General features: G+C 39.2%; 5 protein-coding genes and 1 long non-coding RNA gene across 9 annotated transcripts in view; 5 read left to right on the top strand and 1 right to left on the bottom strand.

Annotated features, from left to right (window-relative positions):
* Nucleotides 1–29,644: 29,644 nt before the first annotated feature.
* Nucleotides 29,645–33,205, bottom strand: LOC115593699 (uncharacterized). Its single transcript, XR_003986348.1, has 2 exons — nucleotides 32,701–33,205; nucleotides 29,645–30,655 (listed from the first exon to the last, which is right to left on the bottom strand). It is a non-coding gene; the product is annotated as an uncharacterized LOC115593699 (long non-coding RNA).
* A 5,034-nt stretch (nucleotides 33,206–38,239) lies between these two features.
* LOC115593644 (hepatitis A virus cellular receptor 1-like) lies at nucleotides 38,240–43,617 on the top strand. Of its 2 annotated transcripts, none has more exons than XM_030437229.1 (7): nucleotides 38,240–38,370; nucleotides 39,012–39,207; nucleotides 39,710–39,846; nucleotides 40,055–40,135; nucleotides 40,220–40,305; nucleotides 42,072–42,186; nucleotides 42,388–43,617. In XM_030437229.1, the coding sequence occupies exons 1-7, from the start codon at nucleotides 38,322–38,324 to the stop codon at nucleotides 42,468–42,470; spliced, it is 747 nt and encodes a 248-aa protein (XP_030293089.1). In that variant the 5' UTR covers nucleotides 38,240–38,321; the 3' UTR covers nucleotides 42,471–43,617. The 2 variants fall into 2 exon arrangements, with proteins under 2 accessions (XP_030293089.1, XP_030293088.1); XM_030437228.1 differs by having other exon boundaries at nucleotides 40,217–40,305.
* Nucleotides 43,618–50,067: 6,450 nt separating this feature from the next.
* LOC115594564 (hepatitis A virus cellular receptor 1 homolog) lies at nucleotides 50,068–53,637 on the top strand. Its single transcript, XM_030438708.1, has 5 exons — nucleotides 50,068–50,174; nucleotides 50,692–51,045; nucleotides 51,798–51,880; nucleotides 52,913–53,027; nucleotides 53,231–53,637. Exons 1-5 carry the CDS (start codon nucleotides 50,141–50,143, stop codon nucleotides 53,311–53,313), a joined length of 669 nt encoding a protein of 222 aa, XP_030294568.1. The 5' UTR covers nucleotides 50,068–50,140; the 3' UTR covers nucleotides 53,314–53,637.
* Nucleotides 53,638–56,828: 3,191 nt separating this feature from the next.
* LOC115594378 (hepatitis A virus cellular receptor 1 homolog) lies at nucleotides 56,829–62,339 on the top strand. Of its 2 annotated transcripts, none has more exons than XM_030438435.1 (7): nucleotides 56,829–56,880; nucleotides 57,826–58,173; nucleotides 59,323–59,403; nucleotides 59,524–59,582; nucleotides 59,829–59,913; nucleotides 60,361–60,388; nucleotides 61,777–62,339. In XM_030438435.1, exons 1-7 carry the CDS (start codon nucleotides 56,847–56,849, stop codon nucleotides 61,919–61,921), a joined length of 780 nt encoding a protein of 259 aa, XP_030294295.1. In that variant the 5' UTR covers nucleotides 56,829–56,846; the 3' UTR covers nucleotides 61,922–62,339. The 2 variants fall into 2 exon arrangements, with proteins under 2 accessions (XP_030294295.1, XP_030294294.1); XM_030438434.1 differs by having other exon boundaries at nucleotides 59,826–59,913.
* A 1,117-nt stretch (nucleotides 62,340–63,456) lies between these two features.
* LOC115594380 (cornifelin homolog B-like) lies at nucleotides 63,457–67,156 on the top strand. Of its 2 annotated transcripts, none has more exons than XM_030438438.1 (3): nucleotides 63,457–64,895; nucleotides 65,726–65,880; nucleotides 66,620–67,156. In XM_030438438.1, exons 1-3 carry the CDS (start codon nucleotides 64,793–64,795, stop codon nucleotides 66,719–66,721), a joined length of 360 nt encoding a protein of 119 aa, XP_030294298.1. In that variant the 5' UTR covers nucleotides 63,457–64,792; the 3' UTR covers nucleotides 66,722–67,156. The 2 variants fall into 2 exon arrangements, with proteins under 2 accessions (XP_030294298.1, XP_030294297.1); XM_030438437.1 differs by having other exon boundaries at nucleotides 66,615–67,156.
* Nucleotides 67,157–68,257: 1,101 nt separating this feature from the next.
* The window catches only part of nhp2 (NHP2 ribonucleoprotein homolog (yeast)), a 2,966-nt gene continuing 1,642 nt past the window's right edge, over nucleotides 68,258–69,581 (top strand). Inside the window, exons 1-2 of the mRNA XM_030438436.1 lie at nucleotides 68,258–68,568; nucleotides 69,379–69,448. Coding sequence (XP_030294296.1) covers nucleotides 68,403–68,568; nucleotides 69,379–69,448 — 236 coding nt within the window. The 5' untranslated portion in view covers nucleotides 68,258–68,402. The remainder of the gene's footprint in view (nucleotides 68,569–69,378; nucleotides 69,449–69,581) is intronic.

The following is a 69,581-nucleotide window of genomic DNA, read 5'->3' as shown; positions in this document are numbered from 1 at the left end:
TGCGTGGTTCAAGGGTGTGCAACGTCGCATTTGTTTGGACTACAATGATACCGTGAATAAATTATTTCAGAAATGCTTTACAAATTCTGCTAGCATTGCTAACCGTAGCCACCACAGTCACATGTGCACCAGAGCCAATCATTGTATACCGTAGCCACGTGCGCACCAGAGACAATCACTGCAGACCCCACTGCCACCCCCCACCTTAAGAAACAAGCGGATTTACACCTGCAGTGGCGTGAGCTTGACCGGGATTTTGCCGGCGGTTCGGTCCCGTTCTGTTCTATGCATCTAAACTGACTGCTGTGGATTTATGAGACTAAACGAGTCCGGACCAAGTCTGTTCTGGTCTGAGGAGATCCGGAGACGCCAGGACAACAAAGTGGAATCGGAATTTGTGGATGTTCGTGTGTAGCTAGCTGCTAGCCCACCCACACGGCCAACCTCCCGAGTCAACGGACCGGACGCACCGGCACGTCCACACCCGGACTTAGGGTAAATAATGTCCACCACGCTATTTCGCGAACATTGCCGTCACGTTTGCTTTGTGTCTGGTGCAGGAAGTAACAGTAAAAACGGGCTTTTGTCACGAAAGTGTCCAAGCAGCAAGTTTGGTTGTTGAGGAACAGGAAGTTGTGGGAGGGACGGAGGCGGATGAATGACAGGCAACGACGGTCAGTGTAGAGACAGCGATAGAGACAGTGATATTGAGAGTTGAGAGATTTGTGACATTTAGCGTGTTTGGAGTGTATAGTTAGTGTGTTATGTAGTGTTTGGTGTAGTGTGTTTAGTGTGTAGTAGAGTCGTTTTTTTGTTTAATGAGTCAGAATAATGAGGAGACGGCTGAATGTGGAGCAGGCAGTGCAGCTCTTCATTCAGCTGGAAGGAGCACAGGCAGACCTGAGCATTGCCTGCATTTAATGTAAATAGTTACATATAACTTTGTACATTTTTTAAATGTATGCACATATTTAGCAAACAACAATTTATATTTGCATTATAAGTAGTAAAAAATGGTTTGTTAAACATATTTGTGGTTTTCACAGTAAAAAAAATCTACTTGGATTTTATTTATTTTTTTTGTGATTTTAGGTCCATTGTGTTAATACAGTATGTCAAAATAAAAAAAATAACTGTACAGTCACACATGTGAGGTTGTGCTGACAATAATGACACCAAGTAAATAGTTTTTAAGGTGAAATATAATGGCAAAATCAAAAATAGTCAAAAACGGCCAATTATACCCTGGAATATCGGATTTCACAACAAACCTAAATATCGCTGACGTCCCACCTTCAAACACAGCCTCATTTGGCCATCCATGAAAAAGCTCCTTAACCTCCCACTTTTCTATAGGAATACATATTTCCTACGGGCACTGCACTAGTAGAACAAAATTAAGAACACAGTCCACTTTTTTCAATATCAACGAAAGTGAGTAAAAAAATGTTTTGATCGTCTTTTCATCAAAAAGTTAATGGGGTCAATTTAGTGCTGAGACTCCATCCAACTTTTGTGGAAATCTGTTCACTAGTTTTTTGTCAAATCCTGCTGACAAAACCAAACATCCAAAACACAGCAGTCACGAAATAGCAAAACTGAAAAACAGCATTTAAAGTTTTGCTGTATTTTTCTGTCATGTTCTTTTCTGCAAAATGTTCTCTTATGTACCTCTTAGCCACTGTACAGTGATGAATATAACTGAGTTTTCTATTTTATTATGAACTGATGTATTAACAATAAAACAGAGCATGCACAAGGGGCACTAGGTAATAATTTAGAATTTAAACATTTATAATATTAATGAGGTATTTCTTGTATAGTTGTGTATATTATTATTATTATTGTTTATTGTTTATAGTATAGTTTGCACTGTATATATACATTGTGTATATCTTGCTTTCTATTTATATTATGTACAGAGTGTTTTTTTGCGGACCCACTGCCGCTGTGACAAAATGATTTCCCTTTCTGGGATCAATAAAGTAATTCTATTCTATTCTATCTTTCTATAAATGCACGGAATCTCTGTCTGTCTGTGTGTGTGTGTGTGTGTGTGTGTGTGTCTGTTGGTCAAATATCTCTGCGGATAAGGATCACACTGACCCGAGACTTTCAACATGGCTGCTGCGTGGTTCAGTGGTGTGCATCTAAGCATTTGTTTGGACTGCAATGATACCGTGAATAAATTGTTTCATAAATGCTTTACAAATTCCGCCGAGCATTGTCCACCAGAGCCACCACAGTCACGTGCGCACCAGAGCCAATCACTGCACACCGTGGCCACGTGCGCACCAGAGCCAATCACTGGAGAGCCCACTGCCACCCCTCACCTCCTGATTCAACGGACGCACCGGTGCTTCACGTGACCGCGGTTGTACCTGCAGCGGCGCGAGCTGGAGCGGTATATAGCTGGCGGTTCGCTCCCGTTCTGTCCATCTAAACTGACTGTTGTGGATTAATGACACCAAACGAGTCCGGACCGAGTCTGTTCCGGTCTGAGGAGATCCGGATCCATGAGGACAACAAACTGGAATCAGAATCTGTGGATGTTCGTGTGTAGCTAGCTAGCCGCTAGCTGCTAGCGGCTAGCTACATGGCCCACCTCCCGAGGCGACGGACCGGACGCATCGGCACGTCCAAAACAGGACCTTGGGTAAATAATGTCCGCCACGCTTTTTCGCGAACATTGCCGTCACGTTTGCTTTGTGTCTGGTGCAGAAAGAAATGGTAAAAACGGGCTTTTGTCACGAAAGTGTCCAAGCAGCAAGTTTGGTTGTTGAGGAACAGGAAGTTGTGGGAGGGACGGAGGCGGATGAATGACAGGCAACGACGGTCAGTGTAGAGACAGCGATAGAGACAGTGATATTGAGAGTTGAGAGATTTGTGACATTTAGCGTGTTTGGAGTGTATAGTTAGTGTGTTATGTAGTGTTTGGTGTAGTGTGTTTAGTGTGTAGTAGAGTCGTTTTTTTGTTTAATGAGTCAGAATAATGAGGAGACGGCTGAATGTGGAGCAGGCAGTGCAGCTCTTCATTCAGCTGGAAGGAGCACAGGCAGACCTGAGCATTGCCTGCATTTAAATGTAAATAGTTACATATAACTTTGTACATTTTTTAAATGTATGCACATATTTAGCAAACAACAATTTATATTTGCATTATAAGTAGTAAAAAATGGTTTGTTAAACATATTTGTGGTTTTCACAGTAAAAAAAATCTACTTGGATTTTATTTTTTTTTTTTGTGATTTTAGGTCCATTGTGTTAATACAGTATGTCAAAATAAAAAAAATAACTGTACAGTCACACATGTGAGGTTGTGCTGACAATAATGACACCAAGTAAATAGGCAGACCTGAGCATTGCCTGCATTTAAATGTAAATAGTTACATTTAACTTTGTAAATTTTTTAAATGTATGCACAAATTTAGTTAACAACAATTTATATTTGCATTATAAGTAAAAAAAAAAAATGGTTTGTTGTAAATATGTTTATTTGTGGTTTTCACAGTAAAAAAATCAAACTTTTTTTTTTTTTTGTGATTTTAGGTCCACTGTGTTAATACAGTATGTCAAAATAAAAAAAAATAACTGTACAGTCACACATGTGAGGTTGTGCTGAAAATAATGACACCAAGTAAATAGTTTTTAAGGTGAAATATAATGGCAAAATCAAAAATAGTCAAAAACAGCCAATTATACCCTGGAACAAAGGATTTCACAACAAACCTAAATATCCCTGACGTCCCACCTTCAAACACATTCTCATTTGGCCATCCATGAAAAAGCTCCTTAACCTCCCACTTTTTTTATAGGAATACACTTTGGTACGGGCACTGCGCTAGATCTATTAATACAAGAAGTAGTATTTATTTTTCATAACTGAATAAACAAGCAGCTCTCAGAGAAAAGTAAGTACCGCAGAACAATGTTTTTTTTGTTAGTCAAATATCTCTGCGGATAAGGATCACACTGACCCGAGACTTTCAACATGGCTGCTGCGTGGTTCAGTGGTGTGCATCTAAGCATTTGTTTGGACTGCAATGATACCGTGAATAAATTATTTCGCTTTTTCGCGAACATTGCCATCACGTTTGTTCTGTGTCTGGTGCAGAAGAAACGGTAAAAACGGGCTTTTGTCACGAAAGTGTCCAAGCAGCAAGTTTGGTTGTTGAGGAACAGGAAGTTGTGGGAGGGAGGGACCTAGGCAGATGATTGACATGCAAAGACGGTCGGTGTGTAGACAGCGATATTGAGAGGTGAGAGATTTGTGACATTTAGCGTGTTTGGAGTGTGTAGTTAGTGTGTTATGTAGTGTTTGGTGTAGTGTGTTTAGTGTGTAGTGGAGTCGGTTTTTTGTTTAATGAGTCAGAATGAGGAGAAGCTGAATGTGGAGCAGGCAGTCCAGCTATTTATTCAGCTGGAAGGAGCTCAGGCAGACCTGAGCATTGCCTGCATTTAAATGTAAATAGTTACATATAACTTTGTACATTTTTTAAATGTATGCACAAATTTAGCAAACAACTATTTGTATTTGCATTATAAGTAAAAAAAAAAAAAAGTTTTGTTAAACATATTTGTGGTTTTCACAGTAAAAAAATTTTACTTTATCTACTCGGATTTTATGTTTTTTTTTTGTGATTTGAGGTCCATTGTGTTAATACAGTTTGTCAAAATGAAAAAAGAACTGTACAGTCACACATGTGAGGTTGTGCTGAAAATAATGACACCAAGTAAATAGCTTTTAAGGTGAAATATAATGGCAAAATCATAAATAGTCAAAAACGGCCAATTATACCCTGGAATATAGGATTTCACAACAAACCTAAATATCCCTGACGTCCCACCTTCAAACACAGCCTCATTTGGCCATCCATGAAAAAGCTACTTAACCTCCCACTTTTTTTATAGGAATACACTTTTCTTACGGGCACTGCACTAGTATAAACAAAGTAAGACAGTATGAGATATATTGCCCTAATGAGGACACAATTGGCCTTCACATGGGAAACATAATAATCCAATAAGTTTAAGTAGCATTGGTCACGCTGTGAGGCTGGAGGAAATGTGTAAAAAGAGCAGTTCAGTTTGAGGTTTCCAGAAAGCGTGAGAGTGGACCAGCTAATGTGGGCGAAGGTTTTGTGGTCAGATGCAATCACAATAGAGCTTTCTGGACAATATCCAAAGCGCTATGTGTGGTGAAAATCTAACACTGCCCACGCCTCGACAAACACCATCCCCACAGTGAAATCTGGTGTTTTAGGGAAGCCTTTCCTCAGCAGGGACCAGGCATTTGTTAGAACTGAGGGGAGAACGGATGGAGCAAAAGCTGGGTGGGACAAGTCTGGATTTCAATCTGATCAATTCGGCGTACTGTTTGAAAAATTGCATCATCCAACTAACCTGAAATAGCTGGAGCAAAACTGCCAGGAGGAACAAGGAGAATTCACTCGAACCAGCATTCAAAGCTGGAAGATATTTATATTATGTAACTGATACCTACAAAGTGCTTCACACTGTTGTTGCAACACAAGTTAGCTCCCAAGCATTAATGTGTAGTGGTTGAATGCTTATGCAAGTCAGTTCAAATTTAAAACACTTAGTCTAGTCTAGTCTTAGTCTTTTGCTGAACAATTAATTTGGGGTTTGAAAATGTACTGTAAGAGCATATTAGTTTACAACAAAGCTACTGTAGGTATCATTTGTAATCCAAACAAATCTGATTAATTTCAAGGCGTTTAAATATAAGTTAAATTGAATGTTGGTTTTTTTGCACTCGCAGGCCATCATATTGTTTTTGTAATTTATATTTCATTATTGTATTTCTGCTGCTGCCTTAAATTAAAATGTCTAAGCAGCAAGAACCCAGACATCTCTGTCATAAATATTAACATTTTCTAATTTTCCACTAAACCTTAAATATAAGACGTACAAAGCTGTCTTTAGTCTCTGGCCTTTTCTTTAATGTTAGATTTTTAGTTCAAGCAGTTACTGAAAAGTAACCATGTGAGAGGTTTAGAGGAGAAATCTGTCTTTAACTGGTGACAAAATGACACACTGGTTTCATATGAGAGGTCATAGGAAGCACAAGTTCGGAGGCTTATTCAACAATATGCTGAATTATATAATATCGCCAATTACTATGTAACATTTGAATCTGAATATTGATATCTGACAAATAGTGCAGTAGAAATAAGTTGCACATGGAACAGAACTTGTCCTTTGACATGGCATGGTTAAATATCAATTTAAAAGGTTTTATTTATTGAGTCTCATGGTCTTTGCATAAAACTGAAGAGGCTCATATCCGCAACCTTTAAGTGAATAATTTAGTAACATTAATAGCCTTTAAGTACATGTAATTGAGAGATAAGCAGAGTTCAGTTGAAGGGAATCATTTACTTTACTTTGTAGCATTTGTCTTTTTACATTCATGGAGTTTCCAGGAAGTAAGATGTGTTTCTGATAGCTTTTGTTCATTGTCATGACCACACACACTGTCTTTTTTGTTTGTTTTTACTCAATCCTGTTGCCCCAGATACACTATAAGTTTTACACAATGTTGGTTATGATCTGTGGGATTTTTCTTTATCTGTTTCTTTAACCCCCTTCAAATGAATGTCAAATTAATACACATCCATCAGAAAAAAGTCACTTCAGGTAACGTCTTTGTTTGTTAAACTCTGTTCTTGGAAGTAGAAACATGAATCTATGTAAATGACATCCAACATCAGGACAGTTTCGGAGAAGAACGAATGAGACGCAGAAAATCTGAATCCTCATCAGACACTGAGCCACTGCTGTTTTTACGCCTGCTAGTGTGTGTGTTTGTGTGTCTGTGTATTTGTGATATATTACCAGTATGTCGTCGTTCCCAGCCAAGGTCGACTACTTTCGGGCGATATAAGTAGCGTGCTGGGAGTGTGTGTGTGTTTGTGAGATCTATTTTCAGATCAGATAGAAATGTGCACCATGCTGTTGGCAGCAGAGCAACAATAACCTCTGGTGATGTGCTGTTCTGTGGACAGAGCGTCCAATCACAGTGCGGACCTTCAAGTGGGCGGAGAAAGTCCCACTGCTGTCATCGTCACTTCATTTCTGACTGTTTAAGAGTGTCTGAAACAATAGATGTGCTATTGATAGAAGTATTAATGAATTACTATGTCCCAGTGGTCAATCACTGTCCAAAAAATCATTTTCCTCATACATCTTCATTATAAAAGAGTGGTCTGTAAAACTGTTGCCACGACTCTAAACAAGCTCAGTTTTTATTCTTTGTGTTTTGATTTTAGTCTTAAATCAGTGAGGCTAAAACTAAACTTTTCTGAATAAGCTTTCATTGTGAAATAAGTATCTGTAAAACAGTGGAAACACTATTTTGAGCATAAAAAGATCGCCAAAAAGAGCATAACAACCCCCACAAAATGATACCCTTCACAATCATAAATTGAGCCATTTGGTTGGAAGTAAAATTAGGAAAGACTAGAAGACCGACACAATTAAATAATTGTATCTCTATTCAAGCTACCTGTGCACTAAACTCGAAGTTAGCTGGCTTAGTCTGCAAATTCTCCATTTTCCAGAGCTGCTCTTCACTGTCAGATTGTCTCTGGGCTCATTAGTCTGGCAGCAGTCCAGTATGCGAATGACAGTCCGTTAACTAGCCCAGAAACACTGCAGCAGTGACAGCTGAAGTGGTTGGTGTGTTTACCAAGAAACTATGGCCTACAATCCATTCTATCAGCTCCACCGCTCTTTGTAAAAGGACGAAAATACACACAGTATATAAACAAAAACATGTAATAATTTTGTAACTAATAGCAAGAAAAACTCAGGCACAACGCATTAACACCTTGCAACTACTTAACATACAGTTAGAAATGGGGGCGGGACTTGATAAGCTTTGGCTTCTCCCGCTTTTCCCTTTCGGCCATGTGTATTGTATTATTTGAACAATGATGAAATGTGATGTTTATGAATTGACATGCCCGAAATAAACAACATAAATAAATAAATAAATAAAATAGTACGCTAGCTATGGTGTGATTAAACAGACTCCCTCCAGTTGTCCAATGGACCACCAGAGCACCCTGTAACTCTTACTTAAGGGTAAGAGGGAAAACAGGCTAAATTGTCATCTGAGTATGTTGTGACCCTCAGATACTTCCTGAGGCACCATTGAGGGTACTGCTCCCTCCCCCCTCGCCTTTGGGTCCATGCTATTACAGCTGCCATACCAGGTGATGAAGCATCCTGTCAGCAGTCTCTATATGTTGCTCTGGTAGAAGTCCCTGAGGATTTGGGGCCTCAAGCCATATATCTTTAGGTGCCTCAGTCCATACCACCACTGATGGGCCTTTTCAGTATCAGTGGTAGTGTTGCTTGTCCAAGTACTTATGAATGTTAACTGCAAGGTATGTGAAGTCGTTGACCCTCTCGACTACTGTGTCGTTGATGATGACTTAACCACAATGACCTGCTTGGTCCTGTTATATATTATCCTGGTAGTGTTGTAAGTAGTGGACAAAAGGTTGGCCTGATGACAGTGCTAGATGAAAAGTCAGATGATCATGAAAGTTATTACAATTCACCCTGAGGGGAACGTGGATGTCATCACAATCCTTCCCAACAGTGATGAGATATTTCTGGTACACAGTGATGGACAGACTGACATATAAAGACATGCTGCTAATGTGGTTAAAATAGACTCAACAATACACAATATAAACAAATTACATCATTATTACGAGGATAATAAATAACAAAAACTTTTATCAAACAAAATATTTCTATGTTTTCTCTTTTTGGCGATCACTCTTTACAGTATAGAGCTGATAACCACTGAGGCTATTTGTTTGCATTTTTCTGTACTAATATTGTCAGTGTGATCTCCATATTCAGATTTGAAGAGGGATCCTTCATCATGTAGTTTCATGTAAAATGTTTATCTACGTGTGTGTTTTTTTGGTGTTTTACTAAATTGATAGGCTTCATTGGCATGACACTTGACATTTGACTCATGTCAAAGAACAATAACAATTATGAAAGAAAAGGAAATCAGTTAAAATGTAACGTGTATAACAGAATGAGTTGCTAGGATGAAATAGATAATTAAAAAGATAAATGTGCCTCTCTGAGCAGCCAGGTCTGATTGGCACTGAGGCCAAAAGGCAAAGCCCTTGTCATTTTTAGCTGTATAAATACAGCAGACATTCAGTGAGTACCTTATGCATTCCTGTGTTGCTGGCGGATGGACCGTCCTGCGGTTTTGTCAAGCAGTTGGTTTATGCCTCAGACTGGATTCAGTGATTGCAGCTTCAAGCTTATTTTTCAGCCTCATCATAAACGAGCTCAAGGTGTTTTGGAGAGCTGCTTGCTCTGATAAAACACTGAAACACTCACAAACTGCCAGAGAAAAGAGTCAGTGTGGGTGAGTGTGTGTGTGTGTGTGTGTGTGTGTGTGTGTGTGTGTGTGTGTGTGTGTGTGTGTGTGTGTGCGTGCGTGCGTGTGTGTGTATGTGTGTGTGTGCGTGTAAGTTTGGCACTATATTGTTCAATATCATCTTCAGGGCTTGTCTGAAAACGAGCCAGAGGTCATTCAGCAAACACTGGATTAATGATCGTTTGGATGCTGCTCGTTCATCCACTGCAGGTCGATTATGCTCAAGGGACTGTGAAGCTTCAGCATTATAATCTACACCATAATATAATGTCCTATGACTTACAATATATATGAGTTCAGTGCAATAGTGGAGGAAATATTCAGAGCCTTTACTGAAGTATTAGTTGTAATATCATATTGTAATAGGTAAAAGTATGTATAATCATGAAAATATAGTATAAGTATACTAAGTAAGTGTAAGTCTCAGCCCCACTGCCCAGCCAGCCATTAACATCACAGCTTGGTCACATATTCATATGGAGTTAGCAGGCTAACTGCTAGGTGCTAATCAAAGCTACACACAGTTGCCATGCAAATAAATCCCTGGACCTTGACCATTTATTTTCAGATGTAGCTATATCGTTATCTTCAAGTCATGTCTATTAAGTACATTTACTCACAGTCGCAACACAGACACACACACACACAAACACAAACACAAAGCAACATGAAAAACAGTCACCGGCATTCAATTTGCCACCCATCCCTTTGTTGGCTTCAAATGAGGTTTAACGTTCACGCAGTTTCTCCTAACTGTTCCTCAGTACCACAACATGAGTCCAACATCTCCCAGAATGGGAGTAGTCAAATTAACCAAGGAACAGGCTAACACTTGAATCAACGAGCTAACCTAGAAAATTAAACAATAAAACTAGTGTTTGACCCCTAGCGGCAGAAATGACATACTGTGCGTTTGGAAGGAAAAGCTGCAAATCTTCATATTAGGGATGCCCCGATCCAATCTGTAGGATCGGGATCGGAGCCGATCTGGGCATTTTTCCGCTGATCAGAATCGGCAATTTTGAACATGGACCCAAGCCCGATTTTTTTATATATTTTTTTTATGTCAGAGCACAATTTGTGGCAGAACGCAGACGCGCGTGGCGTTACTCTGGCAAACCTGTGAATAAAGTGTCTGCAGTGTGGAAATAACGTCAATTAGAAAGCGAAAGCAGTCCAACGGCGACATGTAACATCTGCTATATGGCCGTTTCGCGGAGCTGCATTTTACTACTCATTTGATACAACATATACAAAACAAAAACTCAAAGAATACAACGTGTTCACTCGAGAGTACAGGCAAGGAGACCAAAGCAGCAAACAGTCGTGGATACTTTCAGTTATGAGAAATATCCTCAGCGACATGTCCACAAATAATACAGAGAGGGTCATCAAATTAATCGCTCTGGAAAACCAGCTCATCTCTGTGGTAGAGGATCAGGGTTTTCTTCGTCACCTGGAGTTTTTGAATCCCCGGTATGCCCTACCATCTCTGCATTACATGCCGGTATATGCGCAGTAGTTTCGTGGGTCTCATACAGCAGAGCATGTAAAGCAGGCAATCCAGGAGATGCTGAACGCGTTAATAGACAAGCAACGTGTCCAACGTAAAGTACATGAAATAAGCAAAGGATTATATGGAGGTACCAAGCGTGAGCTGCGTCTCACACACACTTCAGCTGGCTGTACACGAGGGTCTGCTGTCACAGTGCAGCGTCACACACTCACCTGCTAACACAAGGAAGGTGGAGGCCAATGTTGTAATAGCATATGCAGAATAAGAAAGAGCTATATTAAAGTATATACTTTGTTTCAACAAAATAATAAAAACCTATTAAGGAACAGCTTAGATGCAGGTACTTTTTTTCTTAATGCAGCTGTATTATCTAGGAAAATATTAGTTAAGGCTAAGTATCGGATCGGGACTCGGTATCGGCAGATACTAAATATTAAAGGACTCGGATCGGGATCGGGGTAAAAAAAACCTGATCGGGACATCCCTACTTCACATTAAGGGTAGCTTGATCTATAGTATGTTCTTCTATGAAAATGTCATTCAGCAATTTATTTTCTGTCAGTTGACTGATGAATGGACTAATAGTTCCGGCTAAACTTGCATAAATTAATGTAAACAAAAAATCACATTTTCAAAACTATAAACTTTTAATTTCTTTAATATGCAAATGACCCAACAATAGTGTAACTAACAAAATAGTTACAAAAATACAGTATGTTTAACCATGTATTTAAGTATGTGAGTATTTCCACTGCTGTTTACTAGAACTAGCTAAAGAAAACTTTAAAACAATGACCAGACTTGAAGGTTTGTTTTTCTCTGGACAAAGACATATAGCCAAAACAAGATGAGAGTTTTCCCGTCTTTGTACAGACTGACCCAGTTCCCTGCTAAAGGATTACTCTTTGTGGTTTCTTAAACATCTGAATCATCCCTTTAATCCAAAATACACATATATGTGATTATCTGAGTTTTGAGGTAATCTGCATCAAGCTTTTTCCCATGACCCCTGTCATCGTCACAGTAACAAACTGTCATGAAAACGTCTCACGGCTGCGAATCACACAGACAAATACAGACGTACACTTAATACATTTGTATTCGCAGTTTAACACAACAGTTAACATAAAGTACAGCTAGGGGTTACGTACTGCAATTTAGTATTTTTTTTTAGGTATTTTACTTTGAGTATTTCCATTGTCTGCTACTTAATACTTCCACCCCAGTACAATTTGAGGGCAAATATAGTCCTTTTTACTATATCTTTTTGATCACATTAGTTACTAGTTACTTTGCAGATTTCACCAGAGACAGCATAGAGCATTTTTAAGTTTTTATTTGTTAAATATTGGGAAAGGCCAAAACTCATATCTCATGTCAAGATATGTCACATTTTCTTTTACTTGTTTGTTTTGACTGTAGATTTAATGTTGGATACTTTAAAACTTTTAATCAAGTGTTAATCATATGTGAGAGGTGACTTAATAATGTTTTAACATAATATCTTTACTTTTGCCAAAAACTTTTGGAACTTTTAACAACTCTGAACACAGTCCTTAGTTGTTAAGTTCAGTTGGGATCAAACTGGTGGATCGACTTCGCAGTCCATTGAGCCATGCAGCTAACATGGCTAAACAACAGCTGATGCTAATTTGTCTTGAAAGACAGTCTCATTGTAGCCCTCATGTCCCCAAGGTCCCCACACATCCTTTTCTGCCGACAAAAGTATAATATTAGACAAGTTGCAAGTTTAACAGTCAATGTAACTCCTCTATTCTCAGAAAGGGATGCTAACTGGATCTTCTTTGTGTTGTCTTCTGAGAAACTGATCTTATTCTCCCAGCAGTCCCAGTCTGATGACAGGATCATAAAACAGGAATGTCTGCATATATGCGTATGTGTGTGTGTGTGTGTGTGTGTGTGTATGTGTGTTCCTTGTTATGTAATAATGATGGTTTCTGAAGGCTGTAATTAGATTATATCATTAGACTGCCCATGTTCGTCATAAACTCTTTATGTAATCCGCTCATCTGAACAGAAAAAACTCCTGCTAACTTTTAGCAAAACAAACGCCTGCCTCAATCTGAGGACACATCAAGACAAAAGATTTCATTCACTTATGCTTTCAACTTTTACAATAAAAGAATCAATGCACAAGTTGTAAAGTTAGAATTAGAATAGCTTGTAACTAAAGTTGGCCTGTAATTTTTTAGCCAATTGTTAACAACCATTTTTTTAAGACACAAAAATGCTCACAAATTCAATCATGGCACTTACTGATGTTTTTTATGTCACAGAATTAAACCAGAAAATGCTTGTGTTAACCATAGCACACATATCAGGCATTTAACCTCACAGATTTCAAGACAACAGAACTGAGAGTGCAAAATGTCGGCTGATTTCCAGCTAGACTTTATATATGTGCTTAGGCTAAAGGCTATATATATGTGACCATGCTAATTCTAACAGACTGAAGCTAGAGATAGGTCCTTCCCTTGTTTATGATCCAATAAAATAAACTCTTTTGTTATATATGTATCTAAATATGTAATTGTTTCTTGGAAAAAAAACAACTAGACGGTTTGGATGCTGATGCAGATGCGAGTTTCTTGCTTCAACGTTAATATTCACCAGCTTCACTTTTACAAACAAAAGGGAATTGAAGATGAGGATGAACCGACGAGTTTTGGAAATAACTCTTATCTATTGCAATATATTGTTTATCTCTGTTTGTAAACATCCCAAAATGTCCTGAAGATAATTTTCCTAAGTCCTTTTTTTTCCCATGATACCACTTGACCTTACAATCCTACAAACGATCAGACACTCTGAACGTTATCACCACCATAAAAAAACAACCAGAGTCTGTGTTCAACCAACCAAAGATCAAAACAGTCAAAATCATTTCCAGTTACTCTCGAAATGTGCTGATATAACGAGTTAAATCTGGAATTTAATTTGGAGCACATGATTCCTAAAAGCCTCTGCTGCCAGAAGTTTTTCATATAACTGTTTAATGTGGTTAGCTGTCACTGAGTCCTTGTTATCTTAATGCGTTTACTACTGCAGAGTCTTGTCTTTTTGTGTGTAGAAGACCATGTCAACAAGTGAGTGTTTGTGAGTATAGTTGTCATTTCCTATTCCTATCCTAATATTGTTTGGATACTTTGATTTCTTTTTTGTGGCTTGGAATTTTATAATTTCAATTCAGTGTGTCAGTTTGAATTCCCATTAATATTTTGATTTTGACCATCTGTAATATTCAACAACATTTTTATTTTCCTGGAAGAAATTGGCAACCATACTTGTGAATACAAACAATCAGTTAACAGTTTACATAATTAGGCTCACATTAGTGGAATTTGTATATAAATAAAAAATCTCTACTTTCTCCTCTCTGACATTTGACTTTCCTCTTCTTCGGTTTATTTTTTCTTTTCGCTGTGTGTACATTTAAAAAGAAAAACACTGTAAACAAATAACCCCATATAAGCACCGCTGCATCAAACAGTCGGCTGCTGTTTATTATTGCTGCTGCAGAGCTTTTTGGTATCATCAGCAACAGACAGCAGGGTTTAATGGTTTGCATTCTCAGATGACCCGAATCTAATCAGCACTGACTGAGTCAGTGTAAAAAGAAGTTTTTGCTTTTCGTTTTTCCCTGAGTATGTCAAGAGGCTCGTGACTCCTCTCTCCTCGTGTCTCGCACCTCATTTAGGAGGGACTATGAGAGGAGCTGAGGAAAGAAGTCAAAGATATGCAAACTGAGAAATGAGAAGTCACAGAGGACTAGTTGATCATTGAAGTGTACTACAGAAACTGGTTGGAATCCAGTTGGCAAGCAAAAGTGCTTCACATAAAAGAGAAACACACTGAGACCTTATATCTTACACTTTTTTTGACAAATGGTACCTATATTAATTTGCTGCATAGAGTGAACTCCAGTGCACTCAAATGTTTAAGTAACATTTCATAACAAGAATAACTGTTCATGCGGTTGCATGCCTCCACACACCAGTCACACTGCTGTTTCTGAGCTGTGGCGTTGAAAAATGGGCAGAATATGTTTAACAGAATATCATGATGTCACAATGCATTGAAGTTCTGACCTCTTGGATATCAAATTTCATGACTTCATCACTTTATCCTATTAGACATTGAAACGTATTGCCATATAAATGTGAGTTATGGCCAAAAATGTGTTTTGCGAAGTTACAGTGACCCTGACCTTTGACCTTTGTCCACCAAATTCTAATCAGTTCATCTTTGAGTCATATTTAATATTTGTATCAAAATAAAAGAAATTCCCTCGAGATGTTCTCAAGACATTGCGTTAGACGTACTGATGGATAGACGGACAACCCACAAACACAATTCTGTCACCGACATGGAGGCATGAAAACACTGCAGAAAGCACCATGGATGCAGGAACCACCGGTACAGCATCCCCTATAATGAGCCATTATAAAAACCAAAAAATGTTGCTTATCAATACGTACATCGCAGGGACAAATGGACACAAAGTTTTGTGGAATTTAGTATATAACATATGCCAAATTTATAAGAAAACCCAAATAATTCCGAATTTATCATAGAGAGCATTATACAAAGTTTGTAAAGTTTCTACTAACTCAACAACTCACAAAATTGTGTGGTTTTATAAAGGAGTCTGAGGAATTTCTCTCTCTTTATTGTGTTGCCGTAGAAAAGTCTGTATAGTTCCTGTGGCTGCTTTGACTGATAGTATGTTGGTTTTCAAGTTTGCAGTCTGCCGTATTGCAAAATGTTTTCAGATTGTTGTGAATGGTTGTTAAACTTATCCTGGTCATTCAGATTAATAAAAAAAAAGCATGAATGTCATGCACCATTTACAATGAAGTCATTATAAAGACTGATGCCTCAGCACCCCTAACTGTGACTGACTTTAAGCATACCTGGAAGGCAGACTAAATGCTTGTAAGTCAGTAATATACAGTTATGGTTTCATAAGATGGGTGGCTAGGGCTCAGGGGTAGAGCCAGTGTCTTGTTATCCAAAGGTCAGTGGTTCAGTTCCCCAGGTCTGCATGTCAATTGTCCTTGGGGAAGATACTGAACCCAAACTGCTCCTGATTTGCTGGTCAGCACCTGGCATTGCAGCTACTGCACTCCGTGTACAAAAGTGTCTGCTAATTGTAAATAAGAGCAATAAAATATCACCAGACTTGTCCTTTACTGACACTGATATATGAGAAAGCATAGTTAACATAGAATGCTAAAATATAAATGAATAGATGTATTTTATGTCCACACAAAGTGCATGATATGTAATCGCTGCCGCTGCCGTTAACCTTGCTACCCTTGTTACCTTGTGTTTTTCACAGCTTGAGTCAGAAGCTAAAATAAGTCGTCTCATGGTCATTTCACTGCCTGTTATTCAGCTGCCAGAATAATATCTGATGACTGATAGTTCCTGTTGGACTCTCTTCTGAATAAACACTTGAACTCTGCATATCAGGGCTGAGCAGACAGGATGCTGCCAATAAAATAAAACACATTGACACACTCACAAAGAAACGCACAAAGAAACACACCTGGGAGTCGATATAAAAGCAGCTCTGTAAAACAAATGACTCCGAATGTTCCGGAAATTACTGTGAAATCATAAATAAGAGCCATCAACCAGTCCACATTTGATTTCTGGTTAAATATTCATGCAGTTTGCCCAGTGGGACCATTTTTTCCCTATGAATCATATATCTGACCAGGCAGAGTTGCACAGCAACAAAATGTTGGACAAACACTTCCTCAGCAGAGCTTCAGTAAAATGTATGTAAGCTAATTTCTGCCAAAGTAAAAGACTACTATGAGTCCAACCTTTAGGATTAAAAGTCAAAATTCTAACAAGATAAAAATATCATGTTTCCATTACGACTGACTTCATCGGAATTATAAGATAGCATCAAAGTCAAAGAGATGTTGAGCTGTAATGAGAAGCGGTGAAGGAAAGTCACATTCATGAGATACATGTTGAAAACGTCTTCTCAGAATCATTGTCAGAATTACGTCAAACAGAGTCAGATTAAGTTTCTTGTCTCAGTTTTTTGTTGTTTCAACGTTCAGAGTTAAAATTATGAGACTTGAATCAAAACTGAGGCAAAGTATTTAAAATGTTACTATCTCATTATTTTGTCTCATCATTCTTATTTGTATTTGCCATCATGCAGTTTTCTTCCATACATTTATGATCCTGTGATGAATAGTGAGAGTTCTGTGTTTTACAGTCAGTTAGTCAGTTTTAACTATGAGACTGCTCAGTCATCACTTCGTGGAGCTCTCCGAAGTGTTTGGAGTGTCACCAGATGATTGTGTGACGGATGGTTTTTCCTCGCTGTGCTGCTTTTTCAATTCCGCAGACCTTCAGAGATTACTGCCGATAGATGTTGTATGACTTCACAGCAGAAAGGTGGAAATGAGCCGTGAGATGAGACGTTTCAACTTAATTCAACTTAAAAAGACTTCAGTCATGCAGGAAGTAGTAAACATCAAGACAACAATGAGAAGGCAAGATCAAGCTTTAAAGTATTTTCTGCAGGAGTGCAGATTGACAGAGAAGAAATTGGGCCTTGTTCTTCATAGATGAATGTCCCAGTTATCCACATTATAATTTTGATGATTTTCCTTTATTTCAAAATAAGAGGACACTGTTATTCAAGATAACTTCATCCAGAATCAACCTCGATCCTTAAGAAAATTGCTGCTAATATGTAGGAAACAACTGGCAATTTAAAAGATACATTTCCAACTTTAGAAAATCGTATATACGTAAACATTTACGTATATGTTATAAAGTCACATTAGTGATGTCATCTTGTTGAACACTCACCAAAACCCTGAACTTAAACCTTGTAGAGCTGCTCCAGCATATTAGCAGCTCACAGAACTGAACAACACCCCTTTCATGTAACTGCATATGTCAATATGAACAGATCTTTTGTGATTTTCATCTTTTTTAGTTCCTTTCTGTGCTGAGTGGGCGGTCATGTTGGTGTTGGTGACGTGTGTTGAGTGAGCGGTTTAACACAAAACTAGGCAGTACGTTACTTTATTTACGGCTGATAGCTTTATTGAGATGAAAAATTACCTTTTTAATTCACCACTGTATGTGTGATTCATGGTACAATTCAAAGGGGGTTAAAATGTTATTTCTGTCCTCATTGACTACTGTGCGAATGTTTTCTTTACTGGAAGAGGTGTAACCTCAGCTCTCTTTCGAAACACGCAAGTGCTTTGATGCTTAGCTAAACATTCGATTTGTTATCAAACTACCCCTTTCACACTGGCACCCTGTTTAGTTGATGGTGGTAGCCCTACAAACCCCACAGGGCTAATCTGCAATGGAGCAGATCCAGCAAGCCCAGGCTCAAGTCTGGGTGAGCCCACTTAGGACTGAGCCGGTGTGAACATTTTTAATCCTGGGGCTAACAGCTCTCTTAGCCCGAGGCTAAGTGGAGTGTGAAAAGCGCCCTTTTTGATTATTTGCCTGAATCCCTCAGGTGTCTGTCTCTGGATATCTCAGAGGTGATTACCAGCTGTGACCTTTGACTTCCCTGCAGAGAGCTGCAACATAAACTAGTTTCCAGCTTCCATAGAAGGAGCAGAAGTGGTGGATCCCACCGTGCTGGAGGATTTGTTTGGGTTTTTATTGAGACAGAATGATTTACCGTCACGCTGCTTTCAAACTCTCCGACTCACACTATTGAAGGAAGACCTCCACGGTTTGTGGTCGAGCGGCTCTAAAAACAGCTCTGCAGATCGAGAATATGTGGAATGAACATTAAAATGTCAGCGCTGAGTGCAGACTTCTTCCCCTCCACACTGCGACCCTGAGTTATTAACTGCCAGGCTAAAAGTGCTAAAAATGGCATTATGTCCCTTTAAGTTTTAGCTTTACATTCCTAAAATTTCAACTTTTACTGAGCAGAAGATGCTGTGAGTGAATCCATGGGACTGAACCTTAGTGGAGCTGATCATCACAGACACTGAAGCACAATTTATCACAGAGATTCCAGACATATTTGAGTTTTTTATAGTTTCAGTGTTCAAGTACACTTCCATGTATTTTCCCATTAATCTGTATATTTGGGTTCTTGGCTTCTTTGATTGCTGAAATTGTAGAAAAAAAAATATATTTTCAGGGGCGCCATGTACAGAGGCTTCTTGCAGCCGACCTGGGTTAGACTCCCGGCTCAGGTCCCTTTGCTGCGTGTCACTCCCCCTCTCTCTCATCCTGTTTCCTGTCAACTCTTCAGCTGACCTATCAAATAAAGCCTTAAAAGGCCAACAAAAATACTTTATGTATTATGTATTTTCAAAGGCGAGCATTGTTTGAGGGAACATAAGTAACTATGATAGACAGTGTTGTACAAAGTCCCTAAAAGTCATACTTGAGTAAATGTAAAGATATTGTTTTAATTTTGTACTTTGGTAAAAGTGAAAAGTCTCGCATATGAACAGTACTTGAATAAAAGTCATTTAGTATCAGATATTCATGAATAAGAAGTGTAAATCATCCACCTTGCAAAACAATCATACTCTAAACCAATAGGGGACAGCATACCACCACAGTAACCGCTAACTATTGCTAACTGTAGCTGCCATTAGCTAGTAGCTCAATTAGCCATGCAGCTAGCAGTTTTTGCCTGCACAGCATGAGAGCTTTTGACTTGGACAGGCCGAGGCTAGCTGGTTAGCTTGCTAGCTTAAGTAGATAGATCTAAACAACACTGACATTTGAACATTCAGTCATGCAGGAAATATGTCACAACATCAAAACTGTTATTTCTTTTTTTTTTCTTTTATGTTTTTAACAAAAATTCTTATAAAGAGCGCCTAAATGCTCTGAAGTATCAAAGTAAAAGTAAATTATACATATACTTACATATGTGATGTATGCAATAGGTTAACAAATTATCAGAAGATGTTTTCTTTTTATATACTAGTGCATTGCCCGTAGGAAGCATGTATTTCTATAGAAAAGTGGGAGGTTAAGTAGCTTTTTCATGGATGGCCAAATGAGGCTTTGTTTGAAGGTGGGATGTCAGGGATATAATTGGCTGTTTTTGATTATACCATTATATGTCACCTTAAAAACTATTTGCCTTGCCTTACTTGGTGTAATTATTTTTAGCACAACCTCACATGTGTGACTGTACAGTTATTTTTTCATTTTATGGACCTAAAATCACAAAATAACATAAAATCAGAGTAGAAAAAGTTAGTTTTTTTACTGTGAAAACCACAAATATGTTTAATGGACCAATTGCATTAGTTATAATGCAAATATAAATTGTTGTTTGCTAAATTGGTGCATAAGTTTTTGAAATTTACAAAGCTATGTGTAACTATTTACATTTAAATGCAGGCAATGCCTCAGGCTCAGGGCTCAGCTCATTCCTGCCTGTTCCACATTCAGCCGTCTCCTCCTTGGTTTGCCTCACAACACAACTCCACTACTCACTAAACACACCACACCAAATACTACATAACACACTAACTATACACTCCAAACACGCAATATGTCACAAATCTCTCAACTCTCAAAACTCGCTATCTCTGTCGCTGTCTCCAACACATCACTGCTGCTGTCAATCATCTGCCGATGTCCCTCCCACATCTTCCTGTTCCTCAACAACCAAACTTGCTGCTTGGACACTTTCGTGACAAAAGCACATTTTTACTGTTTCTTCTTGCATCAGACATAAAGCAAACGTAAAGGCAATGTTCGCGAAAAAGCGCGTTGGACATTATTTACCCTAAATCTGGTTTTGGACATGCCGGTGCGCCCGCTCCGTCAACTCGGTAGGTAACGTTAGGCCGTGTGGGTCGGCTAGCGGCTAGCAGCTAGCTACACACAAACATCTACAGATTCCGATCCCACTTTGTTGACCGCGCGTCTCCGGATCTCCTCAGACCCGAACAGACTCAGTCTGGACTTGTTTAATCTCATTATAATCCACAACAGTCAGTTTAGATGAACAGAACAGAACAGAATGGGACCGAACCGCTGGCAAAATCCTTGTGACAAAAGCACATTTTTAATGTTTCTTCCTGCACCAGACACAAAGCAAACGTAACGGCAATGTTCGCGAAAAGGCGCGTTGGAAATTATTTACCCTAAATCCGGTTTTGGACGTGCCAGTGCGTCCGCTCCGTCGACTCGGGCGGTGGGCCGTGTAGCTAGCGCTAGCTACACACAAACATCCACAGATTCCGATCCCACTTTGTTGTCTGCGCATCTCCGGATCTCCTCAGACCCGAACAGACTTGTACTTGTTTGATCTCATTAATCCACAACAGTCAGTTTAGATGCACAAAACGGAACCGAACCGCCGGCAAAATCCCGGTCCAGCTCGCGCCGCTGCAGGTATAAATCCGCTTGTTTTTTTAAGGTATGTTGTGGGCTTGAGCTCTGCAGTGATTGGCTCTGGTGCGCACGTGGCCACGGTGTGCAGTGGTCGGCTCTGGTGCACACGTGACTGTGGTGGCTCCGGTGGACAATGCTTGCAGAATTTGTAAAGCATTTCTGAAATAATTTATTCACGCTATCATTGCAGTCCAAGCAAATGCTTAGTTGCACACCACTGAACCACGCAGCAGCCATGTTGAAAGTCTCAGGTCAGTCTGATCCTGATCCGCAGAGATATTTGAGGAACACACACACACACACACACACACACACACACAGAGACAGAGATTCCTTGTATTATAGATAGATTGGAGGAGTTTTTTGTATCTGATGCCGATTTAAAATCGGAATGTAAAAAAAATGCTACCTTTTATGCAGCATACGGTAGTAGTAAAGTAACTCAGTAGCAAATCATGTAGTTTATTAATCAGGTAGTTTGGTTTAAAGTTAATATTTGCTTCTAAATGAACTGGAGTGGACGTTTAAGGTAACAGTAAAGATGGTCAATGAAAATATGAATATGAAGAGAGAAACAGAGAGGAGAGAAGGGCACAGTGATGAAAAATGGACACTGGTGAAGTTCTCAAATGTCTCAGTGGAGATTAAAAATAGTCTACAGCCATAAACACAGTGTGTGTGTGTGTGTGTGTGTGTGTGTGTGTGTGCGTGTGTGTGTGTGTGCGTGTGTGTGTGTGCCCATCCGACGTCTTTTTAAGGATATAAACAGACGAAGGATTCAGACTATGATTCATCGTCTGCTGTCAGATTCCAGCTGGACCCCATCACTATCTTCATCATCATCCACATCTTCTCTTTTTCTTCATCCTGACCACCACCTGCTGCTGATCATCACCCTCATCTTCGCCACTGAATCTGCTGTTTTCTGCTCTTCCTCTGAATCATCCAGTTATGTAAAGTGACAATCTGCTCGACATCCAGATAAATGAAACTGTTCCTCCTTCCATCCGTCAGCCATCCATCCAGCAGTATGTTCAGGTAATGGAGTAGTACATTATTACCTTTAACTATAATTGTAAACACAAACTTTGAATGTGTATCTCTCTGAAAGTTGATTTTCACAGAAATAAACTGAAACTGAACGTCTCCCTGGAGGATTCAGAGAATATTTGAATAAAGGGGTTCAAAAAATAATAAAACACCACCAGGCTGACACACAGTGACACTCGTTCGGTGGAAAACTCTCTCGTCTCTTCCCTCCTCTTCTTCCTTATCCATCCATCGGCAGAGAAACTCCCACCAGCTGTACGGGCGGCTGTTGCTCACCGCCATAACTCAGATCCAGCTGGAGCGGAGGAGGACAAACTGCACCCGAGAGGAAACTCAACAAATAACTTTCAAAACAGTGAGGCTTTCTCTGAGAGCTTCTGCGGGTTTGAAACAAGAGGAGCCTGGTACTGAAGTTATTTAATACATTTATGATGAATGTCAGTGGGTGCCAGAGGTTTTGACTTTTTCAGACTGTTCTCTTAAAGGTGCACTTTTATGCAAACTAAATAAAGGAACTCCTCGTTTTCATGACTGAGTAAACTGGATTAAAAAAAGGACATCACAATTTCATACTGTTCTACTTTCTTTATATGTTTATAGGTAGACCCTGCCACCTTTCTGGCTTTAAATAGTGTTCTGGGGCCCTTATTTTCCTCTGAGAACGGCTTGATTATTCAGTCATAGAAAAACATATATTTCTAAGTTTGTATTTTTACCTCAATTATATTGTAAATATAAAAATTCTGGGATCTAATTTCTTCTCCAAAACTACATAGTGTCCTGTTTAGAACACAATATGTTTCCACTTCAAGAGCCCTTTGCAGACAGTGAGAAGAGTCAGTGTGGTAAGGAAGATGAGATAAGAATAACAACCACCGTCACCATCATCAGCTCCTTCCATCCATTAAGTCTTCCCAATGTTTGGAATAGTTGTCGTTTTCTTCGAACTCTGACAGCAGAAGCTCCATTGTTCAGGTGATTTGTGTCACAGTGAGATCAGGACAGTTCACCCTCCTGAGTGACCTTCAACCTGGAGGGGTGGGTGATGAATACTGTCTGTTTTAAATCAGCAGCAAGCACTGAGACTCCTTGTGCTGACAGGAAATTATTTCCATCTGAGTGAAGTTGTTTCGTGGTTACATAACTGAACCGTATATCATAAACGTTTCATTTTCATAAAGACACAACTCAACAAAACAGGATGAACCCATGTATCTTAATCTGCCTCGGTTTTCCTCAGATGTTTAAAATGAAGCAGCAGCCATGTCAAATAGTTTTTCATCTGATGGAGCGATAAAGTAGACAAAGAATATATGGAGCCCGGCATAAAAATCACATTGCTTCCAAATAATATCTGGACGTTTGTCTGTGAGTGAGGAGAAAAACTGCATGACTGTGGTGAAAAGGTAGAAGAGAGTTTTATCCTGATCCTGTCAGAGAGAGTCAGGGTTAGATTTCTCTTTGATTCGTCTCAGATGTTTAAACATTTGGACTCTCGTGTCACACCTCTGGATTTAACAGGTCCTGCTTTGATGTTAAAGTGGTCAGATAATCCGCTGTAAAAAGTTATGAGCACCGTCAAGAATGATCACCTGATCTGAGAGCTTTTAAATGTTTTTGACAAAATGCCAAAAGATGTGGCTGATTCACTTGCATGTACAGACACAGCTGGATGTATATATATATATATATGTATATATACATGCATGTGCATATATATGTATATATACATGCATGTGAGTTGAACAAAACTAATCCCAAAAAATCTAGTTAAAGAGAGAATAATGGAGCAGGCACTGATTATGTCATATTCACCAGGCTGAAACCAGCGATTTACAACCTGTTTGTTCAGTTAAATCAATCTGTGTTGAAACACTCACGAACCAGCAGAAGGTCAGAGTGATTTATTTTAAAATGTTCCTGCAGGAGGTCCATGCGCTGACATCGTTTCAAGTTTTTCCTTTTTTTTTTTTCAGCTGAGGGTTGTATTGGCACGAAACACACCTCCTACAAGCTCCTCCACAGCCTACTGCAGGTCTTTGACGCAGTGTGTGTGTGTGTGTGTGTGTGTGTGTGTGTGTGTGTGTGTGTGTGTGTGTGTGTGTGTGTGTGTGAGGCGGAGGAGGAGGAGGTGTTGATGTAGTGATGCTACAATTTTTAACTCTTATGGATTTCTTTTTTTGGCTCCGTGCTCTGATGCAACGTAGTTAAAAATCTGCTGTGTGAGCAGGAGGCTGCTGCAGTGTGTGTGTGTGTGTGTGTATGTGTGTGAGAGAGAGAGAGTGTGTGTGTGTGTGTGTGTGTGTGTGTGTGTGTGTGTGTGTGTGTGTGTGTGGGAGAGTGTGCGGCTCCTTTTCCGTCCTTCATCAGTCTTTTGTCTGCTGCCTTCAAGGACCGTCATAACAATGGTTTATTCGAGGTCTCAGCTCAATAAATTCTGACTTCTATATTCCTTCGTATTATCGAGTTTATGAGTGAAGGGGTTTCCACCATATTTTTGGTTGTGTTAAAAGGCAGCATTAAAATTCACCCAAAAATGAAAATTCAGTCAGGGGGACAGTAAAATGTCTCCATTTGCATCCGAACCAATTTGAAAACATGTAATTTACACCCTTTTTTCAGCCTGAACTCTCCACTGTAGCTGCTGAGTTGAATAACATGTTTTCAAATCAATTTGGAATCTTGCAACAACAGGTAATTTGGATTACGCCGGATGAGACATCATGATGAAGGTTAAGAGACTAAAGACGACTTTGAGGGATGAAGCAAACAAGAGAAAAAGAAACAGTGGCCAAGCAAGATGTTGGAAAAGAGTAAATAGTTAAAGGGTAAAGAAAAATGTAACACTACAGAAAGATGCCAAACTGGACCTGTTGCTGTTGAATTGCCTGTAACATTTAGCTTCCTCGCTAAGTTATATGTCTTGTGTTGTTGCACTTGCTTGATGTTTGGCGGTGATTTTGGCAGCGGCTCAGCTGGTAGAATGTTACGGCCAGGTGTTACTGTCTTTGGTTTACGTTTCGTCAGTTTGGTGTGCTGTTACTGTTCTGAGTTTTGTGCAACACTTGCACAAACTTCAACTCCTCGGGTTTTAAAGACATAACATTTTTATTTTGTGCTGAGTTTAGTTTGTAGTTCGCACAACGTTGCATTACAACTGCAAAATCTTACAGAAACCTGGGATTTGTATCTACAAAACAGGGGTGTTGCACTGAAACGGTGAGGGTTGACTCAAGCAACATGAACAGCATTCTCCTAAATAAAAGTCTTTGGTCTGACCCATCGATCCACCTTGACCTCCTCCGAATGTGAACTCTTTATGCTAAAACACACGACAATTTTCACACATCATTCCCACCACATTCACACAAAAAAGACAAGTGTAAACCTTAATGCAAATGAAATGGCTAAAAAATGCAGACATTGATGTGTAATCTGTCAACATTTGATAATGAGAAGCCAGGGCCGGAGTGGGACTCATTTTCAGCCCTGGAGGTTAGGCGGGCTATATGTTCCAACGCCACGCAATTCATTCACTCGATAGGCTGATTAATTAACTCGAACGGTGCAGGTAAAGTTGCATTTTGTTCAACTTCTTGCCTTACCCGTTTCATCATCTTCATTGGTCGTTTCAGACTGCGAGATCGTTTTATTGAAAAAGCTGCCGATTTTTGCACATTTGGATGCATCTGTCTTCAGTGCTTTTCTCTTTTCATTCTCGCTTTTTCGTAAGTACACTTACACTAACTGAAGTTAAGGCAGAAACAAACTCATTATTGTTGTTCTATGTTATTCTATACAATGTTATTCTAAACCTAATCAAGGGGTTTCTTGCGTAAACCAAATCAAACTGTGAGCGTATAATGCATGTCCAGTTCACCCGTCGGAGGTAGCTTGCAGTGGTCATGTCGTTTTGGGAGAGGCTAGAAATTGACCTATTCAGTCATTTAGGTATGAGGATGTGTTGCACGAACTAAACCTGGAGAAGCTGTTTTTATGTTCCACATATGTATGAACCAAGACACCAGAACACTTAGTCTCCTCTGTCTCTCAGTTCTCTGTAATCAGTGCTTGAAACTTTTCTGTTTGCATTTTATTCAACAAAATTTCAGACTTTTTATTCCTTTTTCAATGTATATCTGCACTTCTGATTTTCATTGTTGTTTCATCTGTTTCATCTTATCTAAGCTTATCTTGTTATTTTATATTTTATTTGACTCTTTTATTTTCTTCATATAACAGTTTGTCTGTCTTTTCTTCATGTGTTTAGTTGTCATGTAAAGCACTGGAAAAGCTCTGAAAAATGATCTAGTAAGTGGATGTTGAGACATTTTACAGACATCTTCTTGGTTTTAAGATTTTATTCGCCTGACAAAATGAACCAAAACAAACAGGTTTGGTTCTAATAAGTGAACTTAACTAAAGACTCAGATGAATAGAAGAAGCCTGGAGTCAAAGGTTCAGATTTTTAGCCTGAAAGCCTCCATTATTTAACTCATCTATGGGTTTCAGGCCTGTGTCTCTGCTTTGATGCAGAGTGCTGTTCAGTATTCATTTATTCACCTCTGATTTCTTTTTCTTTTTTGCGAGAGCACTTAGAGAGTGTTTACGAGCCGGAGAGGACATCAAATAACTGAATCCTTTTAAAACAGACGAGGACACATGGACAGAGCTGTAGTCGTAACTGTCAGTTGAGACCAAACTCAACCAGCTGATTCAAATGTTTTGTCTGGAGCCGCTTTAATGTGAGCTGTGGTCCTTAAAGCAGTCGTGTTCTTAATGTGCTGAAATGGAAATATTCAAGTGGTCGCATAAGAACCTTAAAGTTGTTTCAGTCTGATTCAGAGGGGGTGACGTTCAAGTGACGACTGTTCAAGGCCACAGACAGGAGTGTAGAAATAATGAGGTCAGAGGTGGAATGTAACTAAGTACATTCACTCAAGTATTGTGCTTAATCTGAGGTGCTCCTACTTTACTTGAATATTCCCATTTTATGCTTAGTGGCTGCTGAGCCTAGTTCCATTGCTCACTCACCCGTCTGCGGTACCGGTGTCCATTCTGGCCCTGGAACTGAAAACCTTTTCCAAGCAGTCCAAACCTGCTGTGCTAATGGTGTAAATCAGGGGTGTCAAACTCAAACACAGTGAGAGCCAAAATTAAATACCAGGAAAACAGAGGCAACATCTATTAAAAAGGATCAACAGGCTATTGGATGCAAGTGCCGAAAGGAAAGCATATTTATGTGCTAGAGCCAGATGTTTGGCACCTTTTCCTAACTGCCATTTCATCAGTTCATGTTTGGGGTTAGGTTCTGTGCTGTGGAAACCCTCAAGATGGAGTGATGGTGTGCATCAGTGAGACGACTCCTTTGTTGGATTTTTGTTCATCTTCATCACACAGAAAAGCTGCTAACATAGGTATGTGCTTCCAGACATGCAGAAGATTTGAGAATCATGTAAACGGATTTGAGGCATGGTTGCAGGGATGAAGCTTGGAAACTGTGCAGCACCCACAGAGTCGTACTACGCCTTGAGTGTATTATTACACTGGAGGTCTATCAGCTCCATTTGGAGGTTTACAGGTGCTGGATTGCTGATCAGTTCAAATTTTAATTTCTGAGCCGCAAAGTCGAAATATTGCTGTGTGAACTCTGTGCCAAGTGCGCCCAGTTTATCAGCAAATGTGCTGTCGGGAGAGCGGTGGAAACATGTCTTGTCATTGTTTGGCAGCACACCAAGTGACTAAAGTTTCCCTGCTGCATCTGAGTCGCCCACAGGCGCAGCTTTGTTTGGAAAGCTCTCACTACACCATACATGTCGTCCTTGTCCCTGAAGCACAGTGATATGTTTCGTTATGTCGCACAAAAACGCCAGTTCACATCGCCACTTTTTGCCCCAGAGCTCTGTGGTGTCCTCCTCTTTGCTTTCCAGAAACTGGCAGATTTCCTCATGCCACTCAAGAAATCTATTAAGCACTTTTGCTCGACTAAGCCATTGCACCTCTGTCTGATAGGGCACAGTGACTGTCTTTGTGACTTTAATTAAGGCCACGTCAGCTCCACAAACAAGGCAAAATGGTTTACCGCTAATGTCTGTAAACAGACACTGCCCCTGTTTTCATAGTCCACTTTTCATTTGGCCATTTCTTTTGGAAGTTATATTTAATTGCATTTAAAAGTAATGAGCGCAGTTGACTTCTGACCTCGGATGGACAATAAAGTGGGGGGAAGGTGCAGGTGGGCTTGCCAGTCTGGGCATGCTCACTGTTGCAGTGAATTCTGGGACTTGTAGTGTCAACGGTGTGCGTCTTATATACCGGCGGGCCAGATGTGACGGACATAAACCAAGGGCAGGACATTACATCACATACAGTGTTGGAGGAGGAGCCACATTCATTCCTATGAAAGCTGTTCAGTGGTGCATGAAGCCAAAAAAGCTTGACTTCAATGCTCAGAGAATTCACCAACCGAGCCAGCTAACTTCTGGTTTAGTTTAGAGCCCAGCTAACTTAAATTGAAATGAAATAATTGAATTGTGCGCCTCTTCTACACTTTCCAAATTTTTTGGGACTGAACAGAACTAATGATGACAGTCAAATGAGTCATTTTGCTGGGCTTGTGACACTCAAAGAAATGTGTTCAACATTTTACAGATGCTTCTTTCACAATGTTAGTTTATGGAAAAGGTCACTTTGGGCTCCAGGGCAATACATGATGATGTAATTATAGGTTTGGCCACTACGAAAGTTGGCTTCATGGGCTGATGCTGTTCCTGGGGCCTTGGCATTTACAGGTTGCTTTCAGGAAACTCTGTAAATCATGCAAAGTTGAGGCAGAGCAGCTACAAGACATTAGAGGGGAAACTATAAAACATTACCTCCATAAATTAAGATCTAATTTCGCCAAAAGCAGTGATAGTTGATGTGTGTGTGTACTGTACATAAGGTGGCACAAACTGCTATCCTACCTTCTCACTGAAGTTACATATTGTATAAACAAGTGATTGGGGGGTGTAGGGAGTGAGACAGAGACAGCATTCACCCTACAATTTACCATAACATTAAAAGGATTCTGAAGCTGTTATTTAACAGTAAAATAGTTTTAAATGTTTGAAAATGTTGCTTTAACTTTAACACAATAGCAGCTTGCAGAACTGATGAACTCTCCTTTCACATAGCTGCAGTTGTCAGTGTTGGGTTTAAATCTGTTAAGAAATGAGACACGGACACGGAGATTGTCTTTCTAGGCAAAGGGGAAGAGCAGAAGTCAGCACACAAAGTCTGGGCTCCTGAGTTCCAACGAGCTCTTCCCCATGCACATCTTTTATTGTCATACATTTGGGCGTAAACGTATATGATTGGCTCTTTGACAGTACATGTGAGTCATACAGTTGTTATGCACGATGGAGAAGTACACGTACACACTTTCGGACCTATGGCCTTCAGCATATATCCTTCACACAAACATTCTTATGATGTCCACCATCAGTTATTCACACAAGATGCCATTCGAGGCCTTGTGGTCCCGCCGGAGGGTGAGTGTGTTTCTTCGCAGTACTTTTCCAGGAGCTTGGTACATTTCCACAAACATATAAAGGAAGGCAAGCAGGTTATATCAATGCAATGCAAGAAACTGATAACATAAGCATAATTTTTCCAACATTTCCCTCCTGTTTATCAGTTTTATTGCTCGTACTTTTAGTTCGTCAGGTTATTATCTCTTGTCGCCATTTTCGATAATACCTTCATTGGAAAAAGACGAGGTGTAAAACATTTTTACACTCCGGAATCAGCATAAGGTTGAGGATTAACAAACTCATACCTTTGGGATAATAATTGCATTTGCCGTCAGGGATGTAGGTACAACATGTTTGTCCAATAACTGCACACACTCCTCCTTGTGATCCTGTTAGCAAGTCCAGAACAATCCGATTCTGCATCACCTTGCTCTGTCATCCTAATAGGACAGGGATCAGTTGTTTTCTTCACTGGGGTTTGAGACGGCCCTGCTGCTATATAGCAGAGCCCCCTTTGTAGCCCAGACTTCCCCACTATCCAGTTGAGACAGAGGTAGGCTGCAGTTTGCAGTGGCTGAGGTGGATCCAAGTTGTCCTTTCTGCAATCTTTACTGCTGTTGGTGTTGTTAGCAGGACCTGGTACGGACCCTCCCACCGTGGGCTGGACCAACATTTTCTTTTGATGATTTTGACGAATATGTAGTCCCCTGGCCTCACTTTCTGGCTGTCCTGTGGAGGGGGAAGAGAATCAGAGGGCAGTAAATTTGTTTTGGAAACATCTTTTTGGTCCAACAGTTTTCTCATGTGCTCCGCCAATGTTGTCTCTTATTCAGACACCTCAAGGTCTTTTGAGACAACAGGGAGTCTAAATGCCCTACCATGAACTATCTCAAATGGGGTTAACCCTTTATCGGTCGGAGTGATTCTCATGTACAATTTTACTAGATCTAAACAGTCAGGCCATGGTCTCTTTGTTTCTTCCATGCATTTCTTTAACCGAGATTTGACAATCCCATTTGTTCTTTCTACCAGACCTGCACTTTGGGGGTGGTAGGCACAATGATTTTTTAGACTTATTTGTAAGTGTTTTGCAACTTGACTTACAACTTGGTTTACAAAATGTGCACCATTATCACTGTACAATACTTCGGGGATCCCATACTGTGGCACAATTGTTTTGCACAATGCTTTTGCTACTGTCAGTGAGTCTGCAGCTTTTGAAGGTATTATTTCAACCCATTTTGAATATGCATTAACTACTACCAAACAGTATTTGTATGGCCCGCTTCTGTTTAGTTCTATGAAATCCATGTGCATAGTCTGAAAAGGTTCAGTTGGTTCTGGGAATTTCCCTCGTTTTGGTCTTACATTGCCCTGTGGGTTGTGTTTTATGCAAATTACACATGATCTGCAAACGTTTTTTGAGTAGGAATTAAATCCATAGGTTACAAAGCTTCTGTTTACTAGGTCTGTCATCCCTCCTGTTGAGACATGGCAAGGCCCATGACTCGAAATGGCGGCAGCTTTGTACAAGTTTTTAGGGAGAATAGGTTTGTTAGCCTGTGTATACAGTCCTGTTTTGTCTGTTTCAGCGCCTTGTTTGACCCAATACTGTTTTTCATTATCAGGAGCAGAGGTCTGCATATCACGGAGGACATCGAGGGTGATAAGAGGGTGTATTGCCTCTGCTGAGTACGTGTCAGAATTGCCAAAACATCCCGAGGCCGCTTGTTGTACAGCTAGAGCAGCAGCAGCTATAGCCTGTACACAAGGAGGCAGAGCTATAGCTACAGAGTCTAATCGTTTGGAGTAGAATGCAACAGGTTTCATTTTCCCACCATGCAGTTGAGTGAGCACAGAAGTCATAAATCCTTCTCTGCAATCTACAGTTTGAGTAAAGGGTTTTACACGGGGAATCGGGGCATTCGCAAATAACATTAGCTTTCAACAATTGTTCAATCACTGGGCGAGTGCCTTGTAATGCTTCTGGTTTTAACGGATACTGTTTAACGCGGGGCCTCCAGTCAGATTTTGGCTGGATTCGCACTGGGGCTGCAGTTGTCATCAAACCTACATCTGCAGGTCCTGTAGTCCATAAACTGGGTGAGAGGCCCTTTAAGTCTGCTTCCTCCTCTTCAGTAAGCAAACAGCTTGTGGGAGGGTGTCAAGGGCGCAACTCATGTACAGCGGGAAGTGCACTGACAGTGTGGTTTATGGCTTTTCTGTACAGGCCTGTGTTACTGCTAAAGCTCCATCCTTGCGCTATGCGGAGCTCGTCAGCTCTTTCTTCATGCTTTTTCCCTCGCTTGGTGATGAGACTGATCTCCAAGCAGGATATTAAATCCTTTATTTCTCTTTCTTTTAGGCGGCCTGTAAATCCATACTTCTTTTTCCATTTATTCAGATACTTGACACTTTGAGGATTCCATTGTTTCATATATTTTTTATCACCTGTACTGTCTTCTTCTACAGTTTTACGAGAATTCTTCCCACCCATTGTAAGGGGGAGAAAAGGAAGAAAAAAAGGTTGTTGTTTTTTTCTTTTTTCTCAGTGATCGTTTCTTTTAATGCTTTTCCCTGGTCTGCATTGTGTTTTTTATGCGTTCTCTTCTACTTCAACAGGCCATAGACATTCGTTTACACCGATAAGGTTTCAGTCTATGCTGCTGCTTCAAAGAGAAATACTATTTAAACTGATTTTAATTTTGTTTCTATTTTACTTTGCCTAGGAACTTGCAATAACGTGTTTCTAAATGTAGAGTGTTTTTACTCACAAGAAAAGGTGATATGTTTTTTCCTCAGTTCTCCGGTCCTGTCTCCTTAGTTTCAAAGTCCGGATCCCGTCAATCCAACCCTGTTCAGTTGGAGGGGACGTCTATACTACCGGCCGAGCGGAGAATTCACTCCCCCGGGCTTTCCTTCAGGCCACCTGTTGTGGTCCTGGCCATCGACGGGCTTCGGTGTGTCGTCCTCCTTCTGGCAGAGTTGGGTATGTTGAGATCCGGGTCACGGCACCAAGAAATGTTGGGTTTAAATCTGTTAAGAAATGAGACACGGACACGGAGATTGTCTTTCTAGGCAAAGGGGAAGAGCAGAAGTCAGCACACAAAGTCTGGGCTCCTGAGTTCCAACGAGCTCTTCCCCATGCACATCTTTTATTGTCATACATTTGGGCGTAAACGTATATGATTGGCTCTTTGACAGTACATGTGAGTCATACAGTTGTTATGCACGATGGAGAAGTACACGTACACACTTTCGGACCTATGGCCTTCAGCATCTATCCTTCACACAAACATTCTTATGATGTCCACCATCAGTTATTCACACAAGATGCCATTCGAGGCCTTGTGGTCCCGCCGGAGGGTGAGTATGTTTCTTCGCAGTACTTTTCCAGGAGCTTGGTACATTTCCACAAACATATAAAGGAAGGAAAGCAGGTTATATCAATGCAATGCAAGAAACTGATAACATAAGCATAATTTTTCCAACAGTCAGCATGACTGGATTTACTGTGATTTTCATCTTGAGACGATGTAGTTCACTGAGCGGTTTAACACAAAACTGGATGATATCTTATTTTAATTAGGACAGACTTTCTCGACTTGGAAAATTATCTTTTAAATTGACAAACATCCTATGTGTATTTCATGACAATACAAACAGAATCAAAAAATGATCTGTCTCTCTGCATTAATGACAATACAAAGTCTCTCGGAAATAAGGGGCGTGAATTTGGCTCTCTATGGTTACCTGGATGGCAAAAGTCAACTGATGAAGGTATTAATTATCATTAAATAAATCCTGACGCAATTGATATTATAATATTATTCATATTTCATAAAAATGAGAATGAGAAATAATAATCAGCTTGAGTTACTTGGCTCTTTTCCAATCTATTGGTTCAGTAGTGTCAGTACTTGACAAGTTGGGAATGAGACTAAATAATCAACTATCTTATAAACTTTATCATTTACATTGTCATATTTATCTACTATTGAATACTTGTCTGGAGCTGAAGCTGAGACATAAAATAGTTTTCAGGTGTCGTCGGTTGTGTTTGATGGGTACTTGAAATGCATCACTGGTCACATAGAGCACATAAATAGTCGGGGGTCTTCAGATGATCCAGAGCTCATTTTGGCCCCAGGGCCTCTTTGTGGCTGATCAGATCCAGTTTATACAGTAGTGATGAATCTGTCTCGCTTCCTTTCACTTGAGTCCTGTTGCTATAGAAACAACTGATAAGGAGACTGTCCTCTATCTTCCTCCATCTCCTCTTTTATCTCCTCCCCTTCTCTCCACCCATCTTACCTCCTCTGTGTATTAAAGCTTCGTGTCACATCCACTCCAGCAGACATTAGTGTCCAGCTAACACCAGTCAATGGCTCATATGCAAGTCTGCTGATTCTAATTATATTATGCTAATAAGGACAGACTGACTGAATGTGGACAGACGGCAGCGAGCAGCATTAACTTTGAGTGGTTCCACATTAATGAGCACCGGGCTAACAGGCCTGAAGCTGTCCAGCATGGGGCTAATGAACACGATGCTACATGATGCTAATGCGAGGCTGAAACGCTCGATAGCACTCGACCTGCTTCAAAGTGTTTGGAATGATGTCGATCCAGAGATTCACACCAATAGATAAAGAGATGTCCACTCACTGACTGAATTATTAACATCCATTAACATCTATTTACATTTATTAAAATCTATTAACATCTAATTACATTGTATCTTCACTGAACGAGCTTCAAACTTTTAAAAAAACGGTTGTGATATTTTTATTTTTGCCCTGACAGAGTTTGTCTTTTTGTTGAGAAACTCAATCAGCAGGTTCTGAATCTGCGTGCCTTTTTGTTCATATACTCAACAAAATAACCAGTGTGGTTATCAGTTTAGTTGGAGGAAAGACTACACTAACCCTGTCAGTCTACACATCTTTGTCTTGATTTTGTCACAAAAACGATGATGAAAAATACTTACTCACAACTTTTTTATCACATTGAAAGTAGTACGTTGTTGTAGACGTGTTGTGTTTTCACATTAAACTGCAGTTCACTGTTTAATGCTTCATACTCATCTGTAGTGAGCCTCTCAACCCTGCTGTGTGCTTGCCGTTAGCTCCATTAGCTTTCACTTTTGTTAGTTTTCTTCAATGTTCTTGCTAATTTCACGTGGATTTGTTGTTCAAAGAATATTGTTGGTGTTGGCAGACTTTTTTGTTATCACAATGAAAATACAACTCAAACTATATGAAAAGTGACCTTTTTAGAAAAATAAATCATGATTTAATGTATTTAAGTTTCCGAAATTAAAAAAAATAAAGATGTAAAGTAGCCTGATGTAAAAGACGGACAAATAAAAGATTAACTCTTGGAATGTAAAGTCTTATTCAACACCTGTGGAGCCACACATCATTGTATCTTATTGATTAGTGAAACAACAACTAAATACATCTGTTCTATATACAAGAGCTAAATATTCAGTCCAGTCCAAACCAAATAATTAGTAGCTATCAGGGCTTCAGACTAACTTTTTCATCACAGTCTCAAAGTAAACTGTGCAACAATCAAAGAATTGATTCTATACTTTATTATCATCTAGTTATTATAGATAATATTAGCATTTTAAGTACTTTTGCCTTTAAACTGTTTAAAGTTTAAAACCAAACTTGTGTCATCGTTGCCATTAGCTCCATTAGCTGATATGTTAGCTCTTCCCTCCTTTAACCGAACAAACTGTAGGATACTGCAGCTCAAAACCTGCCAATAGCTAACTAGCTCTCCTCCAACCAATTTCAACATGGATTTGTTGGTCAAAGAAATGGGATCCGTCCCCTGTTGAAGGAGTGTTTTTAGCGTCTTTTTGGACTCCTACATGTAAAATATTTGTGCCAGTGAACTTTGATATGTCTATGTGAGACTATTGATACAGTAACAGCATGAAAAGTTGTGCTCAGTTGTAGTCAGTGCTCCTTATGGTTTGTCATTTGACAAGTGATAGTTAATATATACATTCAGTAACAAAGTACATTTACTCAAGTACTGTACTTGAGTACAATTTCGAGCATTTGTACTTTACTCGAATATTTACATGTTCTGCTACTTTATACTTCCACTCCACTACATTTTGGAGGGAAACATTGTACTTTTTTCTCCCCTCCATTTATTTGATAAAAATAATGTATGCATTTTCTTTTTGGGGTAACCTGTTCCTTTAACATATGTTGTAAGTTAACAGATTTATGAACTAAAATTTCCCACAGTGGAAATAAGACAAGACACAAAAATGGAACAAAATTCCAAAAACACGCCAGCAGTGACACTGTCAAGCTTTGTGGATGTCCTACTAATAATTACTCTGCGTGTAGAGAAGCCTGATTTATCTTCGTCTTCCTCTGTTGGTTTGTTTGTTTTTCAGGAAACAGTATGAATGAACTCAAGCCTCATTATTCAAAACAACATTTCCCATCAGCCACACAGCATGTTGCTGCACAGGAGATGTTTTCTCTGTCTTATCTGACCACAAACTAAACCCTGTGAGGATCACAGAGGTCGGAGGAAAAGTCGAGGCAAAGGGTGGAGGCGGCGAAGCGGACTGTCGTCATGGCAACGACCAATAAAATGACATCAGCATGTGCAAATGTGTCAGTTTGAGTCTTCATGGTGTCTGAAGGTTAAGCCGTTCTGTTTCGTCTTCTTTTTCTTCTTCGCTGTGAGGTTAATAGAGACTCTGACCTTCATCCCCCGCTCCTCCTGCTCCTACTCCACCTCCCATAGTTGTTGTTGTCATCACCATTAAAGTCACAGCTGATGTTCAGCAGCAAAGATTACAACTAAGTATTGTTTAGTATTCAGACAGACAGACGAGGTGTGACCGGTTTGATTTTATAAGGCAGGATGACATCACGGATTACACAACTCACACACACACGTTAATCACATTTGAGCAGTGGGCCTTGATCTTAAGCTGTGTGTCAGTCATCAATAACTGTATTGATTCCAGAGGGTTTACAGCTGTGTGTTCATGGCTTCCATAGCATTATATCAGTGATGTCAGTAAATCCTGTGATCTCACTAAAGTGTTAAATGTCACGTTACGACCTAAACCAGACGATGATTATTTTTTTCCTGCATTCAAAACGTGACGGAGAGAGCGAATAATGTTGAACTACTCCTTTTACTGAACCTGGTTATATACTGATATCTTGTTAAAGCTGAACGTTCTATACATAATCTAGTAATCTAATTTAAACCCAGAGCAGAAACATGCTGGAGTCCGCAGTCACATGTTTCTACCATCAGAGGAGTCGGAACAAGATGCATGCTGGGAGCTCGTATATTGTCTGTGATTATAAATATAGAGTTTAATATGTTGTATAAATATATTATGTATTTATATTTCCAGCGGGAGGAATGTGATCAGAGAGGAATGTGGCAGGAAATCAGAAGAGAGGCCAAGAAAAGCTGACCTTTGACCCCTGAATGTTTTCACAGTCAGCAAACGGTAGATATTAGAAAAAGAAGATGGCAAGGAGAGGAGACAAGAGAGGCGGTGAAGAGAGGAAAGGAAACAAGGACAGGAGACATGGGTGGAAAAAAGGAGAGGAAAGAAGGGAAAGAGACAAGGAGATGAAGCAAGGAGAGGAAGTTGGGTAAAGGGACGAAAGGAGAGGAGGAGATGAAATAATATAATATAATAATAAGGATGAACAAGGGAAGAAACAAGGAAAGGAGCCAATGGAATGAAACACGGATTAAATAAAGTTGTGAGATAAGGCAAAGAAATAAGAAGAGAAAACAGGAAATACAAAATGGAAATGAGACAAAGAGAGAAAATAGGGACAAGTGACAAGGAGAGGAAACAAGGAAACCAAACATGGAAAGGAGACAAAGAAAAGAGATGAGAAGAGAGGGTTGACAAGGAAGGGAAACAAGGAGAGTGGACAGGGAGAGGAAACTAGGAAAGGTAACAAAGAAAAGAGACAAGGGAAGGAGATAATGGAGACAAGAACGGTAAACAAGTAGAGAGACAAGTAGAAGAAAAGAGGGGAGGAGACAAGGAGAGGTGACATGGAAAGGAGACAAGGAGGGGAAACTAAGGCAGGAGACAAAAAAGGAGATAGGGATAGGAAACAAGGACTTTTTGCTACTTTTGCTTCAGTAGTGTGAGTACCTCTTCCACCTCTGTGTCTCTTGTTCAAAGTCTGTTGAATTTCTGAGCTGATTTTCAAAAACTGTTTTTCTGACTTTTTCCTGTTTGGCAACATCAGTCTGTGTCTATAAATAACAGGACGAGTGGAAAAGAGAAGTAACATGAGTGAGTCGTCTTTCCAACTCTTCCTCTCTGTCTGTCTGTCTGACCGTCCGTCTGAAGAAACACATCAACATGCTGTCGTTGCTTCTTCACACCTTCACCCTAATCTGTTTCCTCACAGGTGAGTCTGAACCTGATGCTGAAGCTTGCCGTCCTCTCACTGACCTTAACTGTTTAACTGATACAAGGGACACACTGGACTAAAATCAGACTGTCGGACACTTTCATTGATAACCATGTGGTCAACGAAGTGTTTCTACATCTCAGAAGGGAAATATTGTACTTTTTATTCTCACTGCTTTTATCTGGCAGCTTTAGTTATTTTACAAGAATATATCAGCAGTTTTTACATTTTAATTTAGTAATTGTCAACTTTTCTGATCATTTAAGTCATTTTTCATGTTAAAACATGTTATGGTATGGTCCGTTATTTGTTGATCTTCCATTGCATTATTCTAATAATATGAATATCTTTGTAAAAATGTTGAAGCTTGGCCTGTTGGTTGGACAAATTAAACATTGTGTAGGTGTCACTTTGGGTCATTGTGACCACATTTTCTCACTATTTTGAGTATTTAAACAAACTAAACAATCAATTAACTGAGAAAAACAGTCGGCAGATTAATTCAAAATTGAAATAATCATTTAATTGTTGAAAATGAACTTCACCTCAAACAACTCCACCAGCTCTTGCACTGAAGATGTATAAACATTGTGTCGAGATCGAATTATGGTCTGAAACCATCTTTGTGTCTGTGGCAGCCCGAGTGTCAGCGGTCACCACGGAGACGGTGGTGGGCGTGGCCGGGAGGAGGGTGAAGCTGCCCTGTCTATCGGAGGCGGTCAGTCAGAGAGGAGTGGAGGTGTGCTGGGGGAGAGGAGAGCCATCACTGTTCACCTGCCACAACACTGTGATCAACGCAGCTGGAGATCAGGTCTCATACAGGAAGTCCTACAGGTACATGGTCACAGGTGGTAAACAAAACCAAATACTTTTGGAGAGACGTCGGCACATTGTACAGTCGTGTTAGTGACAAAAAAAAACAGATTATTTTGACAAGGTGTCAGGACATTTTCCAGTCGTGTTAGTAACACATCTGGCGGGGCATTTTTCCAGTTGTGTTACTGGCAAAAAAAACCCAGAGTTTTTTAATGAGATGTTGGGATGTTTCCAACTGTGTTAGTTGCAAGAACACCAGATATTTTTAACAAAACATTGGGACATATGCCAGTGTTGTTCGTGGCAACGAAACCAGATATTTTTGGCGAGACATCAAGACATTTTCCTGTTGTTATTAGTGGAGACGTTGAGACATTTTTCAGTCTTAATAGTTGCATCTTCTTTTAGTTAAGTTCTGTTTACCTGTAGAGGTTGAAATGAAAAAAAAATAACGTATGAATATACATTAGATACAAAATGAATGTACTTGGTTTTCCTGATGATCTCCTCTCTTCTGCAGGTACTCTATATCTTCCTCCTCCTCTCTGTCCATCTATAGCTCTCGATCATCAGACGCTGGTTTCTATCACTGCAGAGTTCAGCTGCCCGGTCTGTTCAATGACCAAACATCCACCGTTCACCTCATCATCATCAACCGTACGTACAGTCTGAGCCAGAGCAGACACTCTGACTCTGATTCTTTTAGCTTCATGTTAACCAGATAAAGGTGTGTTCAGATTTTACATGAATTAACACAATTAGTAGTAGTAGTAGTAGTAGTAGTAGTAGTAGTAGTAGTAGTAGTAGTAACAGGAAGTAGATCAGACTGTTTTCTATAACTTGTCTCCTGTCTGTCCTCGTGCAGCTCGCTCTGTGGTCTCTGAAACCTCTGAGCGCCTTGACAACTGGGATGCTGAGAACCTGAACGCACCACACACAACAACAGGTGAGTTCAGGACGGACCTTCACGGTAAGGCAAAGAAAATCATTTTCACGATTTAGTTTTGAGACGCTCTCATCTTGTCAGCAGGTTTCAGTGGACAGGATGTGACCAGGCAGATAGGAAGTGATGTCACTGGAGAAGACACCACAGGGGCAATGGTGGCGCTGGTTCAGGTAACGAAGATGGTTTACATTGACAACTCTACACATTATTGTTATTATCTGGACTGTGAATAATATTACACTAGTACTGATGAAGTTAGCAGTGATGTAGTGTAACTAAGTATATTTAATCAAACACTTAAAAGTTTTTCCATTTTCTGCTGCTTTAAACTTCCCCTCTACTACATTCTGGAGGCAAATATTTTACTACAACTACATTTATTTGATAACTTCAGTAACTAGTTACTTTGCAAATGACATGCTGCATCAGGGCCAAATTAGCAAGATATATTTTTCCTTTTAATTTTAAGGCTTTATTACAATTACTACAAGAATATTTTTACTTACTTATTATTACTTCTCTTAAAAACATGTTAAGTGTAGACTTTTACTTAAGTCCAGGGGCGATTCTAGAGTCTGATGGGGTCCATAGGCAATTATTCAGGGGGCTCATCGAACAAGCGTTAAACCATTATATCATAAATAATATGACAACAACAAAAATTGTGAAATGTAAACAAGTTGTATTCCAAACAGTGCCACAAAACAACTTGTAATTGAAATGTTGAATTCACAGTTACCGTTATCAGCATTTAGAAGTGTCACGTTATCTCTTATCCGCTGCTGGTGCCAGAAACTTTAGCAATGATCCTGAGGAAAGATAATACAGTGATACTTATAACACAGTAACATGTTATTAATGTCAATTTAAAATGCTTACACATTATTGAATTAGAATCCCTTAAATTCAACTTTTGAATGTTCTTCTTGGGCATAGCTTTCTTTCATTGCTTTGATAGGGTCAATGTCATTTAATGTAGTTCCAATACAGAGTAGTAATTTAGAGTACCCTTGTCAAAATTTCTTTGCATCTTATTTTCATAATGTCGTAGCTTGAGAGTTAGCTCGGTTACAGAAAAATGATTGTCCAAGTCAATGTTAGCTTAGTCCCTCTCCAAATCACTCTCTGGTGTCCTATAAAACGACAGGTAAGGTGTTACTTTAAAAATGGCGGAGACTAAATTTATTTTCATAGCAATGCCCCAGACCAAATGAAATACTAGTTTCTACTTTTTTTTAGCCTTTTGGCTAACAAGTCCACTGTACTGACTTTGACTCCTGGATGGCCCAGGATAGCTGGATAATGTCTAAATAAACAGCACACATTTGAGTGAAAATTTACGTTACGGAAGTCTCTCTCGCCCACAGCTGTACTAGCAGCATAGCTGGGAACTATAATGTTTCATATTATTATCCACTCAACTTACCACTGTCATCTTTTTTTCTTCTTTCTTTTTTCACTTCCCGAGCGATAACTCCTCTTTGTTTTTGTTTGTGGCTTCCCACTTTGTTGACATTAGGTTTATTTATAATGCGATCAAGCACACGCCACTTGAATTGGGAGTAGGTGGAGTCAGGTAGAGCTAGGGAGATCACGTCTCGTACTGTGATTGCAAACTTTTTGAATTGACACTGCTGTTGTTTTGACCCTACGGCCCAGGGGCCCCAAGCAATTGTCTGCCTTTCCTGTTGGCAAGTGGCACCCACTCTGAAGTCCTATTTGTATGGCTGACTTTCACTTTCACTTAAGTGATATTTAGCTTGAATGTGCATTGCTTTTAGTAAATAATTATATAACAAAAACATAAAAAAAAAAGGACTGTGTTTTTTGTCATAACATTTCTAAACATGGGTGCACCTTGTGATTGACATAGTTACCATGGCAGCAGAAAAGTTAACACAGCCTAACATTTGCTTGTTTGTCTGTTTGTTGACAGTCGTCTGTCCAGCAGCAGCAGCAGCCGGTCGACAGTCTGCAGAGCTTCATTGGAAACACAGTGAGGGTTTCCTTCATCGTCTTCATACCTGCACTGCTGCTGACTGCTGCTTACAGTCAGTACACACACACACACACACACACACACACACACACACACCCCTCAGTGTACAGTGTATTAACCTGCAGGCTTCAAACCGCTGATGTTTGTTTCGTCAGACATCCAGCTTCTCAAATTTAACAGACTTCTCGCTTTAGTTATAATTCTCTCTGATACTGAAGTAACAACAGGTGTTTTATTTATTTTATGTCTGAAGGATTTTGGAGGACCAATCAGAGACCAGAGACTGACAGGAGGCTGAACCAATCAGAGGGCGAAGAGGTGTATAGCTCTGTGTAGAGTCTATCTGCTCCTGTGAGACATGCTTTCTGTTTGAGTTATCTCTTCAGTTTTAGTCCAGCTGGGCCACCGTACAGACCTTCATCACAGCTGTCAGAACATTGTTCAATGCTGGAAAATCATCAATGCGCTTTTTTCACTGCTGGAATGTAACCAAGTACATTTATGCATTTACTTTCCATTTGTATGCGTCTTTCTGCTTCTACTCCACTACAACTAAAAGGGAAATGTACTTTTCAATCCAGTACATTCATCTAACAGCTTTAGTTTCAGATCAAGATTTTCCATATAAAAGTTAATAAAAGTTGTTTTGTGACTTTGAGTTAATGTCAGTTCCACCAAAGACACTTTTCTCCACTGAACGTCTCACATTGTTAATTTCAAAAACTGTGAGCCAGTGATTCACAAAAAATGAAAGAATACAGAAAAATTGAGAACAAATTTGAGTAGCAGAAATTACTTTTTCTTTTTTCCTCTCCCATTAATCATCTGACAGCTCCTTAGATTTATTTGATGACCCTTTAGAGGGCCAAACAGAGATGCACTGGATAAAGTATATAAAATAGTCTAAACTAGCTTCACCAAGAGCCAATCTAACAGTAAAACATTGATGCATTTGTATTATTATTTATGTCACATCAGATATCAGAGACATTTTACTACGCAACCAGTACTTCAAATGCTGATACCATACATGAATACAAATACATGACAATATATTCTATTGGCCCATTGGGTAAGTTTGTCCTGGACTCAAATGCTGTCTGTCAGAAATCAGTTGAGATTTGCTCTAAGCTAAGAAAATCATGTGACATGGATATGTTTGGTCTAACAAAGGATAACATATTACTGCTGTCAGGTGTCATCATAACTGTACAACACTGAACAAAACCTCCTGAAACACCGCAGTGAATGAAACTGTCATCAAATGAAATAAAACTGTTGTTCAGTGTCGTCAGAATGCCTGTAGCGCCCTCTGCTGGTCAGCCGACATATTGTTACAATTACCTGAGAAAGAAGGTTGTCGATGGTGTCAATGGACATTAAACTCTGCTCCTGGTACATGAGGAGACAGTGAGTTTGTTTCTTTGTTTTATTTCTGTCAGCATGTGATGATGAAGATAAAATAGTTGTTTTCTTGCTAAAATTTGGTGTTCTGGTTGTTGTTACTTCACAAGATGGTGTCGCAGTGACGCAGCGTTTTTATTATTGTTTTATTGCTAATTATTCCCGTTATTACTCTCTTTTTTATCTGTTTTATAAACTTTATTACTACATTGTCCTCTTCGAGAAGCTTCAAACTGCATTTAGCCTATTATTCAGACTTTATTTAATCTTCATCGTTGATTTTACTCACTGCTTTTATAGTTTTTATTGACTTGATTCACCTGTTACACGCAAGGCTAATCTGCAGTAGCTAATTTAGCTAATGATGCTAGGCTAAAATAAATTAATAAAGTTCTTTATCCCACCTAAGAGAGTGACTAACACATTAACAGTTGTAAAATATTGGTTTAAGTATTTCAGGTTTGTTATTTACAGAGCAATTAAGATGATTTAATGTGATTCAGATGTTTTTTTTTCTGATTTGCTATATTTATTTAGATGAATACAAGTATCCATCAAGTAGATGTTGTGTGCCACCCTAAATGAGTCGCCAGCTCATCGCAGGACCCTTACTGATGGCAGTGGCTGCCTCACAAGGTGCCAACTGCACATCAGGAGCTTTGGGGGTTCAGTATCTTGCTCAAGGGTACTTCAACATGTAGCTCAGTCCCGCCCCGGGGAGCCGGGATTCGAACCAGCGATCTTCTGATCACTAGTCAACCAGCTCTACCCACTGAGATACCCAATAAAGTATCTCATATCTATGTGGGATATGTGGCAAGTTTTTATCTCCAAGCCAAACCTTGAAAAAAAGTTTAAATCGTGGACTGAATATCTGTTTGTAATTTATGGATAACATGTTGAGACTGAGACTTCACTGTAGATATAGTAACCAGGTAATCATTACCTGGTGCAATATTTTTGCCATGCTGCCTTTCTGAAGCATGAGTAACGTTATTGGTCTAAACCAATTCAACCACTTCAGAGCATACTGAACACAAACTAACGTTATAACTGCCCGGTCACTTGAAAGACACTTTTGTTAGCATACAAGCTAACAAGCTAGGTTTGCGAACAAGCTATGTAGCTCGACTGCAGTATGGTACGGCGATATGCGCTATTGCAAGTATTACTGTAACCGCCGCCACCATTGCCTTGTGGTTAGAACATAGAATTAAAACATATATCAAGCAGGGGTCCTTACTTGTCCAGCAAAAAAGCAGCTAACTCTGTGTCGCTTTTAAGTCCTTACAAATCTCGCAACTCCCTCCAACTCTGAAATGTCAATTTTTTCTTTTTACAATGCTTTTCTTCGTCAGTCTTTTTATTTCTTCCCTTTGACGTGGGCAATGATGGGGCATGTTTCTGCTCTGTTGTTGTTGTATGTTCTCCGCCATTGTTAACAGTTTGGGTTTGAACGTATCTGACCAGTGGCCCGTTTCAGAAAGCAGGTTTAGTAAAAACCCTGAGTTAGTCAACCCTGAGATGAGGGAAACTCTGTTCTTTTGGTTTCACAAAGCCAGTTCAGCGTAAGTTACCCAGGCAACATACTCTGTGAAACTAACCTGCTCGCTGGCAGGTTTGCTTCAACTAACCCTGAGTTTCCCCTGCTCCGAAGTTGGAGCCTGCAGACTGAAGACAGTGGCAGACATGGTGTGTCCGTTTCTCGAGGTGCCGGTTGATGTTGAAGCGCAAATACTCTACAGAAATCTCTGTCGGGAGAGGATTCTCAGACCCCGATTGGATGTTTTATCATTCCTAGATGAGTACCTGTTTGAGCGTTTCCATTTCTCTGCACTTCAGTAATTTATCTAAACAATATTCTCAGCCCTCACATCGCTCACATGACACATCATGGAAATGCTCTCAGTTCCCAGAAAATTCTTTGTATTGCAGTTCGTTTATTTGCCAATGGCAGTTTTTTGTACAACACTGGTGATGCAGAGCATGTGTCCAAGGCAACTGTCTGCCGGGCTGTCAGGAATATTACAATGGCACTGAAACGACTACTATACACGTTTGTAGTGTTCCCGAGTCACAGACCCACCAGACATCTCAAGGAAATCCACATTGCTCTATTGCTTAGTGTAAGCAATAATTAAAGTAATGTCGTAAAGCTTTCAGACTTGAAGCACTAATCAGTCAATTTGATATATTTTAGGGTTTCCAGGTGTGATTGGCTGCATTGATGGCACTCACATTCCCATCATAGCTCCTTCAATAAATGAAGATTATGTGAATAGGAGATCTGTCCACATTATTAATGTACAGGTAAGTCTACATAGTAGAGTTTTTTATTTTTTTATTTTTTGGCATAGACACCTTTATTAAGCAATAGACAGATAGGAAATATGGGAGAGAGAGGGGAATGTGACATGCAGCAAAGGACCTCCGGCCGGAATTGAACCGGGGTCGGCTGCGTATATGGCATGCGCTCTAACCACTCGACCACCTGCACGCCATACATAGTAGTTTTTAACATTCCAAATGAAATATACTTCAATACAGCTACTGCAGCTAATTACTGTTCTCCACTGTGAAGATCATATGTGATTCAGCCTACATGATCAACAATATGGAAGCGAAGTGGCCTGGGTTATCCAGCAGTTGTATTTCCATTTGTGTTTTTTGATCTACAGCTTTATGTGATCCATTTCCAGATCTGACTTATTGATTTGTGTTTGCAAGTACACCTTGTACAGTTGTTTCACAGGGAGCCATAGGAACACAAATGACGTTGAATTTCACAGTGCCATGTCTACTCAGTGTCATAGTAAGTTGTGGGTCAATGCAGAACAACATCTTACTGAGGTAAGCTGTGCTGTGGAAGTTGATGGACCCTCTTCCTCATTGTAATTTCCAGCATTGCTCTGTTAGAGAGAAGGAAGCTGCAAGTTGCATTGCATAACAACACTATCATTAACTGAAACCAAAGGTGTGAACCTCAACAGGCCTTTCTGCATGTTCTCTCTCTGTGGCGGCAGTTAGGGCGTCTTATTCATCCTCCTGTAATGACACACATTTTTTGTGTTATATTCTACCCATCATGAAAACTCTGTGGAATATTAAGAGTACTTATAACAACATGGAGGTCTGTTATAACAGAAGGCTCCACAAGACAGATTACACCATCAGTAACTGGTAGAAGAAGATTAGTCAGTTGATGATTACCCAGAAAAGTACCCCATCTTATGTACATTTCTTTTTTTTTTCTTTTTTTTTTTTACAATAGTTTGCAGGTCCCATCACAATTTTTCAGACTCTGAGTCACCTTGAAATAGATTATATTTGGTAGTTGGTCAACCTAGAGCTCAGGTTTATATTCCTGGAGAAGAAGAGACGGAGCATGCGCATCCCCTTCCTCGCTTCCTCCCCTCCCCCCTCACTCCCCTGCTGTGAGCTCTCCTGTGCAGCACCTCTCCTCCTCCTCCTCCTCCTCCTCCTCTTCCTCTTCCTCCTCCACCTCCTCCTCCTCTTCCACCTTCACCTCCTCCTTCACCTCCTCGTCCTCCACTGAAGACACAAGCACCCTTCCCTGCATGACTGTGACTGCAGGCCAGGTTAGGAGACAGCTGGAGAGACTCCACCAGCAGAAGGCTGCAGGCCCTGACGGTATCAGCCCCAGGATCCTGAAGACATGTGCCAGCCAGCTGTCTCCTGTCCTACAACACCTCTACAACCTGAGCCTGAGTCAGGAGAGAATACCGGTGCTTTGGAAGACGTCCTGCCTGGTTCCTGTTCCAAAGAAGTTGACACCATCAGGCTTCAATGACTATCGACCAGTGGCCCTCACATCTTACGTCATGAAGGTGCTGGAGAGACTGGTTTTGGCCAACCTGAGGCCGCAGGTGAGAGCCCTGCTAGACCCTCTGCAATTTGCCTACCAGCCGCACTTGGCAGTTCATGACGCTGTCATCTACCTGCTGCAACGAGCCCATTCGCACCTGGATGGTGGAGGAGGCACTGTGAGAATCACCTTCTTTGATTTCTCTAGTGCTTTTAACACCATTCAGCCACTGCTACTGGGGGAGAAGCTGCGGGTGACGGGTGTAGACGACACAATGATCTCCTGGATTACTGACTACCTGACAGGCAGGCCACAGTTTGTCCGTATGGGCAGTGTTCTGTCTGATGCGGTGGTTAGTGATACAGGAGCTCCACAGGGGACTGTACTGTCTCCTTTCCTGTTCACCTTATACACCACTGACTTTCAGTACAACACCGGGTCGTGTCACCTGCAGAAGTTTTCTGACGACTCGGCTGTTGTTGGGTGTATAAGTGAGGGACAGGAGGAGGAGCACAGGGCACTGGTGGACAACTTTGTGGAGTGGACTGGACAGAATCACCTGCGGCTGAACATCAGCAAGACCAGAGAGATGGTGACAGATTTCAGGAAGAAAAGGAAGACGGCTTTCCAACCACTGCACGTTCTGGGAAAGGATGTGGAGGCGGTGGAGGATTACAAGTACCTGGGTGTTACCATCAACCACAGACTGGACTGGAGATCTAACACTGAAGCTGTTTACAAGAAGGGGATGAGCAGACTTTACTTCCTGAGGAAGCTGAGATCCTTCAACGTGTGCAGCAAGATGTTGGAGATCTTTTATCAGTCTGTGGTGGCCAGTGTACTTTTCTTTGCTGTAGTTTGTTGGGGAAGCAGCATTGAAGCCAGCGACACCAACAGACTCAACAAACTGATCAGGAAGGCTGGCTCTGTGATTGGCTGCAAACAGGACACTCTGGAGGCTGTGGTGGAGAGGAGGACACTGAAAAAACTGTTATCCATCATGGATAATCCTCTCCACCCTCTCCACCTCACACTGGTCAAACAGCGGAGCACCTTCTCTGGAAGGCTGCTTCAGCTTCGCTGTCGTAGCAATAGATACAAGAAATCTTTCCTGCCACAAGCCATCACTTTATACAACAACTCTCTCACCTCTGCCTGACAGAGAACTCCGGTCTCTCTACTGTTTGTATATATTATTATTGTTTATAATATATTTTGCATATTTTGTTTTGTTGTATATATTGTTATTGTTTATTGTTTATAGCACACTGTGCACTGTATATATACACTATGTATATATTGCCTTCTATTTATGTTATGTACAAAGTGTTTTATTTGTGGACCCACTACTGCTGTAACAAAATAATTTCCCTGTCTGGGATCATTAAAGTAATTCTATCTATCTATCTATCATAAAGCTTGCGCGCTGTATACAAACAGACAGTAGAAGGAGAAACCAAACACAAGAGGAAGATGAAAATGGCTAGTGCAAGGAAACCAGAATCATTTGTGTGGACCGATAATGAGGTCGAACTGCTGCTGCGACTCACACTCGACTACAAGGCGAGTAAGTTGCAAGAAACCCGAACACTAGCATGTAGTCCGCCATTGTTGTTGTTGTTGCTGTTATGAGACATCGCGGGGTTCAGAGGTCGAAGGCTAAAGGTCGAGGGCGGGGCAATGGCGTCATCGATATGGAAAGTATGTGAATCTGCCGTCCACACGAATACGCACGGGCAGCGTTTTCGGATTTTTCCACCCTGAGACCCGGTTTCAAAAAAGTGCGTTTTCAGGATCCATGTGGACGATCGGCCAAAATGATGCAAAAAATGTTCGTTTACACAAAAGAGCGTTTCCGTGTGGATGGCCCCTTATTCTACTGTCAGATCATAATGACAATTTTAGCAAATATAACAAAAAAATTTGTTACAGACTACGGCTTCCTTCTTAAAATCGTGCTGTACTTTCGCAAAGTCTGAACTGTAGTTTGTTCTAGTGGTCACTTGTATCGTTTCTATTCCTGTGACATTGAACAAAAGAAAATGTACAGTTTTGTTACATGTTTTAACTTGATAGCGCCACGTGTCCATTGACCTTAACATTGTGGATAAAATGGGTATTGCAAGTTTATGAATATGCTACTCCTCGTTAGCATGGTGATGAGTATCCCCGACAGGGAGACAAATATATGATGTAGACATTAGACATTGTCTTATCAAAGACTTTTCATTGATAAAATCTGTAAGACGGTCTATAAGCATCCTCCACAGGCTGCAGCCTGTTCATGACAGTGTCAGGCAGATAATCAAAGCAGTATCTTTAATAACTATGCTGTTTCTGTGCCATTTACAGGCACTGTATGATACAGCTGCACTTAGTTCATGTATTTTATCTTTTATATATGTATTTTTTGCCTTATAGAGTTTTTCAGCAGCTGTTTTCACACACCCTAGAGGAGGAAGGGAGGTTTGAAGGACTAAACACGACTTATTCATTAATCAATAGATAAGCACATACTTGAATACAGGCTTAATAAAACATCTGAATAAATGAATGAATATTTTCATTGTTAAAATAAGGGATAAGCAAACAAACAGATGCGGAAATCAATACATAAAAAGATGATTAAACAGGACGAGGAAAACTCAGAGTTTGAGGAAGCCGCCGAAACCAAATGCCACAAACAGGAAGTCATGTTTTGTTCACAGCCTAAGTTTCTTCTGAGCAATATGTCTTTAGTTTGTGGATCATTCTTTGGTGTGTGACTCGCTTCATCATGAAGATCGTTCTGCTTCTCGCTCTCCTCACAGGTACTCTGATCTTTAATGACTTTGCATTATCACTTTCATGTTCTTTCCTCGTTTAAAAGTGATAAAAACAGGAAAATAGAAAAGCAAAGGGTTTTTTTCTACTGTACTGCTAAGGTTTTCAACTTTAAACAAACTTTATCGTGCTTGTTATTCCTTCTGAAGCTTCTGGTTGTGTTTTTGTGACCATGTGTGCTTCTTATTAGAACTAGCAGTAGAAATATTGCTATTATTATTATTATTATTGTTGTTGTAGTTGTTATTATTATTGTTATTATCATTATTATTATTATTATGTGGATTTTACACTTTCTCACACCATCAGTTCAGTTTAAAAACAGACACAGTAAAGCAAAGTTGTCTGTCAGTAAAACAGATAAAAAGAAACAGTTTAGAAAATGTAAAACAGTTAAAAACAGGTGATACATCAATCTGACAGCTGAGATATTTTCAGTCACCAGCAGATTTTTGATGCTGACAAAAACTGAAGTTAATTTACTTGTTTTTTCTGTCTCTACAGTCGGTGAATGTGGCAGCAGCGAAAGCGTTGTTGGTCAAACCGGTCAGAACGTTACTCTGTCATGTACATACGACTTCAATTACTACGGAGCGCTGGCAGTCTGCTGGCAACAAGGAGACATACCACGCAGAGGTAGCTGTAACAACCAGCTCATCTCCACAGACGGTCTTAAAGTGATAGAAAGAACCAGAGCTTCCAGCAGGTATCAGTTACTGGGACGACTGGATGAAGGAGATGTTTCTCTGACCATACTGAACCTCACAGATTCAGATGCTGGACGGTACGGGTGTAGAGTGAAAATCCCTGGATGGTTGAATGATGGCAAACATCACTTTGATTTGACCATTAAGACAGGTGAGAAAATATTGTTGAAACACATCACATTTGTATTGGAAGGCTGAAGTTTGCACAACTATTTTTTTTTAATTGAAAGACTGTACAAAACATTTGATAAAGATGAGGAAAGCATCATGGTTTCCTCATGGATGGACATCATCTGACTTCCCTTGAAAAACAGCTGCTTTCAGTCACCATAAATAAGGCTGGAAATGTCCTCAGGTGTCTTCAAAAATATCCAGGGATGTGTTTCCAACTGCAGTACTGCAGATACTGCAGCCTGATCAGTGGCCTTAAAACTATGCTGTTCAAATTCCCCTCTATTGTGAGTCTTGTATGTGAAGGGCTCCACAGTCAAGTTAGCAATAATAAATGTACTTCTGGTCAGAACTTTTGAAATAAAGCGCTCTGACAAACAGGTCACATATTACAGCTTATTCACATGGTGAAATGGTCCTGGTTTGGTTAGGTTTTGGCACAAAAACATCTTGGTAAGGTTTAGGAAAATATCAAAAACTTTTGTCCAGCGTAAACCCCATCCAACCACCCCGAGGCATTAGGTAAAAGATCTGAGGTCAAGATCTTCCCCCACTGAAAGTAAAGAAATGTGAAAATAAAGACGATAGAGAGGAGTGAGAGAAGTTTTAACTTCAGTGCACTTGAAAAAATGATTTTAGTTGATCTGACAGTGTTCATCTTCAATACACTGAGGCTCCTTGAGGTCACAGTGTCACATGATCTGTTAATGTGACAGTCGTGAATTGTTTCAGCCCCACAGACGACCACATCAACTTTAAACAGAGAGACATCTACAGAGACCACAGCCAGTCATACAGCAGGTACTGGTGCTGAGGTGAGACTTATATTTCCTATGTGAACAGTAAAAAGTACAGAATGTGACTTTACATGGTTCGTTTATTCTAAATTCCTTTTTAAAAGAAACAAATGCCCAAAAATATGAACAATGTATACTTGCTTGTTGTTGGTTTTTGGTTAAAGCTGTCGTACATGTTGTCTGTTTTTGATGAGGTTAGCAGTAATGGAGTGTACCTAATTATATTTACTCAAGCACCGAACTTAATTCTATTTTCTGCTGCTTTAAACTTCTCCACTACAGTCTGGGGGCAAATATTGTACCACAACTACAATTATTTGATAACTTTAGTAACTAGTTACTTTGCAGATAACATGCTAAATCAGAGCCAAATTAACACATTTTGAAATTAATTTATGCTGACAGTGATCAAATAAAAAAACACTGATTCAATAATCAGACAAATGCTGAATATTTGATCTGATAAGGGGTTGATCCATAAAATAGTATTTACATATATATAAATATATGTATGATATATTTTTACTTGTAATTGTTATGCTTTATCACATTTATTAGAGAAAACTACTCTTAAAAACGTATGTTTATCTTATACCAGATCCTTTAAGACTTCTACTCAAGTCCTATTTGTATTGGTCACTTTCACTTTCATTTAAGTACAGTATATATTTACTTTTACTCAAGTATGACTTGAGGTATGAACTACACTGATTTGATGTGTTAAGTCCTTCAGGTAAATTGTTTTGTTTACCTGCACAGATAAAACAAACTAATGACATTCAGATAAATGAAGATTACTGAGCAGTGAGAGGAAAACATTTTATGGTTACTAACTAAATTATATAACCGAAAAGATATACAGTATATGTTCTATATATTTTTAAACATGGGTGTACCTCGTGATTGACTTGTGCTATTTACCATGGCAGCAGCAGACATGTTTACACAGCCTAACAGCTCTTTGTTTGTTTGTTTGTCTGTTTGTTTGTTTGTATTGTTTCTTTCTTTCTTTCTTTGTTTTTGCTGACATGTTTGTCTGTTTGTTGACAGTCGTCTGTCCAGCAGCAGCAGCAGCAGGTCGACAGTCTGCAGAGCTTCATTGGAAACACAGTGAGGGTTTCCTTCATCGTCTTCATACCTGCACTGCTGCTGACTGCTGCTTACAGTCAGTACACACACACACACACACACACACACACACACACACACACACCTCAGTGTACAGTGTATTAACCTGCAGGCTTTAAACAGCTGATGTTTGTTTCGTCAGACATCCAGCTTCTCAAATTTAACAGACTTCTCGCTTTAGTTATAATTCTCTCTGATACTGAAGTAACAACAGGTGTTTTATTCATTTTATGTCTGTAGGATTTTGGAGGACCAATCAGAGACCAGAGACTGACAGGAGGCTGAACCAATCAGAGGGCGAAGAGATGTATAGCTCTGTGTAGAGTCTATCTGCTCCTGTGAGACATGCTTTCTGTTTGAGTTTTTTCTCTTTAGTTTTAGTCCAGCTGGGCCACCGTACAGACCTTCATCACAGCCGTCAGAACATTGTTCAATGCTGGAAAATCATCAATGTGCTTTTTTCACTGCTAGAATGTAGCCAAGTACATTTATGCATTTACTTTCCATTTGTATGCTTCTTTCTGCTTCTACTCCACTACAACTCAAAGAGAAATGTACTTTTCAATCCAGTACATTAATCTGACAGCTTTAGTTGCAGATCAAGATTTTCCATATAAAAGTTAATAAAAGTTGTTTTGTGACTTTGAGTTAATGTCAGTTCCACCAAAGACACTTTTCTCCATTGCTCATTTACTACGCAACCAATACTTCAACTCCTGTTACCGTACATGACTACAAATGCATGCAATATATTTTATTGTCCCCATAAGTAAGTTTGTCCTGGACTCAAATGCTGCTCACATGAATGCAAGTTAGTCTAAATTTCAGTGAAATAAGCTGCAAAACAGCACCTGCTGTTTCAGTCACAACAATAAAATGCATATAACCAATATTATGTGCAGTTTATTGTTGATGCTGGAAATACTTATTTACACTTACACGTATTATTTTCAAGCCAAATTGAAACATGTTTTCCTGTACAATTAGATTTTTCATTTGACTTCTACTCTAAATGGTGTTTTACAATAAAACATGTTGTATGAAATGTAAAAAACAAAAAATTAAAAAAACAAGAATATAAGCACTGTAGCCATAAAAGGTATTAAAAACCAAGTAGATCAAAATACAAACATAAACAGGGCATTTAACAGTTTTGCGAGCAAAAACGTCTGCCATGATGGGCGCCATCTTGAAATAATAGTATATCAGGGACTCTGCTTACATTGTTGTTCTGGTGGTACATGTTGTACTTAACTTAAGTAAAACATCTACATACTTTAAATGAACGAAGGAATGATTAAGGAATGAGTGATGTGATTATAGAAAGTCTGTCAGGAATCAGATGAGATTTACTCTAAGCTAAGCAAATCAGGTGACATGGATATGTTTGGTCTAACAAAGGGGGGAATGGGGAAAGGTTGTAAGAGTAACGCGAAGAAAACAAGAGGATGACATTTTACTACTGTCAGGTGTCATCATAACTGTACAACACTGAACAACACCGCCTGAAACACCACAGTGACTGAAACTGTCATCAAATGAAATAAAACTGTTGTTCAGTGTCGTCAGAATGCCTGTAGCGCCCTCTGCTGGTCAGCCGACATATTGTTACAATTACCTGAGAAAGAAGGTTGTCGATGGTGTCAATGGACATTAAACTCTGCTCCTGGTACATGAGGAGACAGTGAGTTTGTTTCTTTGTATTATTACTTTCAGCATGTGATGATGAAGATAAAATAGTTATTTTCTTGCTGAAGTTAATTAATTAATTAAGATTATTTAATGTGATTCAGATGTTTTTTTCTTATTTGCTATATTTATTCAGATGAATTAAAATATCCATCAAGTTGATGCAAGACACTGTGTGCCACCGAAACCTGACCAATACATTTATAAATACATGTTAGATTATTATGTACCAGCATTGGTTTTGTTACTGGTTGAAGGTTTGAATTGATCATTTTAATGAGATAATAAAGTGTCTCATGTCTATGTGGGATATGGGGCATTTTCCCTGCAATATTACTGAAGCAGTCATATCTTTAGGAGTGAAAGGATTGTAGTTATATTAACCAACAATGTCTTTGTTACTAAACTGTTAACCACAATCTTAAATCACATAATTAGCCAGCCATAATTGGCTTGGTTCTTTTCTGCCATGTGGTCATGATTTACTGCAGTTCTACTCTCTGGCCACCAGGTGGACTCTTTGACCACAGAGTGTAGCTGTTGTGCAGCTCAATGGTGCTTTTATTGTTGTGATTTGATCAAATATGGTTTCCTTTTTACTTGGAATTATTATCATTTATTTGCAGGAAGTTTAAGATTTTCCAGATTTGAGTAAAACATTTTTACTTTTTAATTTAATGAGACACACCTGCAGTGTGCTTAAATACAACAGGACTGGCCCTTAAAGTTTTTTTCCCCCAGCCAAACCTTGAAAAAAAGTTTAAATCATGGACAGAATTTCTGTTGGTAATTTATGGATAAGATGCTGAGACTGTTGCATTTCCACCACATTTTGACATCTGTCTGATGAGAGAAAGCAGTGTTTTATTTCTATTGCCATGGAAAATAATTAATTCCTTCTTAAAATCCTGCTGTACTGTCGTAAAGTCGTTTATATTCCTTTGAAATTGAACAAAAGAAAATGCATAGTTGTGTTTTATATATATCAGCTCGACAGCGCCACTGGTCTTTTGACCCCAGTGTTCTGGAAAAACTCGGTAATGCAGGATTACAGAATATAGTTCTCCTCGTTGTCATAGCGGTGAGCAAACATCTTTTAAATTGAGAGATAAATATTAATGTATTTGATCTTTTTATCTGTTTTATCTTTGTATTTTTTCCCGTACTAGAGTTTTTCAGCAGCTGTTTTCAAACAACCTAGAGGAGGAAGGGAGGTATGAAGGACTAAACACGGCCTATTCATTAATCAATAGATAAGCAAATACTTAAACACAGGCTTAAATAAATGCTTGAATAATTAAATGAATATTTTCATTGTTAAGATAAAGGACAAACAAATAGATGCTGAAATGAAAACATAAAAAGATGATTGACTGAATACTGTGTGTGTGCAACACTTGTTGATTATCAGGATATTAATAAACATCTCCACATTGTTTTATTTCTTTTTGTAGAAAGCACAGCAACTCTGTTTGTTGGGTTGGCTATTATTTACTTTTAAAAGTAGTGGTTAAAAATTCTTCTATATTCTTTCAGTGAACAGGACAACGAGCTGCACATATTTTTTGCAGTGTGGCACCCGGCTGTCAGCCCCTGATGAAATGAAACTCTGAGTTCGAGGAAGCAGCCGAAACCAAACGCCACAAGCAGGAAGTCACGTGTTGTTCACACCCCAAACTTCTTCTGACCACTGTGTTAACACTAACACACTGGCGACCATGAGAAACTCTAAAGCCATCAGCCTGGTTAAGATGTAGTAACTGATGAGACCACCTCCCCCTCAGATAGTTCCTTTATCTCTAAAATGTGGTCTATCTGATGAAGTCCTGTTCTTAACAGAAGCATCAGTAGATTTGGGTCAAACATGAAGACCAAACCACAATATTTCATCCCTGCCAGAGAAATATGAGATACAAAAAAAAAAGTAAACGATGAAGAAAATATGAAAAATGTAATTTGACTGTAAATATTAATCACAAAGGTTTTTACATAATAGGTCTTAATTGGTTGATACTAATTCATCTCTTACTGTTGTAAGTGATTCGTTCATAGTGTAGTCTCTGTTAGGTGTTTTTAGTTTGTGCATCATTCTTTACAGTGTGCTATGCAGCTGTGTGGTTAACTGCAGTGTTTGTGATGTCAGTGTGTCAGTGTGACTCGCTTCATCATGAAGATCGTTCTGCTTCTCGCTCTCCTCACAGGTACTCTGATCTTTACTTTGCATTATCACTATTGACGTCTTTCATGTTGTTTTCTCATTTAAAAGTGATAAAAACAGGAAAATAGAAAAGAAAAACAGTTTTTTCCCGTTCTGCTGAGGTTTTCAACTTTAAACAAACTTCTTGTGCTTGTTATTCCTTCTGAAGCCTGTGGTTGTATTTTTGTGAATATGTGTGCTTGTTATTAGCACTAGTAGTAGAAATATTGCTATTGTAATTGTTCTTATTCTTATTCTTATTATTCTTATTATTATTATTATTATTATTATTATTATCTTCACATGATTTAAATGCATTATAAATAAAGTTAAGTTGAATTGAGTTGAAAACCAACAGTTACTACCTTGCTGTAACTGACAATAATATGTTTCTTGTTCTCGTCAACAAGTTTTCCCTACCTTTTTTTTGTTGCAGTTTTTGAACTTTTCATTCACTTCTCCTGCAGCCCAGTTTTCGTTTTCAATATTATATATTTTGTTATAAGGAAAATCATTTGGTCATCAGATCCAGCTGTCACATGAGACCAAACCCCTTTTATCAGAGTAACATCTGTTACAGCTGCAGGACGACAAACAGATAATCTGATAATTAGAAGTGCTGCACACTCTGATGGCGCTTCACACAGAGATGAACTGCCAGATATTAGCTGTCTGATGAAGGGAACAAACCAACATGCTGGGGGTTTTGCATTTTCTCACATCATCAGTTCAGTTTCTATTGTCTTGAGTTGCACCTCGGCAAAAACAGACAGTAAAGCAAAGTAGTCTGTCAGTAAAACAGATAAAAAGAAACATAATTTAGTAACTAAACAGATTGAAACAGGTGATACATCAATCTGACAGTTGGGATATTTTCAGTAACAAGCACGTTTTAGATTCTTAGATACAAAAACTGAAGTTAATTTACTTGTTTTTTCTGTCTCTACAGTCAGTGAGTGTGGCAGCAGCAGCGTTGTTGGTCAAACCGGTCAGAACGTTACTCTGTCATGCACATACGACTTCAAGTACAACAGAGCGCTGGCAGTCTGCTGGGGACGAGGACACATACCATCATCAGGTTGTAACAACCAGCTCATCTCCACAGACGGTCGTAAAGTGATAGAAGGAACCAGAGCTTCCAGCAGGTATCAGTTACTGGGACAACTGGATAAAGGAGATGTTTCTCTGACCATACTGAACCTCACAGATTCAGATGCTGGACGGTACGGGTGTAGAGTGGACATCCCTGGATGGTTCAATGATGACAAACATCACTTTGATTTGACCATTAAGACAGGTGAGAAAATATTGTTAAAACAATGTTTCTGCAGAAAGGCTGAAGTTTACACAACTGTTGTCTTTATTAAAAGACTGTTTGAGTTTCAGCAGTGAGATCTACAACAGGAAGCAGATTGAAGCTTCATCTATTGGTCCAGTAATAATTCCTCAATAATCCCTAAAATGTTACAAACTCAGTAGAAAGTGTCAGTTAAGTGCAGAGGTTCAAGAGTGATGCACTGAGGTCCAAAACATTATCTTTTTTCACTCACTCGGGTCTGAATGAAAACAGGATGCATTCATTTGCGAATTACATGAGTTAATGACATTTTAGAAGCTTTTCAGGAATCTGTGTATATCCTTTATACAGTCATTGTTTCACAAAGTGATGAACCTTGTTCTCACTCCAAACTCATCAAACAACCACCAAAAAACCAGAAGAAATGTTAGCAAAGTACCTTTCTGCAAACCCACAGAAAGGTTAAAACAGATCGTTTCTTTTTGTCACATTTTTACATTTGTTTAGGTTAATTTTCAATTACACTGTGCTGATGTAGGTTGATAACGGTGAGGAAAGCATCATGGTTTCCTCATGGATGGAGATTATCTGACCTCCCTTGAAAAATAGCTGCTTACAGTCACCACAAAAAAGACTGGAAATGTCCACAGGTGTCCTTAAAAATATCCAGTGGTCTGATACAGATACTGCTGTCTGGCCAGTGGCCTTAAAACTTTGCTGTTCAAATTCCTCTCTAGTGTGAGTTTTGTACGTGAAGGGCTCCACATTAAAGTTAGCAATAACAAATACTTCTGGTCACAATTTTTTTTATAAAGCTGCTGACAAACAGGTCACATATTATAGCTTATTAACATGGCGAAACAGTCCCGGTTTGGTTAGGTTTTGGCACAGAAACTTTTTGGTATGGTTTAGGAAAAGATCAAACTTTCGCCCCATCCAGCCACCCTGAGGTATTAGGTACAAGATCTGAGGTCAAGATCTTCCACCACTGACAGTGAAATTTAAAAATAAAGATGATAGAGAAGAGTGAGAGAGGTGTAAACACATGTTTAGTGCAATTGAAAAGATGGTTTTAGTTGATCTGACAGTCTTCATCTTAAACACACTGAGACTTTCTGAGGTCACCGTGTCACATTATATCTGTTTCAGCTCCACAGACGACCACATCAACTGTAAACACAGAGACGTCTACAGAGCAGCCAGCAGCCAATTATACAAGCACAAGTATAGGTACAAACACAAAGTAACTCAATGATCAAACTTGTTTCCGAACCTTCTTCCTTCATTATGACATCATGCTGCTGACACAGCTGGACCAAAACCATCTGCTTTCATTTCCTTGTCCTGCAGGTCACATGAATTTCACAGGGGCCCTCCTAACTTCCTCCTCCAGTAGCATCAGTGTTGAGGTGAGATAGAGACTTATATTTCCTGTGTGAACAGCAAAAAGAACAGAATGTGAATTTACTTTATATGGTTTATATCAAAACAAATTTAAACTAATTCTGAGAACAAGAAATGCCCCAAAATCTGAAAAATATATATCTGCTTTTTGTTGATTTTAAATTTTTTAAATTTTAAAGCTGCGGTACACGTTGTTGTGTTTTTTAACTTCCTGTTTGTTTTGTGTGTTTTTGTGTGTTTTACATCAGCAGGAGAACAACATTGTACCTGTGGTTCTAGTGTGTGTTCTGTTCGGGTTGATAGCTTTGGTCACAGCAGGCGGACTCGTCATTATCAGTAAGTCAAGACGTACAGCAGTTAATGTTCCCATCGCTGTGCTAATGTCTTTAAAGACACACCAATCGAGAGCCAAGTTTTACAGTTTAAGTGTTAACTTAAGCCAAACGTCCTGCTTTAACCCAGAGAGGAACTAGTGGTCAGTCGTCCAGGGTGGAGGTCATGTGAAGTGTTCAGAACAGAGTTTGTGACGCACATCGCTTTGACTGAACTGACCCCAGACACTCGACTGTCCTGCTGGTAATAGTGCAATATATAAGATAGCTGATGGTTGAGTCTCGTTCCCAGGTCGTTATTATGACGCTTTTAGCCTGATCAACCAACCCAAAACGTCAGTATGGACAACCTGGGAACGAGATGTTGTTTGATGTCTGTTATGCCACATGACTCTTTTGTAAAAGAAAACCTCTCGTTAATTTGATTTCTGGTGTTTTTGTGTCTCTGCAGTCAGAAGATGGACTCTGCTCCATAAAATGTAAGTTTCGTACTGTGACTCATTTAGATTGGGTAACACATTAAAACTTCTTCTTTTCTTGTTCTGTTGATGGCGGTTTAGAGACAATCATCATAGGACGTTGTGATTGATAAAGAGTTGTTGGAACAAACAGCAGCCGCGTCTCTCTGATGACAAATCATGTCTTGGCAGAGCCCCCGTGAGTCGGCAGTTTTTTACCTCAGGGGTCGGGAATTCACTTGCAACGGGTTTCTCACATCGCAAGTTCTCAACGCCCTCTGCATTGTCGCCTATCGTCTTTAAGCTGCGTTGTGTTCAAACTGAAACTCAGCAACAAGAGAAAAAAAACACACAACCACAAACCACACAATAGATTTTTGCCAAACAGAAGCGGAGGACAAGAGTCAGAGCAGAAAATTGTGAATTTAGATAAACTTTTCCACCAGTCCTCCTACAGAGCGTCCTGAATGCAGTATTTTAATGTTTTCTAATTTCTGACAAGAAAATTTGAAATAAAATGTGAAATAACTGTTAAAGTTGCAGATGTTCTGAAAATATCTTTTGTACATTAAAGCTGCAATAAGTGATATATTTTCATTGAAGTAAGATAAGATAGCTATGTGTTCCAATAATGATCAATGTTACAGAATGTTTGGTTAGTAACCCATTAGTGTCCCTGCACACTTTATCCAATCAGGATAGTTTAAACCCCTGCGGCATTTAATAACCTTAATTGAAGGAGTAATTAAAACCTGAGTGTTCCTGAAAGTCTGATATGATGAAGCTGGAGGGTCTGTCTCTCGTTGCTGGCAGATTTATTCAATTTTTCAAACTAGGAACCGAAACTTTGAAATGGGTAGCCTAATTAAAGTGAAGAAAGGAAACCTTTGAGGTTTCCTCTCTGACTGATGTGACATTCAAAGCGCTCGCTGATGATCTCCGGACACAGATGTCACAACGTAAATGTCAAGATCTAAACCACAGGAAAACGTGACCAAAGGAGGAGATGTTTGTTCAATAATGTAATCATAACCAACGAGCAGAGAGATAAATGTTTAAATGGGGACTTTTTATTTGAGAAGCACTCCCTTAATAGTAAGGTTCCTGTAAAGGATCAGGATTATATCATTTCTTACTAACCACTTTGTAGGGAAACACTGAGTCATCAAGTCAGTCAAGTCATCTGAATATGCATAAATGGTAAAACTTTACTCTGTAAAGTAATGAAGTAAAGTAAACACTATGTGTAGTGTCTCAAATCAGCCTAACTTTCTTTACAGTGAGTGCCAAATTGTATATTTGGTATATATTCATCCATGATATCATTAACTTGGCAATATCAGTGCTACCAAGGAGAGTAATGAAAAACTAAACAATGACTAATTATTTTTTAATTCTTTGTCTTCCAGCCCTCCGCAGCAGCAGGTCAACAGTTGGGCCCAGTTCACTTCGACTTCGTCCTCCCTGCACCTCCATAGACAAAGTTCGGCCGTGGAAAACGTTTACCAGATAGATGGAGGCGGTGATGGAGGCGAGTATGAGTACTGCCCCTGATTTCACCGACCTGCTGAGAAGAGAGACAGAACAATGACAAGCCCTGGGCAAAAAACAGGAACTTGTCTCTTTGATTAAGAACCCATGCAGAGCTTCTGCAGTCCCCCAGATTGTCACCATGGTGACTTTAAAGGGGGCAGTGAGGAGGACATGAAACTGTTCTGGCTGAATCAGGAGGACAATAATCACAACACAGAACTCACAACATTTTTGCTTCATTGAGAAAGGTCTCAAATACTTTTTCCCCCTTCTTCCAGAATTAACTCTCCCAGTTACAAAAGATGAACAGCTATGTTAAATGCAGAAAAATAAATATAAATTAATGAGGACTGTTGTACGTGTCTGTTGATGGTTTCTAACAAGTGTCTAAGTGAGTCTACAGAAGTTGTCATGGACATTAAACATCAGAGAAAACTGACACTCATCTACTCACTAGTCTGTCTTTACAGGCCACCTTCAGTTACAAACTATTCTTACTTTACAACTTGTAGACTGATCAGTTTATAGAAAACCTGAATAGTAATTGTGTAGTAAGAGACGCTTAGTGGTGGAGACATTTAAGTCGTGTTACTGCATTGCAGTCTGTTTATAGCCAAACCGTAGTTTTTACCTTTAGTGATTTTATTTACACTTCGAAAATCAAAAAGTGGTGCTAATCTGTGAAGATTGTTTGCTGAACAAAACCTTGAAGTATCACAAACTTTTGTTTGCCTCTGAGATAATCTTCTGCAATATTCCTAAATCCAATTTTAAAGATCTCATAGGTTTTTTGTCAAGGAAACCAGGGCGATGCTTACTCCTACAAAAATATGGCATCCCTACACCAGGATCAAGATAATTAGACATAATTGTTTGTCATGGATATATTGTTGTTGTTGACAACCAGCTGGATTTGCTGAAGGTCGATCTCTGTCGAACTATGATGTTACTGCAGTGGATGGAGTTTTTTTTCCATAGCAACAGCCTCTGAGGCTCATGGGTTCTGCAGTACTTTGAGCCTTTCAACAAAAAGTACCTTCTCTGTCACTGCTCTGTTACTTTTCATTTCATCAACTGTCAATTGTGTATTTAATCTAGTAAAACACTTATGTAACTTTTGAATAATGTGTCTTAGTGATGAAGTTGCTTTCTGTTCTCTGTTCCATCTTAAATAGTCAAAACTAAAACATGACTTTTTTGGCACAAATTCAACTGTAATTCTGTTGTATACTGATCATTCTGTCATGTTATGAGTCATTTAAGATTATGACAAATCATTTAAACAGGGACTGAAAGCAGCTGCTGGTATCAAACCAGAATCCAGAGTTCAGTGTTTGTCGTCATCTGGTGGCTGAATCTTTTAACTACACACAGACTGGGGGCCAACTTTTTCTACTCAATGTGCCAAAACATAAGACACATGAAGATGGATTTTAATATAATTTACATTCTTTACCTGAGGTACCAGTTTCAACCTTGAAATGGATAGATTAAGATAGAATATTGTGTAAAATATAACCTTTACAGTCCTAACATAATTGTTTATTCATGTATTCAGTCATATCTTTGACCTTTGGTGCTCCAGAGTTTAAATGTGATTTCTGTATATTAAACAACATCCTTTAAAAAAGCGTTGTTGTTGTGAGTCAGAGCAGTCAGTCTGACGAAACTGTTGAACTAAAAAGTAAGAAATGTTCCAGTCTGGCAGGTCAGGCAGGTTAATCCTAAACCTTCATCCCGCACAGACGTCTTCAGCCAATCAGAGCATCTGAATCACTTCTCAGTCAGACACACACACAGGTAAGATTATGATCTTTTTCACGCTTCTCCCTCGGTTTTAGTTTATTTAATCTAACGTGCCAAAATTCGAGATGACAGTTGAAAGTATTCAGGACTGTAAAGTTTACTTTAATCAGCTTCTACCTGAATTTTTCAGTTTTTAAGGATTCACATGAAACATGTTCCAGTTTCCATTGGAACACTTCAGGGGTTTTGTATATGTTTGTTTATCATTTTTGAATGCGCCGCTAACCATGATAGAGATTCTGATTATTACATAAAATATTAAAGGCTAAAAGTTGGGGGGCCTGATAAAGTGCTTCTTATTTTATACTACATTTCAAGGGAAACAATGTCCTTTTAATGGCACCACATCTTTCTAACATTTTGCTGTTTGTTTTTTTATTCAAAACACAGGAGTCTTTTATATATGATGAGCTACTTAATTCTGAAAATTGAAAACGCGAAGTTGCGTCTGAACTCTCCATTGACTTTTTTTTTTTGTCTTGTAAAATGTGAAGCCAGAATATTTTACTGTTTTCAATGCAAATAAATTAGTTTGAACATTTCCTAAAAAATCCACTTTAACGCAGTCCAACAGCTGCAATCTGTTTTATTGGACTTTTGTATTCATCTGAGGTACAGACTTTTCTTTCTAGAACCTTTTTCAAACAAGTTGACTGAAATGAAAACAGTTGAAATACTCTCAATGAACTGAGAAACAGTTTTCAGGATACATCAGTGTTAATAATCCTAAAATATACTATAACATGAAAGGCAGTCTTGAAGAAGTACTTAGATGATTTACTTGAGTAGAAGTAGAAGTCCTGAATTTAAATGTATGAAAATTTTAACCAGACGTTAAGTCATGCAGAATGGCCCCTGTCACAGTGTTGTATTATTATAGAATGGGAAATTATTGTTTTTATCAATCATGAACCAATCTGTAAAATGTATGTGGTGAAGTAAAGAGTTAAATATAAGTATCGCTTTTTTTTTCAATGTTGTCTTTCTGCTTTTTTTCAGCGTAAAGGATCTGTGATGTGTGGTATAATGCTGATATTTGTGATTGAGATGCTAACCTGTTGACTGTCTGTGTCCTGTCTGAGGAGGATGAGTGTGCCGGTGTGGAGCCAGCCTCAACGTCTGGTTTTCTCCTCTGATGATGGTGAATGGACTTCTGGGATCTGTGACTGCTGTGACGACATGAGAGAATGTACAGTGACGCTCGTTATTCCACTCAGAGAGACAGTGAAGAGAAACAACCAGACCACACATTGTTTTTCTTCCTTGTTCTACTTTACAACAAGTGGTTTATTAAATCAGGTTTTTGGAATGTCTTTGTAGCTTTGACACCCTGTAACTTGGAATGTCATCTCAAGCATTGCTGGGAAACATCTGTAGTCATTGTAGCATCCCAAGCTAGCATACCTTTCAAAAATCAACCTGTAGTTTTAAGAGCTGTAAGATAAATGATTGTGAATGTATTTGTTTGTTAAATTTCTGTCCGCAAATCCATGTTTGGGGTTTGTAGTAATCATACGGTCTAAATCCTAATTAGTGGGAAACACCTGATTATGCTAAGCTAACTGGCATAGACTAATATACTTATTAAATGTTATTAGCATTCATTTAATAATTTTGAGATGTGAATCTCAAAATTATTGTGAAATGTAATAAAAAACTTGAGACAAAATCATTATTAAACATCATTTATCAGGTCATATATGTTGACTGTACTCTTTTTCTTTTACCTCGATTGCTCTAAACGAGTCAGATATTCGCATGCTAACGTTAGCTTTTTAAATTGGTTCAGTTAACTACAAAACAGTTGGGCCTATGTTAAATCTGTCAGTTAGTAGGTGTGAATATAAAACTACTGATCTGTAAAGAAGAACTAGTTTTTGAGATGAATCCTCTTTTAATTTAGTTATGATACAACTCAATAAATATCAAAATGGATGAGTTTTTAATTTTGTTCAGACTGAAAATATGAGTTTATATTTTATATGTTGTGTGCTAATATGTTGATATTTTGTGTTGAAGGCTGCTTTGCATTCTGGTGTTGCCCCTGCTTCGCCTGTAAAACCGCTAAAGCATACGGTCAGTGTCTCTGTCTCCCCCTGCTGGACATCTTCAGCTGCACTTATCCCATCACCATGTCCATGAGGGTGTCCATACGTCAACGCTACGGCATCAGAGTGAGGACATAACTCTTTATTACTACTGTGATTATTTAGTGTGTTTTCCTGTGCTTAATTGTGTTGATGTGTCAATGCTGCGGAGACTGAGAGGCTCTGAATTAAGGCTGCTCTATTATTACTTTATTTTATTTTATTTTCATAGCCTACAACACTCTTTTAAAGATTAAACCTCACAACCTTTTTGGCTTTAAACCCTTTAAGATATTCAGTGTCTGAGTTCGCTTTTTTTAGCTAACAAAAAGCAATTTCTGCTGTTTGCTGATAATGAATCACAGTTTAATAAGATTAAACAAGCAGGCCCACAGGGGTTGGTATTCGGCCCAAACCTGTTTGCTAAGTATCCAAAACACTGCAGTTTTTCTGGTCAAAGATTATACATATATTTTTTTCTTCTGGGTATGATATAAAGACAATTACTGTTATAGTGTGTGAAATAGTCAAACTCAAGAGATTGTTTGATGGAAATGAATTGGAATAAAACTAAATGTATGTTTACTGGGAAAATGGTGATTAAACAAAATGGATGGTGTTTACATTGACAGAGGATTTGATAATGAAACACAAACTTATTGGAAACATCATGTAGCATACATGTAGAGAAGTGTGTAAATATCTACTGTTTTGAACAGAGCAAACTGTTTAGTATTTGTACAGTGTGGTAACTGTACAGTGTATTATTGGTACTTGTACTGCAGTGGAAGATGTGAGAACTCTTCTCTTGTGTTTTTTAGGGCAGTTTGTGCCACGACTGTTTGTGCTCTACCTGCTGTCCATCCTGCGTCTGGTGTCAGATGTCCAGAGAGATGAAGAGCAGGAAACTCCCCACCGTGCTCAGTGACCTCATCTACCGCTGATGACATGTCATCACTGTGACATCACCTCTCCCAGCCCGTCCACATATCAGTCATTACAAGAGTTGATTAACAGGAAATACCAATGAAGTATGACATTTATTATCCAGCTTTACGTTTTGTTAACTTAGTTTACAGTTTCATCCTCGAGTGTTCAAACTGAATACCTGTGATAGTGTTTGTGTTTACTTTAATGCTTCTGTACACTTTACATGTATTAATTAACTTACACTTTTTGTAATTCTTGTGTTTTTATTAAATTTTCTAGCAAACATGTTTGTTTGTATACTTTTCGTTGTATTTAATTGAAAGTATTCTTTATGTTTTGTTGTTACAACACATTGTACTCCTTAATTTTTCTGCACATATTAAGTCCTTAATTTATCATTTTTCCAATTTATGTAATTCAATAAAATACTGACTAAAAACCACTGTATTTACCGAGTCATTCCTAGTAAAGAAGAAAATTAAAAAGAGAGGAAACATGAGAAGAAACGCTCAGAACAGAAGGAAATGAAGAAAGTTTTTATGTCTTTACAATCTCACCTCAGAAATGATTTAGTATCTGATCGGGGGCTTTTGGTCATATGACGTGATCTTCCTCAGCAAATGGAGTTTGCCTACAGAAAATGTAGATGTTCTAAAACGTTCTTTGTGTGTATGTTTCTTTCAGCATCTTGAGAACTTCAAAACTGTTTATTTTTTTAATCCAGGAAACAATAAGTAGTAATCTTATGTCAAAAATGTATTTTGTATTCACGCAAATTTCCTCCATGCTCAGCAGTGTAATGTTTGGCTTTAAAGATTTTAAGGGAAAGGAATATGATTATTTTATTTCATCCCAAAATCGCAAGATCTGAAAATATGCAAATACTACACCTGTAAATCAAAATGTAACAGAGGTAAACTCTCATTTTCTGTTTTTATGTAAAGGACCTTTTTGTGAGAAAACATTTGTTTTTGAGTCTCACCCCAGCTCTCAAAAACTGATACTTTGGGATGGCAGCCGACTCGTCCTACAATCCCAAAGTGTCATTATTTGACGAGAGAGACTCAAAAATCGTTTCTTACAAACAGGACCTTTAAAGAAAAATCATTATGGGATTCTTCATTGAAAAAAAAAAACAGGTTGAAAGGTCAGATATTATGATCCATACAAATGGTTTTCATTATGGGTTTACTATATAAAAAAAGGTTTCTTCTTAATAGAATTAGAGCTGTAGAATATAAAGTCTGCATGGGGCTGACAGACGATACATAGAAAAACACAAAATTCAGAAAAATATTAAAAAGTGAAACCAATCAATCAGTTTATCAATCAATATAGCCTTCATAGATTATGCATATTATGCGTTTCGAAAATAAATTTGAGTTGGGAACGAATTATAAAACACAGAAAAAAATTAATAAACGGAAAACAAATGGTAAAAAGAGGGGAAAAGGAATCTGATGAATGAAAACCTGCTTGGCCCTTTATCTTGAAAAGTCAGGTCGTTGTTCCCCTCCGGCCCGCTGAAGGCGCTGTTGTTCTTTCTTCAGACAAACGGATGAAGAAGAGACTCAAACACGTGTGGTTCCGTTTTTTTTGCAGAGTGCGTGTTGTGACCGACCTAACAGGAATTAATCAGAAACAACTGAACGCGTACTGATTATTAATATTGATCAGAAATGACGAAGGTGAAGAAAGAGAAGGTCGCTGCGGACGGGGAGGAAGCCGCAGCTGCCGACGGGAACGAGAAGACTTACCAGGAGCTGATCGCTAACGTGAATCCGATCTCTCAGCCGCTGGCCTCCAAAAAACTCAGCAAGAAACTCTACAAATGCGTCAAGAAAGGTAAGAAATACAGAATATACAGCAGGGAGTTTAACTGGGCTGCTGACATGCGGTGATCTCTGCCCCTTCCCTCTGGTTTTAGTTCGAGATTACCAAACTCAATTGAAAATGTAATGATTTTTCTGATATTTTGTGTGTCAGCATAGCTTACTCACGTATTATGTCGAGAAATGAGATATCGCACAATTCTTTACATTCTTCTGAATAATTCGGGAACAGGTCCCTAAAACTTTGGGGTCGTTTTCCTCGTGGAAGAAGCGTCTCGTGTTGTCAGGAAATGTTTGAATGGATTGTTTGTTCCGGTTCCTGCCTCGTGCTGGCAGCAGAGACGTACTTAGAAATGATCCTGTGTCCTTTTTCATCAGTCAGATTTGTGTGTGCTGTTAAGATTTAATTCAGTTCACTCCCTCTTTCGTCTTTTGTTAAAAGAATGCGGAACTAACATTTTAGCAGGGATGACAGAGGTCAAAGGTCATCAAATGAGATCTTTTACGAATGGTCGAACTCTTGTGATTAATTCGGGATTCATCTATTAATCGAAACTGATTGTTGATTATTGTTATTATAATCATTGATAAGCCATTTACTTCATTGGGGTGACTAATGTCCCCTCCTCCTCCAGGCTGCAACCAGAGACAAAAACAGCCATGTTTTTTATTATGTTAATGTGCCACGAAGTTGTGTGAGCAAGATTGGAATAATTTTGTGGCAGAAATTTCGGGTGAATAGAAATGGTAGTGTTTACTAAAACTGACCGATGTTTGATTGAAGTCTGGAACAGTGTATTCATGGTCCTTTCTGTCATTCCAGCTGCCAAAGTGAAGAACATCCGCCGAGGCGTGAAAGAGGTGCAGAAGTTTATCAACAAAGGAGAGAAAGGGTAAGTCAGCCATGTTTTTCCACTTTTCGCTGTAAAGGGCCATCGCGTCACTTGACCACATACTCTAGATTTAATCAGAGTTGGGTCATATCTGAGGAGAAGGCTATTTCAGATTCAGACCACCTGCCACTCT

This window comes from Sparus aurata, chromosome 13 (assembly GCF_900880675.1).
Source record: "Sparus aurata chromosome 13, fSpaAur1.1, whole genome shotgun sequence".
Taxonomy (NCBI): Eukaryota; Metazoa; Chordata; class Actinopteri; order Spariformes; family Sparidae; genus Sparus; species Sparus aurata.
The sequence above is the reverse complement of the archived record's forward strand: the minus strand, read 5'-3'. Positions and strand labels throughout refer to the sequence as shown.

Excerpts from the sequence above, each read along its gene's own strand:
- LOC115593644 (XM_030437228.1), top strand. The coding sequence starts at position 38,322 with ATGCTGTCGTTGCTTCTTCACACCTTCACCCTAATCTGTTTCCTCACA. Across the intron at positions 39,208-39,709 it reads TCATACAGGAAGTCCTACAG|GTACTCTATATCTTCCTCCT; the intron begins GTACATGGTCAC and ends TCTCTTCTGCAG. Across the intron at positions 42,187-42,387 it reads GCTGCTGACTGCTGCTTACA|GATTTTGGAGGACCAATCAG; the intron begins GTCAGTACACAC and ends TTATGTCTGAAG.
- LOC115594564 (XM_030438708.1), top strand. The coding sequence starts at position 50,141 with ATGAAGATCGTTCTGCTTCTCGCTCTCCTCACAG. Across the intron at positions 51,046-51,797 it reads TGATTTGACCATTAAGACAG|CCCCACAGACGACCACATCA; the intron begins GTGAGAAAATAT and ends GAATTGTTTCAG. Across the intron at positions 53,028-53,230 it reads GCTGCTGACTGCTGCTTACA|GATTTTGGAGGACCAATCAG; the intron begins GTCAGTACACAC and ends TTATGTCTGTAG.
- LOC115594380 (XM_030438437.1), top strand. The coding sequence starts at position 64,793 with ATGAGTGTGCCGGTGTGGAGCCAGCCTCAACGTCTGGTTTTCTCCTCT. Across the intron at positions 64,896-65,725 it reads CTGTGACGACATGAGAGAAT|GCTGCTTTGCATTCTGGTGT; the intron begins GTACAGTGACGC and ends TTTGTGTTGAAG. Across the intron at positions 65,881-66,614 it reads GTCAACGCTACGGCATCAGA|GGCAGTTTGTGCCACGACTG; the intron begins GTGAGGACATAA and ends TGTGTTTTTTAG.
- LOC115594378 (XM_030438434.1), top strand. The coding sequence starts at position 56,847 with ATGAAGATCGTTCTGCTTCTCGCTCTCCTCACAG. Across the intron at positions 56,881-57,825 it reads GCTTCTCGCTCTCCTCACAG|TCAGTGAGTGTGGCAGCAGC; the intron begins GTACTCTGATCT and ends CTGTCTCTACAG. Across the intron at positions 59,404-59,523 it reads TTATACAAGCACAAGTATAG|GTCACATGAATTTCACAGGG; the intron begins GTACAAACACAA and ends CTTGTCCTGCAG.